Below are 72,089 nucleotides of genomic sequence, written 5' to 3'. Positions count from 1 at the left end.
GGGACCCGACGAGTCAAGTTTGGGCCAAATAAATAACCGTTTATTAAACAGGCCGGGTTTGGGTAATAGGTTCAAGCACATGGGGCGGGTTTGGGTACAAAGAAACCCGGTCTGAACCCGACCCATTGCCATTCTTATTGCTAACAGCCATTGCCACTCACCCATTATCATCAACCATTTGTTAACCATTGATTGCCACCACCAACTATTGATCATTGGTTGCCTTAGGCTACCATTTGCTCAATCATCAACACCTGCTCATCATCAATTGGCTATCAGTTGTCGAACATTCATCACCACACGTGATGTAGTTTGAAATAATGGGGATGTTGAGGGTTGAAAGGACTGTGTAGAATTCGGTGAAAGATTTTGGCATAATTAAGCCGATTGTATTAAGTTAACCAATTGCAATTTACAATGTTCTTTGATTTCCGATTAACGTGACACAACCAAAAAATCACCAAGTAAGGCAATGTGTAGTAAAATAACTGGCTCTAGTAATTTTTTGTCGAAGTAAAAACCAATGGATGAATATAAAGGGGGAAAAAAACTCTTAAAGCTACCACCAAAGCTATAGAAAATTTCACTATTAGAATCAAAGTCTTAGAATTGGAATAAACCTTTTATTTTTATTTATTTTTTAATTTCTTCTTATAGTAGAACTTACACATTTGACCCTGAGTTTTTTGAACTCTTCTAATTTGAACTCCCTCAAGAGTTGTGTTCATGACTTCAAGGATTTGCCAACACTATACCAACATGACTTACTTTGTAATTTCATTGCTTATGTCATGTTCTTTCCTCTATTCCCTTTCTTTTCCCTTCCATCTAAACTGGCCATTAAAATTATCCCTATTCTTTTAATAAACTCGTAAAATTGGTCTTAGCAATCCATTAGATACCCTATTGTCAAACCAACAAAGTGTTTTCCATCCTTTACTTGATTGCCATCTTAGTCCTTTCAAAAGCTAATCTATATTGAGATTTAATGCTTATACAAGCATGAGAGCTTGTTGGATTTCATTAATTTGACTATGGTCTCATTTGGGTATTGTTTCTGCTTTAGAATATTATAGCTCATAAAGGGAATTTAGGCTCCCTCTTTCAATAGTCTCTATACCCATAATGATTTTATAGAAAGAAAAAAAAAGGGTGTGGAACAGCTAGAGATGAGAAAGTATATCATGTTTTTGTATTACCAAGTTAGTAGCTGCTTTGGTGTTTTATCACCAATATATAATTGACACATGTTCGGAAAAAATACATCAGGTTACTCCACTAACACAAGGAAAAAGACAATATTACCCTTGATCGAAGCCCACCACTTTACTCTCTCTCTCTCTCTCTCTCAAAGACACCCAAACTCCCTTCCATCGGCAACTATCGCTTCTATTTCCTCATTGCTGCACCGCTCTCCCCCCCCCCCCCCCCCGCTCCTGATTTTGACTATTGCAAATCACCGCCCCCCTGACCACCTCAAGGTATTCTCTCTTTGTGTTAATTCTCTCTTTAGAGCATTCAAATCAATCTTTATAATTTTTTCTATCTATTTTAGTATTAGAACTTACTTTTTCTATTATATACATTATTTATTTAAATAATAATTTTTTTTAATACTTTCATTTAGCGCTTTCTCTCTCTCCTCTCTCATATCTCAAAACCTTCATATCTAGCCTCTCATGCCTCCGCAGCCTAACGCCTCTCTCTCTTCAACATTGTTGCTGTTTCTACTTATTCTTCTTTTTCACTGCATCTTCTTCTTCATCTTTGCAATTTGGGTTTGATGATTCTTGTATATGTGTTTGATGAGTTTGACAAAGGAAGATGGTAGAGGAAAAAAGAGAGAGAATCTGATGAAGAAAGGGTAGTGGAAGAGAGAGAAGATCTGATGGGAGAAGTGAGAGAAAAAAATAATAAAATATAAAAATATAAAAGTACAGTAACTGTGCAAATGCATGGTTACGGTAGCAAAAATGTATATCAACAATAATATAAATAAACTGATGTACAATGTTTTTAAGCAAAATTATTTAACACTAACCACTTTTTTATTTCACACATACAAGTTCTCTTAAGCACATCAACAACCATAGTACATCATTCTAGAATGGAAGGGAACAAATGTCGCCAAATTAACAACAATAACAACAATTAAGCTTATTATTTGGTCATTTTTTGCCTGTCCTCCTAAAAGGACATAACTTTACACAATGATTTTGAATCAGATTTCTTTCTCCCAGAGAAGTCTCTCAACAGTCTTTCTGATTACACGAGAACTTTGAACAAAAAGCCCACACATGCAACTTGATCTTTTTTTTATGTTAGGACATATGTGTTTCATGTTAAGAACATATGTTATTATGTATTGGCTAATCCTTTGACAAAACGCACTTTACTTGCAATTAGGTAGATCTGAGATGTGTTTAATACTTCAAGGAATAAGATTTCAAGTTCAAGTGTTAAAGCCATACAAATCTGTCCAAGAATCAAGTGATGAAGTGCTGGATTTTAAAACTTGACAGTTAGTATCTATCAAGGTTTAAAAAGTTGTTTTAGCCCAATGCTAGACAGTTGCTCGATAGATAGGGTATCTATCGAGATTTATGAAAAACAGATTTTCAGTTGTGATTTTCATTCAATCCGTGAATAGATGTTTGGGATTTCTTTTCTCACAACCCTAAACATATATATGGATTATTTTAAAGGCCGTTACAGGTGGCACAGTTGCATGAGTGTGAAGCAAAAAGTTGTTCATGCAAATTGTGACCAAAAACCTAATTTGCCATAGTTCTTCTTTCTCTTGAAAAAACTACTGCGTTTGTACGCCATTTGGTTTTGTGACCAAGCAACTTCGTGATCTTCATCGTGTTGATGAACTGAAGAACTTTGCAGCCAACATTTTTCTCAAGTTGGTGATTAAGTCACATACTAAGATCCGTGCATCTATTGGTTAGTCACGTACTGAGAGTCGTACATTAAAAGGAGAGATCGTCACTACAGAACAAGTCCAATTGTGTATTGGGGTAACGGTTCAACTGTAGGTTGGTATAAGGTACTAGGATTCTTTTACTTGTAACCGTTTGTTGTGATAATAGTGAATTCTCAAGAGTGGTGACCTTAAAATTACCTGGTGGGTTTTTTCCTTAAAGGTTTTCCCCATTCGTAAACAAATCACCATGTCAACTTTATTTTCTAATGCATTTTATTTTAGTTGGTGATTTGTTTGTGCTTCCACGCATATTGTACATTAATTTGATTAATTAATCAACTTGGCTAATTCATCATAATAGGTCAATACATTCTTGGCTAGCAAGTGGTATCAGAGCAGGCACACTCTGATTAGGTTGTAATTTTTGTTGTGTGATCCACTGACCTCTATTGTCATTGATAGAGGATAGTCACTCATTATACCTCCTTTATTTGATGGTACTAACTATGCATACTAGAAAGTACACATGAGAACTTTCTTGCAGTCTTTAGATGAGAAAGTGTGACAAGTTGTGGAGATAAGCTGGACCAAGCCGAAGGAAGTGCCGGCCGATAAGGATGATGCTAAGATCAAGGAGGAAAACTTCAATAGCAAGTGCAGTCACAAATGAGGAGTTCAAGAAGATATCCTCCACTAAAACTGCGAAAGAAGCATGGACCATCTTCCAGACAACCTATGAAGAAACCAAGGCTGTCAAGGATTCAAAACTTCAGAGGCTCACTACAAGCTTTAAAGAAATCAAGATAGAGGAGGATGAGTCATTTGATGAGTTCTATGCCAAGCTCAAGGACATAGTGAACTCAGCTTTTAATCTTGGGAAAACCATTCCCAAACCTAGGATTGTGAGAAAGGTATTCAGATCTCTACCTGAGAGATTTCATGCCAAAATTACTGCTATTGAAGAATCAAAAGACATTGACAAAATTCTTTTAACAGTGCTGGTTGGCAATCTACAGACCTATGAGTTGTGTTTGACAAGGATTGGGAAATCAAGTAAGGGTAAGAGCATGACACTAAAGGCCAAGAATAGTGACATAGATGAGTTTTCAGACGATGAAGATTCTAAAATGAAGTCCTACATCACAAGGCAATTTAAGAAATTCATGAAGAATGCCAATGCGAAGGGCTTCGACAAGGAACGTAGGCAATTTAGTTCTTCTCAGTCTAAAAGCCAAGACAAAGGGAAGAAGGATGCTAGGGATGACAGTTAGTAAACTGTTCCCTCGGGACTTATGTGTTTCGGGTGTCAAGGCTTTGGACACATGAAACACAAGTGCCATACTTATCTCAAGTCCATTGAGAAGAGCAAAGCACTTGTTGCTACTTTGAGCGACACTGAACCTGAGAATGATTCCGAAAATAAGGATGATTTTGAAAATGAGGATAATAGAATCCTAAATGCCTTCACCGCCACTATCAATCCTACTGAGGGGGTTGTAGAAAATGTGGATGAAGAAGAGGGCTTGGTGGACTCAAAGTTTGAGAAGATGGATGAATAAGATGACATCCACATAGCTTATGCAAAGTTATACAAGGTCTCCGAAAAGCATGAGAAGTTATATAAGTTGGCCACAAAGAAACTCAGTGAGGTAGAGTTTGAACGAGAAGAAATCTCCATAAAGTTTGATGAAGCCAATTAGACTATTAGAGCACTGTGTTTTGAGAATAATTTCTTGGCTGAGAAGACCAAGAAGCTTGGGGCAGAGCTATTTAAAGTCAGATTTTAGCTAGAGAGGACTTCAAGTGAAAACTTGATGAGATGCTAAGCCTTCAGAAATTTGCTTCTAATCAAACTAACTCAGGATATGATTTATCTTCTCCTAATACTGCTTCCTCTAGTACTATTGTTTTTGTTTCTCCTGCTAATAATGTTGAATTTGAGAACAATAATGTCAAAACTATGTTAGCTAGTGAGAATATAGACAAGGGTAAATCTATCTTAGGAGCACCCCCTAAGCTTGCTAAGAAAGAAACTAAAAACCCTAGGACTAATAAGGGTAACACTCAAAAGCCTAAACAGAAGAAGCAGCATCTCTGCCATCACTGCGGAGCAACTAGACATACTCGACCAAATTGCTATATGTGGCTAGCCACTCAGCAGAGTAATAGCATGGTCTTATCGGGAAACTAGAGTCAGTTTCCATCCTCTCTTGCTCCTCTTGGAGATCTCCTCAAAACCCTCATGTTCCTTTCGAACTTTAATAGTTGCAATTCTTCCCCCTCACCGCCGGTTCAAGGGTTCGCTAAAGGGAAAGGTTCTTCCAAGGTGTGGAAAGAAAAAGGTTATAAGTGATTTAGTCACTTTTCTCTCTCTCCTTGTCATTTTTTTGTGTTTGCATTACTTGTGTGTTTTTCTTTATTGTTTTGAGCCAGTTTAGTTTTTATGCACTACTTTGCTTAACCTGTTTTTGTTTTTTTGTTTACAGTTTTGCTTTATTTTGTTTTTTTTTTTTCATAAAAAAAAAAAGAAAATTGAAAAATCAGAAAAATATAGATCAGTGTGTGTTTGTATACATTGGTATTTGTGTACCTTGAATGGCCAATGAAATAAAGTTTTCTAAACTTTGTATCTCTTGTAGCTTAGATGAGCATCTCTATGCATGACTAAGCAAGTGAGTTTTGTGACTCGTGTTTGTGATGAGTAAGATTAAGCAATCTCTTGCACTTAACTCGTATAACTCTTTTTGATGGGAAAGACTAGGAAATCCTAAGAGAAAAACATAAATAACCATTCCACCACTGTTGCCTGTCAATTATGAAATGACATCTATATGCTTCGCCATAACAGAAGTACAATGACAAAAGCTTAACATAATTGAATATTTTTTTTATCTCTCTTGTATGCCCATGCATGATATGCTTAAAATAAAATATACAAAGAAAAATAAAAGCAAAAAAAAAAATCAAAATGCTTTATATATGATTGTAAGCGTGTCTTCTAGGAGATGTGAGAGTTATAGGATGTACCTTGAAGGTGATAATCCCCATCAAGCAGTTATGATCATGTGTGAGTTCAATTGATTTGCTCATATCTCAAATCGTTATAACATGTAGACGCTTATGCAATCTTGAGATGTTTTTCACACACAACACGCGATATTATTTGCTACTCTTGATACATGTGCAAGTACAATGTGATTTGGTCATTACAAGAAATACATGTATTAATGTATACCCACTAAACTGTCTTGACTTGTTTTTTGAAATATAAAATTGGCTAGACTTGTTTAGTGTGTGTGTGTGTGTGTGTGTGTGTGTGTGTGTGTGTGTGTGTTTTGAATCTAAATGCTTGACATTTTTCTTGATTGAGAGATGATTTTGAGAGCTTAAAATGTTTTTTGGATCCTTGGTTGTATAGCATGCTTGATTGCATTCATGTATTTGTTTTTCTCTTCTTGAAAAACTGTTTTTAAGCAATCTCGATAGTTGCTGGACATCTCTCGACAGCTAGGCTATCTATCGAGCTTTTCAGCTTCTTTTCATTGCAATCTCGATAGTTTCTTGATCCATCGAAAAAGTTTTTGTCTCCTCGATAAATGCTCAATAGTTTCTCGATCCATCAAGCCCCTTTTGCTATGGACACCTTTGGATAGCTTGTCGATAGCTGTATCTGTTAAACTTTAAATTTCGACACCTCTCGATTTGTTGAAAATTATGGACTTCTATATAAAGGGTTAGTGCGATTTCTCCTTCATTTTTCTCGATCTCTCTCGATCCTTTCTGGCCTCTCACCTTTCTAAACAGCTCTCTCTCACTCCAAACTTTATTTCCAATAGATTTTCGGCCTAGAGAAGCTTTTCTTCTCTAGTAATGGTCTTTAATCCTTCATTGTTCATGCATTTCTTGCATTAGACCTAGGTTTTTGGGATTTTGAAATTTTTTTGGGGTTTTTCAAATTTGATGAGGTTTGTGCAAAATTTTGGGATGGGTTTTGTATAATTGATCTTCAATGATCATGCATTTTAGATGTGTGTTTACATTATTGCAAACTTGTGTGTTGGTAGGTTTGGATTGGGCTAAGCCCATGATGCTTTTAAGTTTGTATGTCACATGTTCATGCATTTTTCATGCAGACATACCTTCATTTCTTCATATGCTTATATTAAATTGCTTGGTGCTCTTCTACTTGCCTCATTCTCTCTCATTCTTTCAGTCTACATCATGGCACCTAAGCGTAAATCCACTCTGTCCCAGAATCACCTTCATTTCGGGGCATCTTCCTTTGATCCTTCTCCTTCTCATCTTTGATTCCATGATGAGAAAGTCCATAAGGACTTCTTGGAGAACTTCTCTCGACAAGGCATTCATTCGGAACACCAAGTCATTTTAACAGATTTCTTCGATACTGACCTTCCCACTGTCATCTACAGTAGGGATTGGGAGTCATTGTATGACGTCGTGGTCACTTGTCCTTCCATGATCATACAGGAGTTCTACTCCAATATGCATGGATTTGATTATTTAATACCTCATTTTTCTAGTCGCATTTGAGGTATGCACATTGTGGTCACTCCAGATATTGAATCTAAGGTGCTTCATGTCCCAAGGGTAGCACATCCTAACTATCCCGGCTGTAATCATCTTAAAACTGTGTCTAAAGACAAGCTTATATCTCTGTTCATTGAGACTCCTTCTTCTTGGGGTAATCATCAGAACACCCATTGCTCGACCTTTGCTAAAGGTTCGAGGTTTCTTAACATAGTGATGACTTTTGTTCTCCATCCTTTGTCTCATTATAACTCTATCATAGAGCCTTGTGCTCGATTTTTGTTATCCCTCCTAGAAAACCTCTCTATAGACTTCCCTTCTCATTTCATCCTCTCCCTTATAGAAGTCTATAAGGATACGACGACCAGTTATAAGCTTATCTTTCCTTCAGCTATCATGAGGATCTTTCCCCCTTTTTTTGCCTCCTTTCTCGTTTCCAATAATTTCCCTATCATGTGTGCCATTGATGAGACGACTGTCAGACGGAGTGAGGCCCAGCTTCAACCGAAGCGGCCACGGACTGAGACAGCGATAGCTCCAGCTTCTTCAACTCCATCCACATCCGCTCCTTCTTCTGCGGATGGTGTGACTCTCAAGGCGATTATGGTACAGTTTCAGCACATGGATGTTGCCTTGACACTCTTAGTGATGAGTTGTGTTAGGTGACACTTTTAGTGATAAGTCCTCTCATTTGTGGCTTCGTTGAGTCTTCCACTCCTTCTCCATAGACTTTTGAGGATGAGGATAACAATGGTGGCTTTGATGGCAGTGATGATGAGGATGATGGTACTAGCTCTTCTAATGTTGATGAGATGACTGCTTGAGTTACTTGCCCTTTGTCATTCATGACAAAAAATGGGAGTAGTTTTGGGATATGAGAGTAGTCATGTATTTAGGGGGAGAGTAGTGTAGGAGATTTTTGTTAAGGGGAGTGTCTATATTTTTTTCAGGGATGTAGTGAGGACTTATGTATCTTTTCTTTTCGTTATCTTTTTGATACTTTGTTCATGTACCTTTGTTCTTGTGACCACTTTATGATAGCAAACCTTGTACTTATTGATGATATATATATATGTTTGTGTGTGTGTGTGTGTAGAGGTTGTTATTACATTTTCACCGATCTCTTCATGTGTTGTTTCTTTTCTCTCTTTATGCACATGCTTCTTATATATTCTATGCAATCTTTTGTTTCTATTTCATACTAAGATTCCTTGTTGAGTTATATGTTAAGTGTTTCAGAAATATAGGTTGTCAAAGTCTTCCTTGCCATGAACTCTCTTCTTGCAAAGTTTTTCAAGAGTTTGTGTTAAGATAGATTTTATTGTATTCAACAAGTGAGTATGAGTTGAGTGATTTATGACTTCTCTCATATGTTCATTTGTTTGTTATGGTTTTGTCACGAATTGCCAAATGGGGAAATTGTAAGCACATATGTGTTTTATGTTAGGAACATACGTCATCATGTATTGGCTAATCCTTTGACAAAACGCACTTTACTTGTAATTAGGTAGATCTAGGATGTGTTTAATACTTCAAGGAACAAGGTTTCAAGTTCAATTGTTAAAACCATGCAAGTCTGTCCAAGAATCAAGTGATGAAGTGCTGGATTTTAAAACTCGATAGCTAGTATCTATTAAGGTTTAAAAAGCTATCTTAGCCCATTGCTCGACAGCTGCTCGATAGATAGGGTATCTATCGAGATTTATGAAAAACAGATTTTCAGCTCTGATTTTCATCCAATCCGTGAATAGATGTTTGGGCTTTTTTTCTCACAACCCTAAACATACATTAGGATTACTTTAAGGGTCATTACAGGTGGCACAGTTGTACGAGTGTGAAGCAAAGAGTTGTTCATGCAAAGTATGACCGGAAACCTAATTTGCCCTAGTTCTTCTTTCTCTAGAAAAAGCTACTGCATTTGTACGCCGTTAGGTTTTTTGACCAAGCAGCTTCGTGATCTTTATCGTGTTGATGAACTGAAGAACTTTGTAGCCAACATCTCTCTCAAGTTGGTAATTAAGTTGCGTACTGGGATCCGCGTATCAATTGGTTAGTCAAGTACTAAGAGCTGTGCATTAATATGAGAGATTATCACTACAGAACAAGTCCAATTGTGTATTGGGATAAGGGTTCAACTATAGGTTGGTATAAGGTACTGAGATTCCTTTACTTGTAACCGCTTGTCGTGATAATAGCGAATTCTTGGAAGTGGTGACCTTAAAATCACCGGTGAAGTTTTTGCCTTGGAGGTTTTCCTCATTGGTAAACAAATCACCGTGTCAACTTTATTTTCCGCAATATTGCGAGAAAGGTACTCAGATCTCTACCCGAGAGATTTCATGCCAAGATCACCGCTATTGAAGAATCAAAGGACATCGACAAAATTCCTTTGACAGAGCTGGTTAGTGATTTGCAGACCTATGGGTTGGGTTTGACAAGGATTAGGAAAGGGTAAAAGCATGGTATTGAAGACCAAGAACAGTGACACAGATGAGTCTTCAGATGATGAAAAGGCCATGCAATCATAGGGAAACCGTGAGTCATGCTCTCCAGATTCGAGTTCCAACCACAGTGAGACAAAAAAAGCACCAGTTGATGGGTGTTGAAGCACTAAAATTTGTGGTGGCCAAGTCGGAACCACCAAACCCTGCTCCTTTGTCCTCTCTAAAAACCCATAAGGAAAATAAGCCTTTGGGTCATTAACATTAATATCTTCACCCACATTAAAAAATGTAGCTAAGGTGCTCGCATCAATTGGCTTACGAGCCACTAATATAAACCTTTGTTGAATCAATTCCAAACCCCAAGCCAACTCTGTGAGTTGTGTAGCTAAGAGAGTCCCTCCACTTCCAAGTGCCACAAAAAGAACGAAATTTAATGGTTGTTTGTCCAGCCAAGCTAAACACTCATCATCTAGTTCAGGCTTGTCGTGTTTTATGTTGGTGATATATTTTTATGTAATTGGCATATCCTTTAACAAAATGCACTTTAATTGTATTTAGGTAAATCTAAGTAGGTTCAAGATGATCATTATAAGTGGTTAAATTGAAGACATGAAGATTACTTAAGAACTGCTCAAGAAAAGTGCAAACTGCAGGTCTCAATACCTCCTCGACAGAAGGTCAATCTGTCGAGATTTATTAAAGCTCGACTGATGTCTCGATCGATCAAGCTTACGGGTTTCAGATTATAGCCAGCAACGTCTTTACTCTAAAAGGCTATTTGTTTATGGGTTTGTATAATTCTTATTGGACTAAGCATCCAATTTTTTTTTCTTCTTTTCCCGACATGCGCCCATTCGCGCCGACTCGCGCCGACTCGGTCCATATCGGGGAAAGATACTGCCGAAACACACCGCGTCAGGCCGAACCGACGTGGCTAAGCATGGTGTGGATGGCGGCGGAGGTCTTCCTGGAACCGAACTAAGCGTTGATCTTCAGCTTTTGCTTCCCAGTTTCCTCATCGGTGATGATGTCGAAATCCAAGTTCAGGTGCTTGAAGTTTCTTATGAGCTTGCCAAGTGGGCCTTCCACCTTGATAACCTTAGCATTCTAGGATGTCCATGGTCTCTGTGACAAGATGGTCTTCATTTTTTTTGGCTCTGTTTGTCTCTCACGTTGCGACATTGAGAAAGAAGAATGGTGGAGGAGGCAGCCAAAAGCCCTAAATGATATGTTTATATATATTTACATAGAGAGAAAAAGTAAACCTAAACGGCTAAACCCTTTGGGCTTGTATTCATTATCTATGGGCTAATTTTTTATGAGAGAGTGGAAAAACAATTTTCAAGCCAATCTAAGCTACTTGGATTGGTAGTTCTAAAAATTAGCTCAAAAAGTATGCTTAGCAATATATTAAAAGTATAAATAAAAATATTTTTAGAAAATTTTTAATCGCTGCATCTTGCCGCACCTGCACCCTACTTTTTCAAAAATTGCCAAGTCCCACACCGGCACCCGCACCCTCACCCGAATCCAGAAACGCACCCTGCTACATATAGAGTCCGTTTGGATAGAACTTATTTTGCTGAAACTGAAAACTGAAAACACTGTAGCAAAATAATTTTTAAATGTGTGAATAGTACCGTGGGACCCATTTTTAATGAAAAAGTTGTTAAAAAGTGAAATTTGTGGGACCCATGAACAGTGCATTTGTGCACTGTTCATGGCTGAATAGTCAAACCTTGCGGCTGGGTTTGAAAAAAAAAAAAAAAAAAAAAAAAAGAAGGAAGCAAAACGCAAACGCAGCCATAAAAGCTGTATCCAAACGGGCAAATAGTTTATTGGTTTCAGTTTTAGCAACCAGCCAACCACCATGGTTCTTAGTATATGAGAAATGTGGTTGAAGATCACTGGCTATTTGCTACTGACTGAGGAGGATATGAGTAATGGAGTTATGAGAAGGAGTTTGGAGTTGAACTATGCACAATACTAGTGTTGCTCTCCATGCAGTGTAGTGGCTTAGCTTTTAATAATATTTGTTTTGCACTTTCAAAAACAGAATTTCTATTCACAGAATAAAATTGGACCAATATTCTTAATAAAATGTAATAATATTAATATTATATACTTTTACGTGTGTGTATATATATATATATTCGGTATCTATATTCTGATTCATTTGCCAAATTGTGATATTAACTATATGTCACTACTATCACATCGACTCTTTTTTTTCTTTTTCTTTTTTCATTTAACCGTCTTTCACATAATATAGTTATGACAAATTATGTGTAGAAGTAGTGTAGGATACTAATATTATTGAAAAAAAAAAATGTGAAGGTAAACATGCTTTATTAAATAAATATCCTATTTATAAATTTATTCAATTATCTATTTTAAGAAAAATTTTACAAAAAATTGTTAAAAAATTTAATCACTTTTTAGGTTTTTCATAAAAAAATTTCTAAAGTAATTTACTATCATATCCCTTTATAAAATTTTTAAAAATTTCTAGCTATAGATAAATATAAGTCAACTTGGTACGCGCATTTCTTTCGAATATTGCAAATAGGTATTTGTCCCCACTCAAAAGTTTTAAAAATTATTGGACCTATTAACTTTCTGCTTAAGATAAGCACCTCATTCGACTTATCATTTGCTTCAATTTTGCAAGATTCTTAACTACTCTTCTTTCATAAAAAGAAAACTACTCTTCTAGTCTTCTTGGGTAGTTGAGCAATTTCCTTCGTCCATTAAATTGGAAATTCTCATTATTGGAACTATTCGCGATCACTTTTTAGATTTATCGCAAGGGCAGTCACATTGGCTTATGTTTTCAGTTTATAAAAACATATTTGTACACTTTATCAAAGAGTTTAGTCCATTTGTGGATCAAATATATATAATATGAACACAAAATAAATGTATCATGCATCCTAAAACAGTATTATTTTATTTGATTAAAGGTTAGAAAAAACAGTATCCTCTTCCACTTACAACAAATGTGAAAGTTTAGCACCAAACGTATTTATCATTAACACATTATTATTGATTCTCAAGAGCAAATAAAAAGTAGTGTGGGGATTATAGTGTCACTATGTCGAGATCATTGAAAGTTCTAAATAATACAAATGGGAAAATACTAATACACACACTTTATTACTCACACTTTTACACACACTTGAAATGAACTAATAAAATCTTGATTTTTATCTATTTCAAGCATGTACGTAAGAAGATGAGTAATAAGGTACAAATAATCTACCCAATACAATTTGATGGGACTGACGAAATCAACTACAGCCGAGTTCAACGCAATAGACAAGACCGCTCTTTGAGACTAGCCTAAGCAAGTATCCACGTCACCAACTAGGATATCAAGATCATTCAATGCCGCCAATAATGCCCCGAACAGTTACAAAACCAGCTGGACAGATTGTTGAGGGCATATTAAAACCCCATTACTCAGCAAGGAGCGTTACCAAGAAAGACATTAACACTACAACATTAACCACAACGGCTAGAATCCAAAGCAACATATATAAAGCCCTCGCATTGCCAACACAAGGTACAAAGACAATTACAATATATACAAAATTACTCTTACATACTATTATAAACTCTCTTATACTGACTTTGGCATCGGAGGCGTTATGGCAGGCACCATACCGGTGACCATTTTAGGGAATCGCTACTTCCATTGCAACGCAAGCGAACATCCAGCTCTATCTGGAAGAGCTCGCTGCAACTGATGAACTTGTGCTTCATCAGTTTGGCGCCGTCTGTGGGAACGACATTCTCGTATCCAGATTCAAGTACGTAGTTTCCAATCAACCATTACACTCAGATTGAGTCCAACCAAGATTTTGCATCCCTAGCTCTGCAAATTCAAGCTCTTATGGCTACCGTTGAAGAGCTCACCAAACAGAACCAGGAAATACGGCAAAGATTTCAGTAGGAAGAGGATTGGTCTAGGACCAACCTCGAAGACGTGGGTGATAGCCATAGAAGGAGCGACCGCCGAGGGCCCACCATTCAGGATGAATCGAGCGCAGATCCCCTCCGAGAGATGAGGAAAGAGATGGACGAGTTGAGAAATGCCATCAGAGGAAAAACGGATCAGAGCTTGGACAGAATGGTCAGGACGACAGATTCACCCTTCACTTCAGCAGTCTTGGAGTGCCCTGTACCATCAAAGTTCCGACTACCTCAGCTTGAACAGTTTGATGGTTTGAAAGATCCTCTGAATCACCTCAACACCTTCAAGACAACTCTGGGCCTCCAACAAACCCCCAACAAGATCCTGTGTCGATCCTTCCCCACCATTCTTAAAGGAGCTGCAAGGGAATGGTTCACGAAGTTGCCAACGTCATCCATCGATAACTTCGAACAATTGGGCAGTGCCTTTTTGCGCCACTTCATCGGCGGACAACACCCGAGGAGACCAGTGGACCACTTGCTCACTATCAAGCAAGGGGAGAAAGAGATCTTGAGGTCGTATGTGAAACACTTCACCCGAGAAACACTGGAGGTGGACGAAGTTGACGACAAAGTGTAGCTGACAACCTTTAAAGCTGGGTTGAAATCCAGAGAGTTCGTAGTCTCGCTTGCAAAGAATCCTCCTAAGATGATGGCGAAGATGCTCTTTAAGGCGTAGAAGTACATGAATGCTGAGGACGTGCTAGTTGCCATTAAAGATGTGGAGAAAGCAGAAGAGAAGGGAAAGAGGGAGGACAACCGTAATGGATGAAAGAGGGAGCGTCCAAATCGTCGGTCAATTAACGGGAGCAAAAGGAGAGATGAGAGAACCCTACGAACGGTAAAATTCACTCCTCTAGTTATGCCTGTTGATAAGATTTTAACGCAAATTAAGGATGAGCACTACCTCAAATGGCCAAGGCCATTACATTCATCCCCCAACGTGCGTGACAAGAACAAATATTGCCGATTCCACAAGGATCACGGCCACTACATGAAGGATTGTAAGGACCAAAAAGAGCAAATAGAGAAGTTGATACGGAAAGGAAAATTGTAGAAGTATGTGAAAAAGGGAGAGCCCAGCAAGTTCAGGGACGACAATAAGCAACAACACGAATCCTCGTCCAAGAATGGTGATCACCCGTTCCAGCCACCACAGGATGTGATCGGGGAGATAAAGACGATCGCAGGGGGACCATTCGCTGGAGGATGATTCAAATCACTTAAAAAAGCATACCAGAGGCAAGTAAATAACGTCCACATGATACCCCCGTTCAAGCAGAGACGGACGAACCAGGACATATCTTTCAATGAAGAGGATACTAGAGGGGTGAAGCAGCCTCACAATGACCCCTTGGTCATCATGCTCACGATTGAAGGGTTCAATACCAAGAGAATCCTCCTAGACAATGGTAGCTCCGCAGATATCATCTACTTACCTACGTTCCAGCAGCTGAAGCTAGATCCAAGAAGATTGTGCCCATTTGACTCCCCCCTCGTCAACTTCAGTGGAGATAGGTGGTACCCAAAGGGCATAGTGACGTTGACAGTGACAGTAAGGACCTACCCGAGGCAGTTAATCCGTCAGCTGGACTTCTTAGTGGTAGATTGCCCATCATCTTACAATGTGATTATTGGGAGGCCCACGCTTAACCGGTGGAAGTTAGCCACGTCAACCTATTGCCTAAAGGTAAAGTTTCCAACTGAGAATGGTGTTGGTGAAGTAAAAGGAGATCAGATCCTGGCCAGGGAATGCTACCAAGCCGTTCTTGCTGTAAAGGAGAACCATACATGGATAATCGAGGAGAAAGAAGAAGATAAAGTGGAAGCCCTGGAGACAGTGGAACTGGTCGAAGGAGAAGCAACCGGGATGACAAGAATAAGGACGACGCTAAGTCCCGAGATGAGAACAAGGCTTGTCCAATTTCTCAAAGAAAACCTGGACGTCTTCGCATGGAGTCACGAGGACATACTAGGCATATCCCTAAAAGTTATCCAGCATAGGATGAACGTAGACTTGGAGAAAAAGCCCTTCCAACAAAGATGACGAGTCTTCGCCCCAGAACGAAACCAAGCAATTACAGACGAGGATAACAAGCTACTATCAGCGGGCTCTATCCAGGAGGTTTACTATCCTGATTGGCTTGCCAACATCGTGCTAGTGAAGAAAGGAAATGGGAAATGGAGAATGTGTGTGGACTTCATGGACCTAAACAAAGCTTGCTCGAAAGATAGCTTCCCACTACCAAGAATAGACCAACTAGTGGACTCTATGGCTAGGCATAAGCTTCTGACGTTCATGGATGCTTTCTCAGGGTACAACCAGATAAAAATGGTTGAAGAAGACGGCCAAGAAAAAATTGCTTTCATCACTAGTCAAGTGCTCTATTGCTATAGGGTGATGCCCTACGGGCTGAAGAATGCAGGGGTAACCTACCAGAGGTTAGTGAACAAGGTGTTCAACAAGTAGATTGGCAGGAATATGGAGGTGTATGTAGACGACATGCTCGTCAAGAGTAGAGAAGAGCTTGGCCATCTAGATGACCTGAAGGAAACGTTTGCCACCCTCAGAGAATACCAAATGAAGTTGAATCCTAGCAAGTGTGTTTTCGGTGTATCCTAGGAGAAGTTCTTAGGATTCGTGGTGTCCCAAAGAGGAATAGAGACCAACCCGGAGAAAGTTCATGCCATACTTAACATGACATCACCTAAGACCGTCAAAGAGGTCCAAAAACTCACTGGAAGGATTGCAGCCCTCAATAGGTTCGTTTCTAAAGCAACGGACAAATGCCTACCCTTCTTCAAGACATTGAAGCAAGCTTTCGCCTGGACTGACGAATGCGAGGCAGTATTTCAAGAACTCAAACATTACCTGAGCAATCCACCCCTCTTAAGTCCATCTAAGGAGAGAGAAAATTTGTATTTATACCTAGCAGCATCAGTTGCGGCCGTGAGTGCAGCCTTAATTCGAGAAGAGGACAAGAAACAACTCCCAGTTTATTACGTCAGTCAAGCTCTCTAAGGAGCAGAAGCCAGATATCCCAGGATTGAAAAGATAGCATTTGCCCTAATAGTAGTTTCGCGCAAGCTACGACCGCATTTCGAAGCAAACCCCATCCTGGTGATGACAGACCAACCCATCAAGAAGTCCATGAACAAGCCTAAGGTAGCTGGGAGAATGGTCCAATGGGCAATTGAGCTCAGCCAATTCGACATCGAGTACCACCCCAGAATAGCCATCAAGGCACAAGCTCTGATGGACTTCATTGCTGAGTTCACCTTCCCAGAAGATGACAATCCCAACAATGAGACAGAATGGTGGATGATCTAGGCTGATGGTTCGTCAGCTCAAAAGAGGGGAGGAGTAGGAGTCATCATAAACACCCCTGATGGGGAAATGCTTAGATACGAAGTTCAATTGAGGTTTCCAGCTACCAACAACGAGGCCGAGTACGAAGGAATACTGACGAGGCTGAGACTCGGGAAGGCACTCGGGGCTAAGAACCTACATATCCAAAGTGACTCGAAGTTAGTAATAGGGCAGATCAAAGAAGAGTATGAAGCAAATGAGGAAAAAATGCAGAAATACCTCAAGCTGATGAAACATCTAACCTGGGAATTTGATAAATTAGAGTTCGCACAGATCCCAAGAGGCCAGAACATGACAGCAGACGAGATCACAAAAATGGCCTCGTCAGAGGAAGGGTCAACAAGAATGGAGTTCGACATGGAGATTCAGAAACGTCCCAACATCAAAGAAGTTCTAGCATTTGCAGTCCATAGCATAAACAGCTGGATGACGCCAATCGTGTCATTTCTCCAAGATGGGAACCTCCCTCAGGACGCCAAGGAGACCAAGAAGATCGAGAAGAGAGCAGCTAGATTTACGATCCTAAATGACATCTTATACAAGAGAGGCTTCTCCATGCCTTACTTGAAGTGTGTCGATGAAGAAGAAGCTAAGTACATCCTGGAAGAAATCCACGAAGGAATTTGTGGGGACCATGCTGGCCCCAGGTCCGTAGTAAGTAAGGTCATTCGAACAAGTTATTTCTGGCCAACTATGTAGGTGGACGTAGTAGAACTCGTAAAGAAGTGTGACAAATGTCAGAGGTTCGAGAACGTCCAACAACTTCCAGCAGAAAGACTGACAACGATATAATCTCCGTGGCCATTCGCACAATGGGGAATTGACATCGTCTGCCCACTACCCCTAGGTAAAGGTCAGGTAAGATTTCTACTAGTTGCAATTGATTACTTCATAAAATGGGTCGAAGCAGAAGCGGTAGCAACCATTACCGAAGCACGAATCCGAAGCTTTGTGTGGAAGAATATAATTTGCAAGTTCGAGATCCTAAGGACGATCATATTAGATAATGGGCGGCAGTTCGATAGCCAAAGCTTCAGGGACTTCTGCTCAGGCCTAGGCATCAGGAACCAATTTTCATCCCCAGGGCATCCTCAGGCGAACGGACAGACGGAGGTGACAAATCGAACACTGCTCAAGATTATCAAAGCCAAGCTGGACGACATGAAGGGTGCCTAGCCAGAAGAATTGCCCAATGTCTTGTGGGCCTATAGAACAACGGCGAGAACCCCAACAGGAGAAACCCCTTTCATGCTTACTTATGGCATTGAAGCAGTAATCTCGGTCGAGGTAGGTGTGGCCAGCATTAGGTGAAAGGTATTCCATGAAGAAAACAATGACGACCAGCTACGAATCAACCTGGATTGCTTGGACAAAGTAAGAGACAGAGCTTCTGATAGGGTGACGAAGTACCAGCAGAAGATGGTCGAATACTACAACAAGAGGGTAAAGCTCATACGACTTGACATAGGCAACCTCGCCCTGCTTAAGGTCACTACGGCGACTAGAAACTCTACCTAGGGAAAGCTCGGCCCCACATAGGAAGGACCCTACTGAGTCGTCCACTACTCCAGGCAAGGCAGCTATCACCTGGAGACCTTAGACGGATAGAGGCTCCCACGACCATGGAACATTGAGCACTTGAAGAAGTACCACCAACAGATGTAACAAATAAGTGTATTCATTCTTGAAATTAATAAAAGAACTGTTCGGCTAATGTCTTCATGTAAACAGGTCTGATCAACTGTAAGCCACAAAAACCAAAAATGGCTAAGTAATAAGATTCCGCCTAGACGGATGTAAATTACTGATGAAGCCAAAAGATTATCTCAAAAATGGCTAAGTAATAAGATTTCGCCTAGACGGATGTAAATTACTAACGAAACCAAAAGATTATCTCAAAAAGGCGAAGTAATAAGATTTCGCTTAAGACGGATGTACATTACTGGCGAAGCCGAAAGGTTATCTCAAAAAGGCTAAGTAATAAGATTCCGCTTAGACTGATGTAAATTACTGATGAAGCCAAAAGATTATCTCAAAAAGGCCAAGTAATAAGATTCCACCTAAGACGGATGTACATTACTGACAAAGCCAAAAGGTAACCTTAAAAATAGGTAAGTAATAATATTCCGCCTAGACGGACGTACATTACTGATAAAGCCAAAAGACAATCTCAAAAATGACTACAAAGAGTAACATGATTCCGCCTTGACGGATATAAGTTACCGACGACTACAAAAAGTAACAAGATCCACCCAGACTAACGAAAGCTATTGACGAAGCCAAATTCCAGTAAAGTGCTGTTACAGGAAAAGAAAGAAGCAATAGGTAAAACAAAGGGCACAAAAAGCAGCCACGAGTCGGAATACGTGCAAGTAAGTTTGCAATCGTGAATAAAATTAAAGGCCCAAAAAACAAAGGACCAATACCATTGCTCTAACATTAAAATTAAAAGCCCATAAACGATGGGCTAAAAGCATTGTTGCCAAACTAAAAATATTGTTTTTAAAATATAACTAAAAGCCCAAAACACACCAAGTAGACCAAAAAAAAATGCAAACAATAGGAATTTAACTTGAAACAGGGTCAAACATTAGCAGCAGTGTCTTCACCATTTGGAGGGGGTAAAAGAGTGTCCCTGGGAGCATCTTCAGAAGCTGTAGATTGGGTGGCCTCGTCCGCCGCCATCTTCAGGTCGACTACTTCCATGTCAAGGCTTTCGAAGTCTACTCCTGAAGGGTGCTTGATCATGTACTGACAAAGAAGCTTGAAACCTTTAAAGTACCAACTGACGAGCACGGAGTTGTACTCTTCTGTTTGCTAAAAGCCCTCGACAGCCTTGGCAGCAATAACCTTCAGCTTTTCCCGAGCAACAGATAGTTGTTCATCCTTCTCCAAAATAAGCTGCCTCTCTACCCTGAGATCATCCTCAAGAGTTTTAATCTTCTCCTTGGCAGAGTTAGCCTCGTCCATAGAGGAGATTAAATCCTTCCTCAACGTAGAATTCTCCACCTCCAGGGTCTCTATCCTAGACGTAGAGAAGCAACCTTCGCATCCTAGGCGAGATACTCAGAGGTGATGTGAAGACTCTCCCCAAGCACCTGAAAATAAACCTATGTCAAGAAACAACATAAAAGAATAAAAGAGGCATAGTCATAAGAACACAGTACCTGAACCAGCTTGTGAAGATGACGACCCACAACTTCGCTAGCAAGTACTCTCGACAGTGCCTTCATGTCGTCAGCAGAAAAAACGTCCTGCACCCGAGCTTGTGCCACCTTGGCATCATCCCAGACGCTAGAAGACCGGGAGTCAACTTTCTCCTTCTGCTTATCCCTGGTCTTCTGCCTTTTTGTCCGTTGAGAAGGAATCTCTTCGATTGAAACGTTTGGCGAAGCCGTCCTCGTCGACTCGACAGCAGGAGTAGACGGCGTGGCTGTAATGATGGGGGTCCCCCTTTCCATCACTCGTACACCCCTTGTACCGAGCTTGGACAAGGGCTCATTCTTCTTAGCCCTCATCTAGGCATACATCCCCTGTTTGAATTTTTTAGTCATTCTTGTAAAAGGAAAACAGTCAAAAGGGGGGGGGGGAGGAAGGAAAAGATGACAAAAAGATCAATATGGACGAGCTCAATACTTACTCTTTTTCTCCTCTATTTCCAAATTTTGCAGAACGTAAGCGGATGGCTCGGGACCAAGACAGTAGAAGCCAAGAGTCCGGGGATCTACCAGGTAGTCAAAATCCTCAACTGTCTGGGCGTATTTGATCGCTTTCTCAACCCAATTCTTGTACCTGCTTTTGAGCTTAGGTCGTCTCTTAACTGCACAAAAACAACGGGCATAAGGGTCAAGTGGCGATAAGTAAATAGAAAGCTGAAAGGTTGGGAAGAATAATGACGCACCTAAGTTCGGGGTACTCCACCGACAGAGCAACCTTGGGAGATCACCCCAAACCTCGTTAGAGGGAGTCTCCGAATCGTCCCCAGACATGAAAAAGAACCGGGACTTCCAATATCTGAATGACAAGGGCAAATTCCGAAGGATCCTAGTTCTTCTCTCCCACGGCACCAGTTCATAATACCCATGTTCTTTAGACGCTTTCAAACGATATAGGTAAACAAGCTCGACCACCCTAATCATATCTCCGTCTGTAGCGGCTAGCCATATCCCCATGCAGCTGACCATGATCCTCCACGAATTGGGCATAAGTTGCCCTGGAGCGATACCAAAATGACCTAGCAATTCCATAAGGAAAGGGTGGACAGGGAACCTAAGCCCACAAAGAAAGGCAACCTCATAGAAGCATACCTCCCCAGGGTAAAAATGGCAAGCCCGATCCTCTTCACTCTGCAGACGAACCCTAACCCTATTCGGGAATTGAAATCTATCCTTGAACCTAGAAAGCGTTTCATTGTCTAAACTGCACATGGCCTCGAGAGCATGAAAAGCCCTAATCTCCCGAGGGGCAGAGACGGCAATATCACCATCTATGGGTCTATCGCTAGACGAGAGCCCGGTCTCTAATTCACTCGATCTCACCTCCGACATCACCCCCCTTTCCTTCACCAAGTCCTCAAACCAATTAAGTGATTGACGCAACAATGGCAACAGATCGCCTAATACTACACGCAACCCATTACCCTCTAAAACGAACTTCTCAAGGTGTGGGAAAGCTCCTAAGGACCCCCCTAAACGAGCAAAGAGGAAAGAAATGGAAGGATAGAGGGCCCTAACCTCAGAACTGCTAAACATAGGACTCCAAACGAGCTAAAAAAAAACAGAAAACACGAGAAAGCAAAAGGAGAATCAGAAATTATTGCAAAAATTATCTACTCGAAGGAAGGCAAACAACAAAGAGAAAGGCCATACCTCAAGAAGCAGCAGAGAAAGAAAGCAAAATTGCAGAAGGAAAACGGCAACAATGGCGACAGCGATAGCAACTCGGAATCCACAGAGCAAAAGAGAAAATAAGAAGGTAAAAAAAAAAATTAAAAAGATAAACACTAGAAACTGAAAACCAGCGGGAAAACCAAGGGTCACAATGGGAGCATTAAACTGCTCCATTTGAAACATGCCACGTGGCCACAACACACAGATCGCCGCCACTACGCCTTAAATACGGCGTGAAACCCCAAGAGTCGCCTGCAATCCAATAAACCTTTCATATTCTATGGTCGTCATGACAAGTCAGGACGACCACAGAATTCGGAGGCATCTGATGGGATTGACGAAATCAACTACGGCCGAGTTCAACGCAATGGACGAGACCGCTCTCTGCGATGAGCCTAAGCAAGTATCCACGTCACCAACGAGGATATTAGGATCATTCAATGCCACCAATAATGTCCCGGACAGTTACAAAACCAGTTGGACAGACCGTTGAGGGCATATTAAAACCTCATTACTCAGCAAGGAGCGTTACCAAGAAAGGCATTGACACTACAACATCAACCACAACGGCTAGAATCCAAAGCAACATATATAAAGCCCTCGCATTGCCAACACAAGGTACAAAGACAATTACAAGATATACAAAATTACTCTTACATACTATTATAAACTCTCTTATACTGACTTTGGCATCGAAGGCGTTGTGGCAGGCACCACATCGATGACCATTTTAGGGAATCGCTACTTCCATTGCAACGCAAGCGAACATCCAGCTCCATCTGGACGAACTCACTACAACCGATGAACTTGTTGTAACACCCTGACCCAACTTTATAGTTAAACTACGTGTTTAAGTGATTAATTATTATTTTAAGCCACTTTATTTCTAAAATTAATATAAGAGTATTTAATTAACATATTATTTTATAATGCCATTGAATAAGAATTGTAAAGATTATAAATAATTGAATAGCTAATTGTATTATGTATATATGTACTAAGTATGTACAAAACTATTTTAAGTGGTTTAATTTATTACATACATAGTTGGTGTTTAATTAAGTGTTTAAGGTAAGGGCTAATATGCAAAATTATTTTATACTTTGGGCCTTTCTAGAAATATAAGTTTTTTAAGGGGTAGAAAGTAAATTTAAAGAAAAGTTATTTTCCCTTCTTTGTTCTCAAATCTGATTCTAGAAGCTGAAATTGTGATTATGTTTTAGTAAGTTGAAAGATTGATGGTGTTATGGTCTACTGGATGCTTAATGATGTATCTTAATGTTTATAGTATTGGTATAAAAATACCCAAATGAAATGTAGACCAATTGCATTTAGTTGAGGATTTTGTAAGAAGATGCACTGAAGCTGTCACTGTGACAGATTTGGGGTTTACAACAAGAAAATTATGTATTAAATCATTTGCTGTGAATTAGGATGCTAGGAGTAGTTTTTATGAATCCTAAGACACATATGGTTGTTATGGAAGTGGTCTCACAGCATTTGCATTAATACAAAAATAATGGTTTAATTTCTAAGTTGCATGAATTTCTGTCAGGACAGATTTGAGCACGTTGCCTTGTACGATTTTTAATAAATCATGGTTTTATGATTTGTCTTTTAAATCTATATGGTATTTACTAGACATCCAAAGGAGTTTCTCTGTAAAATTTTATGAAGTTTGGATGTGTTTTGATAGCCCTTTTGTATTTTACAAATAAGGCATATGCTGCTGGAATAAAACAGTGAACAGTAAGAGACATGCCTAACTTTGAGTATTTAATTCTAAATTTAGGGGGAATGACTTGAGCTATAATATATTATGCTCATCATTTGGTATGTTTAGATCATAGATAAATTTTGTGTAACTTGGTTCAAGATTTGGTACTCAAAGAGGGGCTCTAAACCATCCGATTGTTATTTTTATGAAGTTGTATTGTTCAATGGGTTGTATATTACCATGTGAGTGTATATGGTTACATGACTATGCTTAAAGGATTTTATGCTTACGCATGCTTTATTGCCCTAATCTCAAATGACATTTTTAAATGAAGTTGGCTCTTCTAGAGATATGAGATTAATGTGAGAATGTTGGTTTTCTTTAGTTTGGTACATCATTTGTTGATGTGTGCTTTGTATGTTTGTGGGAACCTTGTTGAGGTGGGATTAGGATTTCCTTAATTTTAGGAGTAGGCTTTGAGATGAATGTGTAAGTTTATTATAAGGAGTAGCTGATAGTAATAAGCTTTAATATTTGGTTTAGGTGTTACCAGTACCGAAGTCTAAGTTCCTTCGACTTTAGGCTCTCAGTTCCTCTACTTTCAAGTAAGGGATAAGTTATATGAGCATTTGGTAAGTCATGAGGTTATTTTAAAGTATATTATGCATTAAAATGTTTTTTATTAGAGATATGACATATAATCATGTTTCAGACAAAGATGTGTTCGTGAGTTCTCGGAACTTTATGTATATGATTTAAGCATATTGATGCTATTCCTAATTTCACGAACATGATATTTAAAGAAAACAATGGAAATGCTTTTATTATGAAACGTTATGCAAACTATGAATTTCAGTATGAGGTATAAGCATGAAATGTTTTCGGGTTATGTCCTTTGATGATCTGAACTCTGCCAGTAGGGGTTTAATTACTAGTTTTTCATGGAAAATGTTATATGATTGGCTATTAAAAGTGGGACTAGCTCTGCTGTACCCGCCCTTGTTGGTTACGGCCAACTTGTAGAGGAAGTCAACCTACCCCCATGGTTGAAAGATATGTATTATGATGTGATCCGGGGAATACCTGACATTGTAGAGAATGCTGGATGCCTAGCACAGTGGTGCTAGAAGCCTCCCAAATAAGTACAGATTTATTAGATACGTACTAACCAATATGTTATGAACAGCTATATTATTTTATAAATCATGAGAGAATGATTTGTTTAAATGCATTATGAAAAGTTAAAAGCTCTCATGAAAAGATGTTTATGATGAAAAGAAAAGTTGTTGTTTAAAAATAAAAGTTTCTGAATTTCTATTGTGCTTTAAAGAATCTGATAAAAAATGTTTTGGTGTTTTGTAAAGATAAAACTTCTGACGAAAGTACAAGTTTACGTTAAAAAGTTATTAGATATCTGTTCTTTAGGAAACGTTAAGTTTTATGACTATGAAAGTTATAATATTTTTCCGAGAGAAAGTTTATAAAGAAAAGTCTTCTTATTTGTTAAAATGTTTCTAGTTTAAGACAAAGTTACCAATTATCTAATTTAAGTTAAAATGATTATTTTGTAACAAGAATATATATACACACACACACACACACACACACACACACACACATGTGTATGTATGTATATGATTTTAAACAATCAATATTATATTTGGTGACTTTGTAAGAAATGAAAGAAATTCAATTCGAAAGGTTTTGGCAATATTATGCTGATAAGAAAAAGGAGAACAATTATTTTTCTATGAAAAACGTATAAGTTATTGTTATGAATAGTATAAAATACTATGCATTAAAAGATATTCTCCTATCTGAATAATCGTAAAATGAAATGATTTGTTTTACATGCATTCTTATTAAATTCTTATGTATCTTACCCTTACTGAGCTGTGTTGCTCACCCCTTCCACACTTTCAGTCAACAGGTTTTAATTTGGAGCAGAGGGAGCCTTAGTCAAGTTTTGGAAGGAGCTGGTTTTAGTTTTAAAAGTGTAGATCCCAAACTAGTGATTTGATGTTTAGCTTTGCAGTATTGTGTATTTTAGGGTCTAATAGAAGTTGTATATCTTAAAGTAGTAAGAGATGTATTATGACAAATTCAGAATTTGAATTACTAGTGGATTTGTGTTATTGGTTGAGTACAGTGTAGATGCTCTGAATGTCAAGTAAAAGGTTATATTACTTAAGTAAAGAAAAAAGAATGAAAAGAAAGAGGGAAGCTTTTGTAAAAATTAAGTTGGTTCTTGTTAATATCATATTTAAACTTGATATTAGCATGCCGATCATGGTCACAAATCCGGGTATTGGGTTTGGATTGTGACACTTGTGCTTCATCACAAATAAACTAGTAACCAGTGCCAGGGAAGCCTAAGTCCTGAACCCTGAAATTAATTAACACTCTCTCCGTACTCTTTTCGAATTCAGGAAAATTAAAAGTAGGGTTTTTTTTTTTTTTTGCCTCGGTGAATGGTTTATAATATCTTATAATGTATATTGGCCTTGTATAACCAATTTTTTTTTCCTTTCATTTATCTCTTGTTTATGCTGTATATTTTCAAATCTCTTTCAAAATCATTAATTAACAATTTATCTCTTTAAACTAAAGGTTTGTCAATATAAATTCTCGCGCGCGCGCGCACATATACACACACACACACACATATATATATATATATATATATATGATCAGTGGAGTATATTAGTATATTTATCATGCATAATCGGTATTGCATGCCATGCAAGGAATGCCATTAATTTGATGGTGGTGACTCAATATGAGGCCCCCTTTATCAGACAATAATTGACGTGGCAGCCACTAATTAACATGATACGGTAGATGTGTTTTCGTGACGATTTAGTGATATGCACAGATGACAGAACAACTTGATCAATGATGATCACCATAGAAAGAAAGTTTAACTTCGTACAAGGTAGCCACATGTGATACTTATTTCTTGCCTGGTGAAAGTGTTGGGAGCACTTTAATATTAATTAATTAAAATGAATTTATATTACACCATAAATGTAAAAATATGAGAGTTAATATGGAAAATGAGAAATTAGTGAAATGTTTAATATCACATTAAAAAGAATAAAGATTATTTTATTCTTTTTTTTTTTTATACAAGATAGAATTTTTACTTTAACATGATCTAAGTGTATGTGTGTGTGAAACTCCCTCCTGAAGACTTGAACCCCGACCCTTACCCCCCACACTCCGCAAGCACTTATACATGTGGAGTGACCATCGCACCAAAGGTGTGCGGTCAGTGGCGGAGCCAAGATCTAACTTGAGGGGGGGCAAAAATTACATTTGACAAGAACATCTATACATGTGCAAGCGAATATGTACATATAGTATTTGAGATCAATTTACAAAATAACACAATTCACTCATGTGTATGCTAAGCCGTATTTAAATGCAAGAAAATTTCCAATAAAATAACAAATTCATTATATTATATTTATCTATTTAGGAATTCATTTACATGAATAATCCTTTTAAAATTTTAATTATAAAAAAAGCTATAACTATACTTACGAATTGAAAGATTTTTAGTTGTTAGATAGACATAAAGCTCAACTTAGGTAAATTTCTATTATTTTTGTAAAGCTATATGTTATAGGTCTATTTATTTTAGCTTAACATGTATACTTATTTTTGAAAAACCATCCTATTTATTAACCATTTATTTATTCTGCAAAACAAGAAATGCATTTAAAAAGTTACCAAAGAAAGAGAGTAGAAAAATCAAACAATATGAGGTTATAAGTTAGACATGCATCAAGGTAAATATTTGTTTGTTTTTTTTTTTTTAATTTTAATAATAGAATTGGGTTATGTTAATATAGAATGGGCTTATATTTTAAGATGGTATAAGTGGGCTATGCTCCCAATCATCTTATGCAAGCAGCTGGTTGTATGTCTACAATTTTTTAACTTTTCATTTGTAGTAGTACTATCTTTTTACCTCAAATGCATTTAGGCAAGTTAAGTAAATATTAACACTTTTTTTGGGTGGGGCCAGGGGGGGCAAGTGCCCCCTCTCGACCCCCTGGCTCTGCCCCTGTGTGCGGTGATACTATTTTATTCTTTTTAATTGTAGTGATTAATGGACTATTTTATTCTTATTGTATTATTTTCATTACTATTATGTTTGCACCAACAGAAAGTAAGGAACAGTGAGAATAACGGATTTTGAGATCCCGTGCACCGTGCAATAGGAAAAAATTGATGAAATTAAAAGTTGTAGAAGTTATTTTTAATCATAAATAAAATTGTTTTAATTTTTACCATTTTACTTTTTAAATTCTCTCACCCATCATAGTTAATTGCATGGTACAATAGCACGAGTCTCAATTTGAGAATCATATGCCCATTATCAAACAAATATTACCTTCATACAATGTTTATCATTCTTTTTTCAAAGGATTCCTTTAAGAGAAATATTATGTTTAGGACAATTTTTGAACAACTTTAAATAACAAGTTGTAAGTGCACAATTGCACCTGGACCCAAAGACTATTATGGGCTCAGACCCAATGAGCCTTAAACAATGAAATTTGTAGAGTGTGGGCTTGAAATCTATATTTAAAGTACTGAGAACTTGATAACAGGCTATGGTGTGCAAACACTTGTAAATAATGAATGATAATTGCAGATGGACCTCCTCGGACGTGAGCCGAGGACTACTTCTGTATTATTTCTCTTTCTTTCTTAAAGATTACAATTCTTAATTTCTTTTTTGGTTACAGACTGGCCCCCCTTTTCTTTGACCTTCACCCCCCTTAAATACTTCTTTTCCTGATGCTTTATTCCACGTTTTGCTCAAACCCCCTCCCCTTTAGATATTTCTTCTCTTAGTGCCTTTGAATAGTGACCAGAAGTTTTAGTTCTACTGTTCAGGGGGTCACTTCCCCATTAATGCGGCCAGGGAAGTAGGTGCAGAGTCTTTAATGTGGAGGTGATAGCCTTTGCTCATGATATTTTTCTTACACCGGTGTATCTAGAAGGTTCAGGGTTTCCCCCTTTTAACCAACAGTCTTTCCAGAATTCTGCCTTGACCTTCGTAGTGAATCTCCGAGTTCTCTTAGGTATGTCCGTGGAGGAACTCACCCTCGGATGTGCCCTCGAACCCTCGGCGTATGGGTCGATTCGCAGTACTAACAAATTCTTAGCTCAAAAACAGATCGGCCCTCCTTGCTAGAGCCCAAAGGCCCAAATACCCGCTTGGGTCCTTTTACTCCCCACACAAGTTATAATTGTTTTTTTTTTTTTTACATTTGTTTTTTTTAGAAGTAACTTTTAATATAGTACAAGTGTACAACTAAAATATTAATCAGTTCAAGTAATAATCTAATAATAATTGTATTTTTTTTTTTGTAGTACCTCGTGTTTGTAGTTTTGAGTTTCAACACCACATCTCTCTCTCTCTCTCTCTCTCTCTCTCTCTCTCTCTCTCTCTCTCTCTCTCTCCAACTATCTACTTATCAAGAAAAAAATGTTAATCAATAATAAGTGTATATACGTGATTAATGAAACCACTATAAAACATAAAACATTTTTTTTCAAAAAGATTATTAGCTTTATATTCATTCTCCATTCTCTTTACATATATATATATATAAACATTAGTAGCTAGTGACTACAATTGCTCCAATTTTTTTATAGGGTCCGTTTGGTTAGGCACTTTTGGAAATTAAAAAAAAAAAAAATTTCAAAACTTAAAACTCTGTTTTACAACAACATCTTCTCATAACTTTAAAAAAAATGAATATTTTAAATTCAAAACACAATTTTTCAATGGCACACCACATTGCGAACTATCATTTCTAAACACCTCATTTTGTACCCGTTAATAAATTTTGGTCCCTAACCCCAATGATGAGCTTGCATATGTCAACCAAGGGTATTTAAAGAGTTCAAAATAATTTGAAAGTAATTACAACTTAAAAGTGCTCAAATCGCGTTGAAAACGAATATGAAAAATGACCTTTGCTCACTATTTTGACCATAACCTTTGATCCACAAGTAATTTTTTAGTGAGATTTATTTCATTGGAAAGTAGATATCCTAAGCTTCAAATTAAACACAAATTTTGCCTAATATGAATTTATATTGAATAAGTTATAGCTGTTTAAAGTTGGGCCATCAAAGTTGTCAGGTTAGGGTTTCTAGAGAGCATGTGTACGCATGAATTATGCATGTATACGCATGGTCAAGACTTGCATACGTAGGCCAAATTTCTAGATTCCAAAACATCATTTTTAAGGGTCCAAAACATCATTTTTTGATGTGGGCTAGCCCTTAAACCTTTGGGAATGTCCAAAGACTATTAAAAAGCCCCGAAAACTCTAATTTTAACTTATAAATATTCATCTTATGTTTCCATTCAAAACTCTAGCTAGAGAGTTTAATTTTGGGCCTCAATATTCTCTAAAACCTTTTTTTTTTCCTCTTTTCAAAACCCTAGGGTAGCACCTTAGAACATTTTTTACAAAATTAAACCTCTCTTTAGTTAGTTATAAGGTAGAAAGTTTATTTTCCCAATTCTTTTCTAAATCCTTTACAAAATCTTTTGTTCTTGAGTTGTGATTACTAACATATTTTGTGTTCTTTGATTATGCTTGTCTTCTCCATCTAATCTTTGTGTTGTAGGCACTGAGGGATCAGTTAAATAGTCTCAAATATGTGATTTTAAAGCAAGGTGAGTCTCTTTTCCATGAACTCCTCCATTGCTTAATATGATTCAAATAATTTTCTTGATATATATAGTTTCTCCATTTGTTACATTTGTTTTGTTTGATGCTTTTAATTATTTTTGACACGTTTTAATATGATCTTAGGTTGTGTATAATCTGTTTTATTATTCTTGTTTTTGTTAGGACATATGTGATTCATGTTAGGAACATATGTCAACATTTTATGTAATTGGCTAATCCTTCGACAAGACGCACTTCACTTGTAATTAGGTAGATCTAGGATGTGTTTAATACTTCAAGGAACAAGGTTCAAGTCTAGATATTGAAGCCATGAAAATCTGTCCAAGATTCAAATATTGAAGTGCAGGATTTTAAAACTCGATAGCTAGTATCTATCGAGGATTAAAAAAGTTGTTTCGGCCCAAGGCTTGACAGCTGCTCGATAGATAGGATATATGTTGAGATTTATGAAGTTTAGTTTTTCAGAGCTGATTTTCATCCAATCTGTCAATGTATGTTTGAGTTTTCTTTTCTCACAACCCTAAACATATACAAAGATTATTTTAAAGGCCGTAAAAGGTGGCATAGTTGCTCAAAAGCACAAGTGTGAAGAAAAGTGAGACCGAAAATCTAGTTTGCCATAATTCTTCTTTCTCTTAAAGAAACTATTGTGTTTGTACACCATAGGGTTTTGTGACCAAGCAACTTCATGATCTTCATTGGTGATGAATAGAAGAACTTTACAGCCAACATCCATCTCAAGTTGGTGATCAAGTCGGTGATCAAGTTGCGTACTGGAATCCGTGTATCTTTTGGTTAGTCACGTATTCGGAGCCGTGCAATACAAGGAGAGATTGTCACTACAGAACAAGTCCAATTGGGTATTAGGATAAGGGTTCAACTATAGATTGGTATAAGGTACTGGGAATCCTTTACTTATAACTGCTTGTTTTAATAATAGTAAATTCTCAAGAGTGGTGACCTTAAAATCACCCAATGGGTTTTTACCTCGAAAGTTTTCCCCATTCGTAAACAAATTACCGTGTCAACTTTATTTTCCACTACATTATATTTTATTTTGTGATTTGTTTGTGCTGCCACGTACATTGCATGTTAAATTGATTAATTAATAAACTTGGGTAATTAATCAATTAATTCATCACAAGGGGTCAATACATTTTTTGTCTATCAAGTGGTTAATTTAGTTTTATGTAAAGTTTAACATGTTTATTTGATGTAGTTTACTACTTATTGTTTTATTTCTTTTCCTTTTTTTGTTTATGTTGATGTTTTGTGTTTTTGTTTTATGTTAGTTTAGTTTTTTAGAGTTTCTAACATGTTTTTTAGGGTTTCTAACATGCTTGTTTGATCTCACATGTTATATGTTTGTTTGATTAAATCTCTAAAAATGTAATTTTTCGAATCTGTGTTAAAGAATGCACACGCATAATTGAGTATGAGTATGCATCCCAAACCCAAATTAGGGCAAAAATCTTGTTTTCATTATTTTAACTATTTTTCACATGATGATTTTACATAATGAAAAACAATGCAGAGCAACTCGAGATGTGAAAGTATATCGTGTTTCTGTATTACTAAGTCAGCAATTGTTTTGGTGTTTCCTCACCAATAAATGATTGACACATGTTCAAAAAAAAAAACATCAATACTCCACTAACACAAAAAAAAAAGACAATATTATCCCTTCAAAATTTTCAAAGCCTACCACTTTACTCTCTCTCTCTCTCTCTCTCTCTCTCTCTCTCTCTCTCTCTCTCTCTCTCTCTCTCTCTCTCTCTCTCTCTCTCTCTCTCTCTCAAAATCTAATCCACAAAATGAAGCTCTAGAAAATTTTCAAGCCCCCCTCACTTTCTCTCTTTATCTTGCTCTCTCAAATTTAATTTCCAAAATCAACATTTACTCTTTAATCCTCTCTCTCTCTCTCTCTCTCTCTCTCTCTCTCTCTCACACACACACACACACACACACACACACACCCAAACTCCCATCCACCCGCAACTGCTACTTCTATTTCCTCATTGCCGCACTACTCTCCCCCACCTCCGGTTTTGACCACCACAAATGACCAGCCCCACTACCGGTGCTGACCACCTCCAAGTATTCTCTCTTTATGGGTAATTCTCTTTTAGAGCATTCACATCAATTTTTATTAGTTTTTCTATCTATTTTAGTATTAGAACCTACTTTTCTATTTTACACAATCACTTCTCGAAAACACTCACATTAAATTACATATTATACACATTATTTTATTTCAATAATATATTTTTTCTTTTTTTATTAATACTTTCATTTAGTACTTTCTCTCTCTCCTCTCTCATATCTCAAAATCCTTAGATCTGGCCTCTCATGCCTCCACAGCCTCACACCTCTCTCTTTTCACCATTTTTACGGCTACTGCTTATTCTTCTTCTTTGTTGCTTCTTCTTCTTCATCTTTGCAATTTGGGTTTGATGATTTTTGTATATGGGTTTGATGAGTTTGGGATGATACTGACAAAGGAATAAAGTCAAGGAAGATGGTAGAGGAAGAGAGAGAGAATCCGATGGAGAAGGTACGGGAAGAGAGAGAAGATCTAAAGGGAGAAGTGAGAGGAAAAATAATAAAAATAAAAATATAGAAGTACAGTAACCATGCATTAAATGCATGGTTACGATAGCAAAAATGTATACGAACAATGAAATAAATAACCTAATGTAGATAGTTTTTGAGCAAAATTATATAACACTGACCACTTTTTTATTTCACACACACAAGTGCTCTAAGCACATCAACAACCATAGTACAGCATTATAGAATGAAAGGGAATGAATCTTGCCAAATTAACAACAACATCAACAACAATCAAGCTTATCATTTGGTCATTTTTTGTCTGTCCTCCTAAAAGGGCATAACTTTACACAATGATTCTGAATCAAACTTCTTTCTCCCAAAGTAGTCTCCGAACAGTCTTATTCTGATTCCATGGGAACTCTGATCAAACAAAGCAGAAAGCCCGCACTTGCTACATGATCTTTTATTTAGCAGATAACTCTGCAAGCTCCTAAGCTAATACAGACACCAACCAACAAACAAGAGTGCGGAGATAGTCTAAAACTAGAACAACACACTTTGACACTACCTTTTTTAAAAAATACTTTTACTACAAACTTACTTAATTTTAAGGGTAAAATGCAAAACTGACCTTTTAAGTTTTTTTAGATTTCATTTCAGTCCTCTAACTTTCAAATTCATTCAATTAAGGCTTTCCATCAACTTTTGTTATATGTTGTGGTTTAGTTTTCAATTTTATATATTTTTCTTCAAATTTTTTAAAATAAAAAAATTCAATTAATGATTGAAAAATATTTTTTAATTTTTTTTTTAAAAAAAATTGTAACAAAAGTTTATATATAGGCTTTGATTGAATAAATATGAAACTTAAAGAATTGAAATGAACGAAAGTAAAGTTAGAGAACTGAAATGAAATCTAAAAAAAAATTAGAGAGTTAGTTTTGCATTTTAACCTAATTTTAATTAGACTAAGATTTCATTCTTAAGGTCTGTTTAAATATCACTTATTTTATAAACTAAAAACAAAAAAGATTAAAATAAAATAATTTTTAAATATATAAATAGTACTAATACTCAATTTTAAAATTTTTCTTTTTAAATAAAAAATTACCTACAAATCTCATAAACAATATGCGGTACCCACCAAAACAAGCTTGACCCGCAACACATGGTTTGCTTGCCGCTATCCAAACATACGGTCAATCTTCCATTCTTTGATGAAACTGGAAAGCGACTCATGAGAAGGGCGACCAAAGTCCAACGCTTTCACTGCACTCACTTTTAGCTCTCTTGCCATACGCCTCATCGCGTTCCCTTCTTCACCCTCTAACACCAACCTCACCACCCTCTCAATCTCCTCTCTATCAACCACTCCTTTTCCTGGTATTCCCACTGGCTTAACAGCCACACCAACCTCTTCAACCAACATCGTTGCATTCATTCTCTGCTCTGCATAAAGAGGCCACGCAATCATAGGGACACCGTGAGTCATGCTCTCCAGCGTCGAGTTCCAACCACAGTGAGACAAAAAAGCACCAGTTGATGGGTGTTGAAGCACTGAAACTTGTGGTGCCCAAGTCGGAACCACCAAACCCACCTCCTTTGTCCTCTCTAAAAACCCATCAGGCAAATAAGCCTTCGGATCATTAACATTAATATCTTCACCCACATTAAAAAATGTAGCTGAGGCGCTCGCTTCAGTTGGCTTACGAGCCACTAATATAAACCTTTGTTGACTCAGTTCCAAACCCCAAGCCAACTCTGTGAGTTGTGCAGCTGAGAGAGTCCCTCCACTTCCGAGTGCCACAAAAAGAACAGAATTTGATGGTTGTTTGTCTAGCCAAGCTAAACACTCATCGTCTAATTCAGGCTTGTCGTGTTTTATAAGCGGGCCAGCTAGGAAAACAGGTGGTGTAGGAATTTGCTTATAAAATGGGTGCCCTCTTATAGCTTTAAGCGATGTGGGTTCAAAATCCTCCCACGAGTTTAACAAAATACCATCTGACATAGGCAAACGACTGATATGGAAAAAGAACCACTTGTACTCGTCAATCTTTCGGTTCCGAACCTGGTCTAGCAAGTCCTCGGTTCGAACCGGGGAGCAACCTGGGATCTGAACTGGTTCAGGAAGGTCAATAAACTCGCACTCGACCTCACGGTCCAGTGTTGGAAGATACAAACAGAAAGCAAGGAAAGAAGTGGAAGGAGTGAAGAATGTGAACGTGGGGATAGAAAGCTCTTTGCAGACATCGAAAGCTTGGGTACAGAAAAGATCAATGAATAGAGCTTGTGGCTTGCCTAGCTCGATGAGGATCGACTTTAGCGGCTTGAGGCTTTCCTCTACGTTGATAGATAACCTGGCGACGATGGGAGTGTTGTCGCTGACCAAAGCTGAAATATCAACAGCTGGGATGTCAATAACGTCAAGGCCAAGAGGGAGTGTTGGTGAGTGGAGGAGTTGGATTTGGGCTGTGGAAGCTTCAGTAGTGATGTTGAGGAAGCTCACATGGACGCCATGGTCGATGACGAGGCGCTTGGCGAGCTCGAGGAGAGGGATGATGTGGCCCATGCCTGGACTTGAGACGACTGCAACGTGTGGTTTATTGGTTTCAGCTACCACCATGGTTCTTAGTTTGTGAGAGACGTGGTTGGAAATCACTGGTTGGGTGCTATCGTCTGAGGAGGAGATGAGTAATGGAGTTATACGAAGGAGTTTGAACTATTGACAGTGGGAAAATGTTAGTTTTGTACAATTATATAAAAATTGTGTAAATTATATGGTTCTAATTCCGCATTGTTCATGCGGAGCTCTTTCTAAATATAGTAACACATAAGAGTTACGTAATTTAGTATAACTTAAGTTGCACCAATACGCTATTTTTGGCGACATATCGATGTCTAACACATGTCGAATTTTGGAATTCGCAAGATTTGTTGAACTCCGGTGTCCGAGCAGTGTCTTTTTTTTTTTTTTTGCTTCTCCAACACAACTCTAATGCGGTCCAACACTCCAGCAGTGAAAAAAAAATCACAAATTTTGACAGATGAACTTACCAATACCTTTGATTTTGTGATATACCCTAAAACAACAAAGCGAGCTTAGAGTCTAAGTGAAAGTTGAAACCCACATCTCAAGTTCTCACTTCTCAACCCACCCTCCCTCTGCTCTAAACTCTACCTGCTATCGCTACCCTCTATCCCTCTCTGGAGCTAGATCGGGCTGATCAACGAGCTCCATAGACGTCGACGCCGTGCGACCCTCTCTCTCTCTCTCGGCTTGGACAACAAGTCCGACCTCTTCTCTAAGCTTCTTTTTTTCTTTTTTCTTTTTTCCTTTAAGATACTTGACCATTTGGGTGGAATGGGTTACTAATCTCACTTATAACATCACTTATAACGCGTTTTGTCTTTTTTTTTTTTTTAATCCCACTCACTGTCAGCGTGTGAGAGTGAGTGGGATTAAGAATTATAATGATGTTACTATCATATATAATATTGTTATTTCCATATAAGTTACAAGTTATAACTTTTTTTTTTTGTTTCTTTACTTAGAGCATCCACAACAATGAAGCTAAAAATTTAGTTTTTTAACTCCACAAAAAGTTACTTTATCTATTTTACCTACTCACTTTACAAAATGTGGTGCAATAGTGGATCTATTTTAGTTTTCAACACAATAAAATAATGTATTTACTACAATAAAATAATATATCTACTACAATAAAATAATATATCTACTACAATAAAATAATATATCCCCACAAACTTTCCATATTTTCTTAGAGTTTCTTGGTAGCCAAACATAGCAACCCACACCCAACACAGCACAAACATCCACCACCACCAGTACACAGCAAAAAAAAAAAAAAAAAAACAAACAAACAAATCCTCAATCCAGACCAAACAAAATCACCAACCGGAGACAAACCCAGCACAAATTGGAGACAAACCCACGTGTCGATGCTGCCCATGCTGTCAACATCCTCGCCGATGCTTTGGTTTTAAATTACACTACATCTCTCTCTTGGCTTCGATCTCATCGCTCTACCCGTGGGTCTGAGGCGGATTGCAGTGTGGGTTTGAGCTAATCGGCGGCTTGGGATGGCTGGTGGATCGGTGACTTCGAGCTTTGGTGGCGGCGACATTGACGATGAGTCAGTCCGGCGGCGGTAAACAAAATGAGCTTGAGAGACCAGAGTTGAGAGAGTGAGCTTGAGAGAGATAAGCTTCAGATGATGAAATGAGAGTGAATGAGAGAGAGAGAGGCACGATATTATTTTAATCTCCTACTGGATAAAAAATTATTTTTTTTAGCTCTCAGCTATAGTGCACATGTATCCATACATGTGCACTATAGCTGAAATCTAAAAAAAAAAAAAAAAATATACCTCCATTGCTGCAAGGTGATTTTTTGTGTTTTGACGGAGCTAAAATAGCTATATAGCTATTTAGTTCCACTACTGCAAGTGCTCCTACAACTGACCCAAACTTAAACTTCCTTTGATCTCTAATATATAGTTTGTCATTTTTCAATGTGATAAGGATACAAAAGCTTGAAATTTGGAAGTTCTTATTAGCCCAACACATTAGCATTTCACACCTATTTTGACGAGTGGTCATGAAGCATGTGGTCCTATACCTTATCGTTTCAACAAGCACGTAACGATTTTCACAATTTTTTTTCATAACTATTAACCTAAAAAATTGTAATTGGACTAACATCACTTTCACATGTATTCATTATTGATTTCCATTTTAATTATTAATTAACACCAATTACAATGTTACATCATTGGAGATTGATAAGGCTCAAGACATATTGATAGTTTTAGTCTCCACTTGGCAATGATTTAAAGTAACGCTACAAATACAACATTTTTCACAACAAATTTATAATTTTTGAGTTAATAAGTTATTATTGATTCTCATATGGGCTAACTATACACCGACACCACTTTATTATTCACAATTAATAAATTATAGCATCAACTAATGTAAAATTTATTGTGAAATATGTTATAACTTTATGCTTATTCTAATTTAATTGGAATCCTCTTTGTGTCACAATTGGGCGTGTATATACCAGAATCTAGTCAACCGTTGCTCTATATCAATGAAAAAAGCAGGAAGGGAATGGCTCTAGAGATGATAGTGTAAATAGTCAGAATGGTCACATGTTCACATGGTCACTCACCTTATATTTTTTTGTACCTTCAATAATCTAGCCCTCTATGTCGTCTAGGTTCACTTCTTACAGCTTTATTCCCTATGATTTCTCTAATTTCGAGCCGAAGTATGGAGCTATAATAGAGGTCATTAGGTAGGCAACTAATTCCAAAGATGGGCACTAGAGCTTGCTATAAATAGTAAACTTAGTACTCATAACCATACCCAGCAACCCAAACAAATGGAAGAGCCAGAATATGCATGTGTTCCCTAGAGTTTCCCTGACCACTTCACTAGGAATTCTTTTCGCTTTTTGTTTTGCCTTATAAATTATAATGTTTATTATGAATTTAGTGATTTTTTTTTGTGTCCTTTTATGTTTTTAGTTTGATGTTGAATGTAACCTATTTAAACTTTTGGTTTGTACTTTAAATATTTTATATGTATTATTTTACTACTTTGGGTGTTAGTTTACTTATTTATAGTTCTTACATAATTTAAATTCTAGACATAAATGTATTTTATATCTAAAAATATGCCTAAATATAAAATTTAATTAATTATTTAATTGCCGTGTCCTTGCCATGTCATGTCCTTATTTTTCAAAAATTGCTATATCTCTGTGTCATATCCGTGTCCGTGCATCATAGAGTATAATAACTTACATGAAACTTTAAAGGGTTACATTAATTATTTCTGTGGGCGCTTTTTGTTTTTACTTAAGGAAACTTTTTGCGTATTCCTTGGAAAACTTTTGCAATCCCACATCGAAAGTTACTCCTCTCACTTTCTTACTTATAAGCTTGACCTGAAGAGAGGAGTATACCATCAGTTATTAAGTAATTTTTGATGTGGAATTGTAAAAATTTCCCAAGGAGTACGTAAAAAGTTTCCTTTTATAAAAACAAAAAGCACCCACAATTTCCTTTTTGAGATTTTTATTCTTATTGTTTTTCCTTTTTTGGAATATTGTTGATTTGGAAATTTGTTAAATGTTTTGTATAATATTTTTCAACGAGAATTAATTGAACCAAGAATATATTTTACTTTCTCAGAATCTAGGGGGGTGAGTAAGTATAATTTATTGTTGATTATAGAAAATTTAGGAATTCACAAATACAATTCACAGGATTTTTGAAAAGTCAGGGAGGCCATGGTCCCTCTAGCTCCGCCACTGGTTATGAACTTCTAAATTCTAATCAATTTTTAGTTTTTACCACTAGACCGTGCTCTTAAAAAGTCATAATTGTCAGGCAGCTACTTAGACGAAAAATCTATGGAGGGGAACCCTTTAGTCAAAATTCAGACCATTTTTCTACAAATATATAATGAAAATCCATTGCTGGACTAGCACACTTCACCTTGTTAGTCAAGGACTCGAGGTTTTGCCTTTTTGACCAAAACAAAGGCTGAGCTCATGGCATGCGACATTGCATGACTTTCAAGTTTCAGAGTTATCAAACCAAAGTGGTATCTGTGGTTATCATGAACAGTAGATGTGATATTTATGTAGAAAGTCAATGTATAAACAGTATTCAGCAGTGTACTTGTCCTCATAAACAGTGAAGCGATATTTACGAAGAAAGTCAATGTGTGAACAGTATTCAGCAGCAGTGTACTTGCCCTCATAAACAGTGAATGCGATTACGTAGAAATTCAATGTGTGAACAGTATTCAGCAGTGTACTTGTTCTCGAACGCTGAAACGCGTGGAAAAAAAAAAGCAAAACGCAAATGCAGGTTCTTTCATACGGATCCAAACGCTCACTAAAATTCTTCGGCTGTGAATGCGATATTTACGTAGAAATTCAATGTGTGAACAGTATCAGCAGTGTACTTGTTCTCTAACGCTGAAACGCGTGGAAAAAAAAAAAGCAAAACGCAAATGCAGGTTCTTTCATACGGATCCAAACGCTCACTAAAATTCTTCGGCTGCAGCCTCACTTGCACCCGTGACTCTTTCTATTGGAGGGGAACGCTTTAGTCAAAATTCAGACCATTTTTCTACGATAATATAATGAAAATCCATTGCTGCACTAGTACACTGATACACTCCACTTTGTTAGTCAAGGACTCGAGGTTTTGCTTTTTGTCCAGAACAAAGGCTGAGCTCATGGCATGTGACACTGAATGACTTTCAAGTTTCAAAGTTATCAAATCAAAGCGCAGGTGTGAAATTGCATACGCAACCTGAAATTCGCAAGAAGATTTTTATTTAGTTTGTTAGGTTATTAATATCTTAATTTAGAACAAGAGTTATTTTATAATAAGATAATTAAGGTGCTTAAAAAAAAGGGTAATTAAAGTTTTCTAACCAATTAGAATTAAGATTTAGCAATTCTTTAAAAGTAATTTATTGTACTTATTGAGGAGATAGTTGATATTTTGATAAATGAAAAATTGACCGTTTGATCTTTCTTTCGTCTGGTGCTAACTTAGGTCTACCCTAGGTGCTGACTTCTAGGCCATATCCATTTATTTTATTGTTGTTTCAATTTTGTTTTGGTTGTCCTGCGTCATATTTGATATTAGAGCAAACACCGATCTGTTGAAGCATCACTGCAGGAAAGAACCAGAAAATATTATCAACAAAAAAAAATTCATTGTCGTGTTTTTCATTCCATCAAACCACAATACCCACACAAAAGCCAACCACCATAAAGGAAACTAGATCCATAAAACCCATAACCCACTCCACCAGAACAGTACCGCAAGAATTCGTTAATACCGATCTCGCCCCGTCGTTCCAAAGCTACTGCCCACAACCATCACAAGCTGTCGGAAGGGCCAACCACCACAACCACAACACCATTGGAAGCCTCAACCTCGCACACCGTTGGTTCTATTGCAATGCCAAACCTACATCTATCCAATCTCATGAGGTAACCCACTGGCCTGTACCCAACACAACTCATTTTAAATTTAGCTCAATCCAATAGGCCAGCACCTAATAAAAAAAAATTAAAAAAAGTCATCCTATTGCAAAACCCACTTCCCGATCTTTTTAACAAGCCCTAAGCCCAACTTATACAACATCAGTTTTCCTTTAAAAGTAGAAGACCCGGCCCCCACACAAAAAAAAAAAAAATGACTTCCTTTCATAGTGAACTTGAAAACCATCTTAAAGAGGTTGGGAATAGACTCCTTAACCCTTCTTCCTCCATTGATGATCTCCTTACTCTTTTTGATGAAGTTGAAAATTTGTTAGCATACGTGGAGCAAGTACCATCCAAATCAGTGCGAGATGCACTTTTTCCCTTAGTAAAGGCTCTGATCAATAATAAACTTTTGAGACATACTAAAATGGATGTGAAGGTTTTAGTTGTATCTTGCATTATTGAGATTACAAGAATAACAGCACCAGATGCCCCATATAAGGATGAGCAAATGAAGGAAATATTTCGGTTGATTGTGGCGGCATGTGAAAATATGTCTCGCATGTTTACTCACTCTTATAAGAAGGTGACTTCAATTCTTGATACCATTGCAAAGGTCAAGTTATGCTTGGTGATGTTGGATCTTAAGTGTGATGCATTGGTTGTTGAGATGTTTCAAAGTTTCTTGAAGATAATTAGGTCCAAATATCCACCTGCTATACTTTCAGCCATGGAAACAATTATGAGTCTGGTCATAAATAAAAATGAAGACATTTCCTTGGATCTTCTCAATTCACTTTTTTCTATTGTAAGAAAGAAAAATCAAAATGTTTCACATATTTCGTGGACATTGGGGGAGCAAATAATCACTAGGATTAATGCCTAGCTAGAAAAGATAATGACACCCACTCAAAAACTACCTAGCAAGCTTGAGAGTGCACATGATGTGAAAGTTGAAGTTGTTGAATGTGCTTCTGATCAACCCTCTACAATTCTTGAAGATCTACATCTTGGTGAAGTCGAAGAGTTTAAAACCACAGTGCTTCCTATGGTTCATAAGGTTCAAGAAGAGATTATACAGATTCCACACATTGATTTTGCTATTCCAAATGAATTTAATGTGATGGAATTCAAGGTTTTTCTTTTCCCTGTGCTCCCTAAGGTGATTCCAAACTTGAAATAAGTGTTACTTATCAGCATTCTAATCCTTTAATGCTTTAAAACTCGAGGTCGAATTTTCTCCAACCAAAGGAGAATAATGTGGAAGACGCAAGAAGATTTTTATTTAGTATTATTTATGTTTGCAAGTCAATTGTATTTTTTATGTTTTAGATTCTAGTAGTTTATTAGGCTATTAATATTTTAATTTGGAAGTAAGGTTATTTTCGTAATAAGGCAATTAGGGTTTCCTAGCCAATTAGAACTATGGTTTAGCAATCCTTTATAAGCAACATATTATCCTCCTTGCACTACAACAAAATGTATTTTTAGTGACGAAATTTAGTGAGGAAATATTTTTCGTCGCTAAAAATATAGCTTTAGTGACGAAATATTCATTCCGTCACTAATGGTGAAAAAAATTATAACATTTAGTGACGAAAAATAAATTTCGTCACTATTGTGGTCTGAAAAATGGGCGCCAAGGGAGGGAAACTTTAGCGCGAATTTAATTAATCTATAGTAACGAAATATTTCGTCACTAAAAGTTGAAATTTTTAGTGACGAAACATTTCGTCACTATAGGTTTTGCACTTACATATTTTTAGTGACGAAATCATAATTCGTCACTAAAAGTATGCTTTAGTGACGAAATATGAATTTCGTCACTAAAAACCTTAACAAAGCCTCCCAAAAGTCTCTCACACAAACCTGAAATTTACATGTCATTTCTCCCTTTTATTTCAGCTCCCAAAAGTCTCCCACAAACCTTCAGACCAACACAAACCTTCAGATCAACACACAATCAGCAACGCTTCCTGTCGGCGATGGCGAGGCTTTCATTCGTTGACGGCGACGCTTCCAACCGCGACGATCTCCGGCGACGATTCTCCAGTCGCGACGATCTCCGGCGACGATTCTCTCCAGTCGCGACAATCTCCACGACGCTTCCTCCCAATCACGACTCTTCAGCTCGCCGTCGCCGATTCAACCCCAATCGCGACGATAGAACTCTCCGGCGAAGCTTCTCTCCCAATCGCGACGATTTTCTGGCGACGCTTCTCTCCCAATCGCAGCGATTTAACTCTCCGTCGCCGATTCAACCCCAACTGACTCTTCGCCTCCCTTCGCCGACCGTTCACCTCCTTTTGCTGATTCAACTCCCAACGCCGACTCGTAAGTTTCTTTCTCTTCTCTGTACGCTTTTCTCTTTTGTTGTTTTTTATAGTTTTTTTTTTTTTTTTTTGCTTGATTCTTTAATTTCTATTTGGCAACACTTGATTTTGATGGACTTTTCAGATTCTTTGCTCACCCAAGACTGAAGTTGGTCTCTCACCCGTGTAAGTTTTCCTCAATTTTTTCTTCATTTATAATTGAAAGTTCTTTTTTATTATACAGAATTAAGTTGCTTCATATGGTTTAGTTTAGAATTAATTTTGCATCATGTGGAATTTGAGATGGCTAACTGGGTATGTAGAATTTGAAGTTCTTTTGTGTTTTTGTTAAATTAGTTGGAATTTGAGCTATCTGGGTTGGGAGAATTTTGAGTAAATTTGGGTATGAATCACCTCGGTTATGGTAAACTTAATTGGGTGGAGTAAACGAACTTGGGTTTGGTGTAGTCAGTTGGCATGGAGTACTTAATTTAGATCAAATGGGTGTTGGGTTCACTGCTAGATGATGCACTTACATTACAGCATATTTTGCTATATTTGAGTTGATTATTCCTTCTAGTCTTGTAACTTCTTCCAAATCTTTGCCCTTACGTCTCTCTATCTATCATTTGACATAATTTTTGTTTGCCTTTATGTGGAGAATTGCTTTAATGGATTGTGTTGTTTCCTTTGTTTTTTTTTTTTTTTTTTGAATGAAGATTGTGTTGTTTTCAAATGGTTATTGTCTACATTTTTCTGTCTTTGAAATAAGATGTGTAAGTTTATAATAATCTGTAAGGATCATTTCACAATGTGGCTTGTCCTTAATGTTCACCAAACCAAGAACTTGATTTCAGTAAAAAATAACTTCATTTTATCCAATGCATGTAACATTGCTTGGTTATCCTAGTGTTAAAGTTGAAATTGTATATATTATAATATTACTAGCAAAGATGACTTTATAAAATTAAAAGCAAAGGAAGTATACAAGAACTCATAGGGAGTAACCTTAGTATACAGGCTTCATAATAAAGGATCTCTCCCAAAGTTTAAATTGTAAATATATATATCACTACATCTTATTTCTTTTGGGTCTTCACTTTGATAAAGCTAGATTATAGTTTTATGGTTTAGTTAGTTATTTTAGATTATTTTTTGTGTTCCTCAATTTTCAATTTTGTTTCTCTTTCTGCAGGAAAACATTTCGACAGTAAGTATACCTTTGGCAAAAACTAGTGATTGATCACTCCTGGCCTAGTGCCTTTGCTTCTTTTTATTATGAGGATCATTTTCAAGATTGAAGTATTTATAAATTTAACTTTTCTTTTGCAGGTTAAATACACATTGTTTGCAATAACTTTGGATTTTTTTCTGAAAGTTGTAAGCTTCGCTTGAGCAAAGTAAGTAAATTTTAGTAGAAAACCTTATAAAACTCTATACGTGTGATGTTGGAAATTGGATTTGTGGTGGTATGTTGTGTTGGAGCAAGCAGGTGGCTTGCATGGTGTTATAAGGTTGGTTAAACTAATATTGGGAGTGTTTTTCATTTCTTGCAAATGTTAATGAGTATTGTTGATTAGATGTGATGAATAGTGTTTTATTTGATTTAAATACTTGTAAAACTCTATAGTTGTGATATTTGTGATTGGTTTTGTGGTGGTATGTTGTGTTGGAGCAAGCGGGTGGCTTGCATGGTGTTATAAGGTGGGTTAAACTAATATTGGGAGTGTTTTTCATTTCTTACAAATGTTAATGAGTATTGTTGATTAGATGTGATGAATAGTGTTTTATTTGATTTAAATACTTGTGAAACTCTATAGTTGTGATATTTGTGATTGGTTTTGTGGTGGTATGTTGTGTTGGAGCAAGCGGGTGGCTTGCATGGTGTTATAAGGTGGGAGATTATTGAGTTCCAGCTCCTACAAGTTGCATCAAGCTTATGAAAAGCTCGTACAATCTCATGGTGCTGACTATGCAAGAAGCCACCCGCCAAAGAATGCCAAACTTGAGCTGTGGACTGAACTTATTGATGAGAGATGGACCAATAAGGATTGGCTGGTAAATTATTTATGCATATATTATTATTATCCAATGTTTACTATGTTATGTTGTAAACTAATTAGATTAATACTTAGATAAAGTAAATGTATACTGTTTTATTCATGATCTAATAGATATCTTGAATGTTGTTTATTAGGAAAAATCAATAAAAAACTCTGAAAATAGGAAGAAAACTTCAGGCAAACATAGATGCGGGACGAAGGCACTTGCTGTTAGGGTTGATGAGGAGGTGCTATTTTTTCATTTTTCTTAAACTTTAGTATATTACATGTTGTGATTAATAAGTATAACTATCTAACACTTGAATGTTAATTAATCAGACAAATAGTAATGATGGTCAAGTTCCTGAATTGGCAAAAATCTTCAAAGATGTTCATTTCAATCCAAATACAAATATGTGGATACACTATGAGGATGAAGCTACATATGTATGTATATCATTCCATCCTTATCATTCCATGTCTATCATGTTTGTAAAGTTATAATATATGTATTATTAATGTTGTGATTATTTGTTTCTTTCTCCTTTTCAAATGATAGGAAAATATTCTCAAAGTGCAAGAGGATCATTGTCAAGATCCTAATGCAATTCCCCTTACACAAGAGGAGATCTCAAATTTGGTTTTTAAGAAGAAGTCTGGTGTTGTAAAAGGACTTGGCATGAGACCTTCTTCTTCTCTAGTAACCACCGCCTCATCTAATTCTTCGGTGGAGTATATTCAACGGTTAGAAAATGAGATCATTGAGCTCAAAGAGGCAAGAGCTAAGGACCAAGAGGAGCGAGCTAGGGACCAAGAGGCACGAGCTAAGCAAGAAGAGGTCCAAAAGAATATTCTTAATTTTTTAAGGAGGAATGGTTATGATGACGCTCTTACCTATGGGGGTGGTTCAACTTCAAGTTAAAACATGTTTTGGTTAGTACTTTCTTTTAGCAATTGACCCATATTACATGGTATGACTACTCTTAATGTATTGTTAGAAATGTTTCTTCTAATATAATTAATGTTTTTACTTTATGATTTTAATGTAGTATTGGTTTTATATTTGTGCAGATTTCTTATTGGTGGTTTTAAGAAGATTTACTTTTGGCATTACTTGAAGACATATGAGGACATCTTCCGTTAGTTCTAATTATATTATGCTACACTTTTTGTATTGTTATAAAACATCTTGAGTTATTGTATATGTTGAAAACAATTATTATATGGATCTTTTTTTATAAATGCATTGTTGAAATAAATGTATTATTCAAATGTGAGGTTTTAGTAATATAAAAACAGGTTACAGGTTAATATCAAAACCATGAAAAAAATAAAAACAGAAAATAAGTTTTAGTGACGAAATATTTCGTCACTAAATGTAATAAAATTTTGTAAGAAATGGTTTTAGTGACGAAAATTTTCATCACTATATGTGCATGGATTTTCTTAAAAATAGTTTTAGTGACGAACTTTTTCGTCACTATATGTACCCGATAAATAGTTTTAGTGACGACATTATTCGTCACTAAATATAATTTAATAAACTAAAGTGTTTTTAGTGACGAAATATTTTTGTCACTGAATGGTGTTTTTAGTGAGAAAAACATTTAGTGACGAAACGTTTTCGTCTCTAAAAGTTTAAAAAAAAAAAAATCAAATTGGACTTTTAGTGACGAAATTTTTCGTCACTAGGACTTTTAGTGACGGGGTTTCAGCGACGAAATGAATTTCGTCACTAAAAGTCCAATTTCGTCACTAAAAGTTTTTAGTGACGAAATATTGGAATTTTAGTGACGAATTTTTTCGTCACTGAAAATACATTTTGTTGTAGTGTTGAGAATATAGTTGATATTTTGATAAATGAAAAAAATAACTGTTTAGTCTTTCTTTAATTTGGTGCTGACTCTAAGTCTATTCTAGGTACTGACTCCTAATAGTTTCTCTACTTGGTGTATATTCTAAGTAAAACCTAGGTATTGATCTAGAACATATCTCGTTATTTTATTGATGTTTTAATTTTATTTTGATTGTTCTGCGTTACAACCACTCTACAAGTGTTGTTTTTTGACGACCCTTGTAGATTATAGAAGTCTTCGACTGCAGCCTCACTTGCACCCGACTCTTTCTATGGAGGGGAACACTTTAGGCAAAATTCAGACCATTTTTCTACAATAATATAATGAAAATCCATTGCTGCACTAGTACACTGATACGCCATTTTGTTAGTCAAGAACTCGAGGTTTCGCTTTTTGACCAGAACAAAGGCTGAGCTCATGGCATGTGACACTGCGTGACTTTCAAGTTTCTAAGTTATCAAATCAAAGCGCTGGCGTGAAATTACATAGGCAACCACTCTACAAGTGTTGGTTTTTTGACGACCTTTGTTGATTATAAAAGTCTTCGGCTGCAGCCTCACTTGCACCCCTGACTCGACCCGGGTCACCCACCTTGTTCTCGAACCAGCTGGCTACTCAGGTACACTCAGCCCACTCATTTCTCAACCAACTCACTTTCCTCCACTTCTCTGATAACTCTTTCTTTGGCCCTATACCTTCTTCCAAACTCACTCACCTCACTTTCGATTTTGCGACGACTCGATTTGAGTTACAACAACCTCACTGGGTCACTCCCACCAAACTTGCTTGAACTCGATCTAAAGCACAATTCACTATCTGGGTATCTCTCAAATTCGTCTTTTGACGGGTTGACCATCAGTTGGAAGTGGTGGAACTCAGCGAAAACTCATTCACGGGGACACTACAAGCTTGGTTTTTTCTCTTGCCGTCACTTCAACAAGTTCACTTCGCCAATAACTGCTTGACATGTGTCGAGGTTTGGAAGCCCACCAGTCGCAACAGCAACCTCGTGACCGTTGATTCAACAGCATTGATTGGTACTTGCCTGTGATTAGCGTCTCTGAATAATGAGTTCTGTCAAAGCTAAACCAGTCACGCAGTGCCACGTGGTGGCCATGCCTTATCCTGGTCGCGGCCACATCAACCCCATGATGAACCTCTGTAAAGCACTTGCTTCAAAAAACAGCAATATCCTTGTCACCTTTGTTGTCACCGAAGAATGGCTCGGTTTCATCGGCTGTGATCCAAAGCCCGACAACCTTCGATTCGGCACCATTCCTAACGTTATCCCATCAGAGTTAGTCCGCGCTGCTGACATTTACTCCTTCGCCAAAGCTACGAGGACGAAGTTGGAAGCTCCATTTGTGCGGCTCCTTGATCAGCTTGAGCCTCCGGTTACAGTTATCATGGCTGATACTTTTCTTTTCTGGGCAGTTGGAGTTGGGAACCGAAGGAATATTCCGGTGGCATCGTTTTGGCCTATGTCGCAGTACTCCATGTTCACCATCATCCAACATGGGGATCTTTTAGTAAAAAATGGCCAGTTACTAGCTGACTCAGGTAAGTATGTATTAAATTATTAATACAAATTCTTTTTGCTTATCTCTCCTTCTACTTCTTTGTTTTCTTAGTAAATAATAAATAAAATATTTCAATTTTTTTTTAAATGTGAGTAGAAAAGAAAAAAAAAAGCATTATTGGAAAATAATGATGTTTAAAACGGTAAGTTCTCAAAAGTTTACATAATACAATATTATATATTCAACCGAAAGTCAATCTGCTTTAGTTTTATATGTATTAAAAATTATTGATTAAAATTAGTTAGTAATCTTTGCAATGCATAAAAAAAGTAACAAAATATTATCTTTTCTATGCTTTTTTATAATAAAAAAAATTAAGTATGGATTTTGATAATTATTAAAAGATATTCTAAATATATGATTGTGTTTGTTAATAGAATTGAATCTATTATATTATTTAAAGGAAATATAATATGACAATTCTAATGTAGACGATAAATATAAGAGCTTTTATAGTGAATTCTTATAGAATTAAAACTCAACGAAAAAATACATATTAGAATAATAATGTGAAAAAAAAAATGTGCTTTAAAAGTTTATATGGCAATTGTAGGGACATAATTTTCAGATCAAGCCTAAAATGTAAGGGATCTTGGCTTAGTGAACCTAGAACAATAAATTTTTAGAGAGTGGGTCAAAGAGCTAGGTTTTAATGCATGGATAACAGTTAATATGGTTGTGGATGATGAGCCAATAAGAATTGAACTCAGTTTGTGCGAGAAAGTTTGTCCTCAACACAGTCCGAAGAGCTTTGTTCTAGTATATATTGGATGACAATGGTTACAGGAGTTGTTGAGATTGCTATAGTGCTTTCTCTTTTCCTTTTTTCATCCCCTTTCTCTGGAATTTCTACCCTTATTTATATTACATCTCTCTCTTCATCCTTACCCTACACGTGGACTACATGTGGACAGTTGATGGTTTATGTTGATACTTGTCCCATCAGTCCCCTCTAAAAGTCTTCTGGGGTGGCTGTAAGGCTGCCATAATACTGTTTAGAAGTCACTTCCTCATTAATGCGATGGTAGCAGCTTTCCCTTAGATATTTTTGAGTCCTTATCCCTCTTGTACGTTCATGATGTTCGTTGCTATCATTAGAACTTCCTGAAAGGTCATCCTTGATCATTAAGATCTATACCAAATTTGCGTTTAGTTTTATCCGAGGAGATAGTACTCCTCGAACTCGGACCACCCATGCTTCTCAGCCAAATCCCAAAATCCATGACCCCACAGCAATAATAGAACAAGTTAACATAAAGTCATTTTTATTTTATTTATATTGCATATAGATTTAGATTATAGATATATAAAATAATTTATCGGTTGAATCCAAAACTATAGCGTGGCTTCCTAATAAGTAATAAAATTTAACTTAAGGGACCCATAACATATAATAGACAGATAATCCATACTCGTGGCTCCCTCCCAAAAAACTCAAAAAAAAAAAAAAAGCCTTTTACCTTTAACAAATTCTTAAAAGTTAGCTCATAACATCCGCCCTTAAGTTAGTTCATCCTTTGAAGACAACCTCCAATGTACACTAACAATAACTGATCTTAATGTCCTCAAGTGGTTCTTCCAAGGAGGGCAACCACTGCAAAGATTAATTTTTTTGAGTTTATTTAATTTTATTTTTAAATGTGGCAATACTATTTTAATTGATTTTCTTTTAGAAAAATACTGGACATAACAACGTAATAAATATGACTTTTATTTAATTTTTATATTATGAGAAATCTAACTATAATATTTTACTTTTTCAAAAGAAAAAAAATGCAAATAATTTTTTTTTTATAGGCAAAAATGCAAATAATTAAGAAGCGAATATTGATAATGCAGTATAGTTGGTAAGTACGCATATTGTACCATGCGAAATAATTAAAATTACTCATGTCTTATGTATTGTGTGCAAATATGCATAATTAAACGCGTTATTATGAGGCTAGACGTACATCACACGTTAGTTACAAATAAGTCAGCAAGTTATATGTATTATTAAAAAATATTTATAATATATAATTATGTTTTTTAATAGAATTGAATCTATTATATTATTTAAAGAAAATATAATATGACAAAATTCTAATGTAAACAATAAATATAAGAGCTTTTATAGTGATTCCTTATAGAATCTAAACTCAACAGAAAGATACATATTAGAAGAGTGACGTGAAAAAATATATGTTTTAAAAGTTTATGTGGCAATAATAGAAGAAATTAATAGAAAGTCGTTTTTATTTTATTTTATATTGCATATAGATATAGATTATAAATATATAAAATAATTTAAAGTTTGAATCCAAAATTATAGCATGACTTCCTAATAGGTAATAAAATTTAACTTAAAGGGACCCATAATATATAATAGATAGATGATCCATACTTGTGGCTCCCTCCCCAAAAACATTATAATAAAAAAAAAAAAAAAGTCTTTTACCTTTAACAAATTCTTAAAAGTTAGCTCAGAATCTACGCCCTTAAGTTAGTTCATCCTTTGAGGACATTCACCAGTGTCCACCAACAATCACTGATCTTGATGTCCTCAAGTGGTTCTACCAAGGAGAGCAACCACCGCAATCCGCAAAGATTAATGTGTTTGAGTTTTTTTTTTTTTTTTTTTAATGTGGCAATACTATTTTAATTAATTTTCCATTTAGAAGAATACTGGACATATAATAATGTAGTAAATATGACTTCTATTTAATTTGTATATTATGAGAAATCTATATGATATTTGACTTTTTCAAAAGAAAAAAAACACTGCAAATAATTAAGAAACCAATATTAATAAATTTCTATATTATGAGAAATCCATGTAATATTTTACTTTTTCAAAAGAAAAAAAAAACTGCAAATAATTAAGAAACCAATATTAATAACGTAGTTGACTCTCAAAAAGAAAATATTAATAACGTAGTATAATTAGTAAGTACACATATTGTACTTTTTTTCTTTTTTTCTTTTTTGATAGGATACACATATTGTACTTGTACAATACGTGTACGTGCGTAACAATTAAAATTGCTCGCATCTTATGTATTGTGTGCAACTGCAAACATGCTGAATTAAACGCATTACTATGAGGCTAGGCGTACATCAGTGCATCACGCGTTAGTTATGGACAAGTCGGCGAGTTATACAAGAATGAGCATGTCATGTTTAATATATTTCAAGTATATAACCCAAAAATTAAAAACAAAGCTGACAACAAAACACAAATCCCAAATCTATGCCTCATGCTTCCAATGCCCAAATAATCATGTTTAGTTTCTTTAATAAATAAATAAACTAACACTACTCCAACATAAATTAGTACCGTTGTATCTACAATATTTTCACAACAATTTTATAATAAAGTCTAGGTAGTAAGTTGGTATTGATTATAATCTCTATCTATTACTAATATCACTTTTTTATTCACCATCACCAATAACAATCTGCTACTAAGAATTTGTTATGAATATAACATTACTCCTAATAAAGGTGTACATCAAACCCACCAAAACCAATCTGACCCAATCCAACTCAACCTAACGGGTTGTGTCGATTTTTAAGGATTGGTGGATTGGGTTAGGTTATGAATTTTTTTTTTTACACTAGGTCAAGTTGGATTTGGGTCATGAGATTTACAAATTCACCTAACCCAATCCGACCCACCTATATTTAATATATTTTTAAATTTTTAAATATATTATATAATTTTGTTATTTACTTTTTTGCCCCCTTCCTAAATAAAACCCAAATCCTAAGTTTTTCTCATATAATTTGTATTTGTTTGGTGTTATACTCATGATTATTTGGTTATAAATTTGCTCTTATTTGTGGTGGTGTTTTTCTAATGCTCAATTTAATAATAATAATAATAACAACTAAAAAAAAAATGTCCAACCCATGAGTTTAACCTGACCCAACCCGTTCCATGTGGATTGGATTAGACCCATGTGATGGGTTGGGTTTTTATAACCCACCATAGTACGTTGGGTTCAAAGAACTCTACAAATCTGACTCATGCATACCCCTAACTCCTAATACAAAAACTTAATAATCAATGAGCCAATGAACGTGATTGGTGTGTATAATAATGAGTATTTGAATTACTTTTTATAATTAGTGAAGCATCAATTTATAAGACCTATATGATTGAATTTGCTTTGGCTCAAAGTTGTATTGCTTTTATTTCATTCTTAATGAAAGTTGCAATCTCCTTAGCAAATTTTTTTTTTTTTTTTAAAACTTTAAAATTTGTTGGGATCTTCTAAGGATTGAGTCACACTTAGCAAGAGTAGTTAAAAAGGTTATGATACAAACATTATTTGCTTTTATCTATAAAAAATATAGAATCTTTTCCGTATTTTTATTACAATTTTTAATAAAAAATAAACATAACATACCCGTACAATAAATGTACTGTTTGTTTTTTAATCTGTTTTTGTATTTTTATGTGGAGTTTTTGAAATGTACTTTTTTTTAAGATGCTGAAATATACTCATCTGTATATTTACCATATTATACTTGTACCATATTTTACTGGCTATAAATCGCCAACCTCTAAAATTGATATTTGATCAATTTTTAACAGTCCTGATACAAAATCTACCCAAATTGAAATTAATGAAATTGATTTTAGTTCGTTGAAGTGTGATCTTGAATTGTATCTACAAATATAAGTTTGTCATGTTTATTTACATAAGAAAATTTATTAAGAAACAATCATTATTTATTTCTTTTTATGTTTTTCTAAATGTCGAATAGATCTCAATTTTATTTTTTATGCATGAATTTAATTTTGATTATTATTATATTTCTCAATCTTTAATGTTGATTTTTTTTTATGGCTTCCAAATATGAAATCCTAATTTTGTTATGATTCCTTGGTCACGTTCTTGGTTTCTCACAGAAATCATTTTTTCCCCCGGGCGTGAGGGGTGGTTTTTCTTTCTTTGCTTTGAAAGATTACCAAAGAGATTGATTTGGTAGTGCACAATGAAGCCATAGCTGCCAAAAGCATGGAATAATGAAAATGGAGAGAACACCTTGACAAATTAGAGGATGGATTTTTTTGGGATAAAATTTGGCTACAACCAACAATAAGAAAATTTCATGTGTTTACTTACTAAATCACACTTAAGTGATTGTATGCAATCATTTTGACAAGGACACATATAATCTTCCTATTGTTGGTGTGGGGAATAAAAAGACTATGATGGGTATATGGGCCTTTGGGCCATGCTAAGGAAGGCCGACCTGCTCCTGGGTTTAGAACTTGTTAGTACTATGGGTCGGCCCATACGCCGAGGATCCGAGAGTACAGCCGAGGATGATTTTTCCCCTCGGACGGACATCGGAGATTCCGGGACTTCATTGTAAAGGTTAGGGAATGACACGGTGAAGACCAATGGTAAAAGGGGGTGAACCCTTGAATGTCCTAGAAGCATCGATACTAGAGAAATACCAAGGATAAAGGCTGCCACATCTGCATTAAAGACCCTGCACCTACCACCCTGGCCGCATTAATGGGAAAGTGACACCTGAACAGTGGAAGGGAAACTTCTGGTTACTATTCAAAGGCACTAAGAAAAGAAATATCTAGGCTAAGGGGGAGTTGGGGCAACACGTGTACAAAGTATCAAAAAGAAGAGTATTTAAGGAGCAACCTAGAACTGAAAATGGGGGGGACTACTTTGTAATCTAAAAGGAAAAGAAAAAAGAGGAAGAGATAATATAAGAATAACTCTTGGCTTACGTCCGAGGAGGTTGATTTACAATATTCCCTGTTGTTTTTGAGTGTTTGCAATCTTTGGCTTGTCATTTAATCCTCACACACTTCTAACCTGGGTTTCAAGCCCACACTCTACAAATTCATATTGTTTAAGGCTCATTGGGCCTGAGCCCGTAACTGTTCTTAGGGCCAGGTGCAATTGTGCACTTACGATTGGCGCCGTCTGTGGGAAGCTAGTCTAGAAGAGGTAGGAATATTATGGCAGACTTAGGCTCTCACCATGCAGAGTCACAGGGATCACAACCGGAAGATTATTTCGAACGTCTTGAACGTCGAAGGGATCGTGAAGGGAGTGTCCATACAGAATACCCCGGCGCTAGCCATACTCATGGCGGGGGTAGCACCACCCATGAGGAGGGTTCTAAATCCATGCAGAAGGAAATCAATCGTTTGAAGAGAAAGTTGCGCCGTGCTAAACGTAAGTTTTCACCGTCCTCGTCTAATTCTTCCTCGGAGAAGGATAGGGGAGGTGGCTACAGCTCGAGGTCGCGCTCCCCCACCAGTGCAACGTCCTCCGGTGAGGAGGACGACCAGCCAACCCGCAGACGTAAGAAGCTTCGTTCTAGGGGTTTAGGCAACGATACTATGAGTAGGGCGTTGCACCAACTCTCTAAATCTCCGTTTTCACGGAGGATTGAGATGGGGAGGCTTCCCAGGAGGTTCACCCAGCCCACCTTTACCATCTATAATGGTCGGACTGATCCGGTGGAGCACGTGAGTCACTTCAACCAGAGGATGGCAGTGCACTCTCACAATGAGACTCTGATGTGTAAAGTTTTCCCCTCCAGTTTGGGACCTGTGGCTATGAGATGGTTTAACGGTCTCAAATCGGGGTCTGTAGGCTCATTCGGGGAACTAACTAGGGCATTCGCTTCGCGGTTCATTACGTGTAGCAGAGTCCCTCGGCCATTGAACTCGCTGCTATCCATGGCCATGAAGGAAGGGGAGACGCTGAAAGCATACTCCGACCGATACTGGGAAATGTTTAACGAAATAGATGGTGATTTTGATAAGGTGGCGCTTAATACCTTTAAGGTAGGTCTTCCTACTGACCACGACCTAAGAAAGTCTTTGACGAAAAAGCCCGTCCGCAGCGTACGTCGCCTTATGGATCGTATTGATGAGTACAAAAGGGTAGAGGAAGACCGGCCACGGGGAAGGGAAAGGAGAAGGTTATCCTAGCAGAGAGAAGGGATTTCGAATTCGGACGGATATCACAACAACAAGCCGAGGAGGGATTACTTCGGGCAATCCGGCTCGGCACACCTCGAGTACATGCAAATGCGTATTCCGAGAACCGCAAAGTGCATCGATTCTTGGAGAAAGTTCGTAAAGAGCCCTTCTTCAGATGGCCCGGTAAGATGGCGGGAGCCCCGCGAAAAGAAACCAAAACCTCTTTTGTCGCCATCGGGATGTGGGCCACACTACCGAGCCCCGCTCGGATCCCGTGGAACCATCCGGGAACAACTCGTCGGTGAGGGAAAGTTGAAGCGGCACTTGTGTCGGCCCAGCACGGCGGAGTCGGAGTCAAGTTGGCTCGAAACAACCGGAGGAACAATTCATCTCGGCCGGCGTGGGAACAATTAATGTTATCTTTGCTGCACTTTAGTAGGACCGGCTCGGGTCCCACTAGGGTGATGGCGGTTTCCCATCCTCGGAGCCGAGGATGTGGGCTGCGAGCCGAAGAGGTTGAAGGGCACTTTGCCCGTCTTAGGTTTCTCAGAGGATAAGGTAGGGACTATCCGGCCCCATGACGATGCTCTTGTTGTCACCCTCGGGATAGGGAACTATGATGTGAGGAGGGTGATGATAGATCGGGGCGGCGGTGCGTATATCATGTACCCTGATCTATTTAAGGGGCTAAGGTTGGAGTTGGAAGATCTAACTCCTTACGACTCCCCACTTATAAGCTTCGAAGGGAGAGCCGTTGTGCCGAAGGGACAGATTCGTTTACCCATTCAATCCGGTACAGAAACGGTTGAGGTGGATTTTATTGTGGTTGACGCGTACTCTCCATATACAGCCATCCTCGCCAGGCCATGGCTGCACGCTCTGAGAGCTGTCTCCTCTACCTTGCACGTTAAGGTTAAATTCCCCTCGGGGGAGCATGTTGAGGAAATCCTCGGCAGCCAGGTAGTGGCCAGGCAATGCATATCGGCCGCGGTGCTTCGTCAGTCAGAAATTGAGTCATCAACTTTGCCCATCCAGGAGTCATAGCAATTAACAACTACGGGGGCACCTGGAGCGATGACAGGAGATGAGGCTGTTTGTGAGGAGTTAGAGAAGTTTGTAATAGCAGATGATCCAGAGAGGTTCTTCCAAGTTGGCATACGTTTGCCACACCAAGAGAAGATGGAGTTGTTGGAATTTCTAAAGAATAATATAGATGTCTTTGCGTGGGACCCCTATGAGGCTCCAGGCGTAGATCGGAGCTTCATTTGTCATCGTTTAAATGTCAATCCTGCCATTGTTCCGATGAGGCAGCCACCTCGGCGATCCTCCAGAGAACATTCTGAGGCTGTGAAGGAAGAGGTTCTTAAACTCAAAAGGGCGGGGGCTATCAAAGAAGTTTTCTACCCTGAATGGTTGGCTCATACTGTTGTTATTAAAAAGAAGAATGGCAAATGGAGAGTATGTGTGGACTTTCTCGATCCGATAAGGCTGTCCTAAAGATTCGTTCCCAATGCCACGTATTGATCAACTGGTAGATGCTACTATCGGACATCCTCGGATGAGTTTCTTGGACGCCTTCCAGGGTTACCACCAAATTCCCTTGGCGTTAGAGGATCAGGAGAAGACTACTTTCATTACTCCGACTGGAAACTATCATTATAAGGTCATGCCATTTGGGTTAAAAAATGCTGGGGCTACTTACCAAAGAATGATGACCCGAATGTTTGAACAGCAACTGGGGAAAACCATTGAAGTATACGTGGATGATATGGTGGTGAAGAGTAAAACAGTACCTTCACACATGACAAATCTGGCCGACACCTTCCAGATGCTAAGAAAGTATAGTCTGCGCCTTAACGCCTCAAAGTGTTCTTTTGGCGTGGGGTCTGGAAAGTTTTTGGGGTACATGATTACTCACAGAGGCATAGAGGTGAACCCAGTGCAGGTCAAGGCTATTCAGGATTTGCAACCGCCTCGGAACCCAAAAGAGATCCAAAAACTGACTGGAATGATTGCTGCATTGAATAGGTTTATCTCTCGGTTCATTGACCGATGCCGTCCTTTCTTTCAATTGTTGAATAAGTGGAAAGGGTTTCAATGGACCAAGGGCTGATGCGTGTTAGCTTTCCGCAGCTTAAGCAATATCTTTCTCGGCCACCCATTTTGTCTCGCCACTGAGGTGGACGAGGTTTTGTTCGCTTATCTGGCCGGTGGTTTGTCACGCGGTGAGCCTAGTCCTTATAAGGAATGAAAGCGGGGTGCAAAGCCGATCTACTACGTTAGTAAGTCCTTGAATGAGGCCGAGGTGCGCTATCGCCCTTGGAAAAAGCGCTTCGGCGGCCGTAGTCCACGCCACGTGCAAACTTCCTCATTATTTCCAATCTCATCTGTGGTTGTTCGACCCAATTGCCTCTCAAGGCGGTGTTACGCAGCGTCGATTATTCGGCAGGTGGCAAAATGGGGAACCATTTTGGGAGCCTTTGATGTTAAATACAAGCCTCGCACCCTCGGTGAAGGGTCGGAGTCCTCGACGACTTGGTGGCGGAGTTCTTGAACCATTGTTAGAAGAAACTCTAAAAGAAGCACACATGGATGGAAAGTCAATTGGAATGATCACGGCCGCAGTGCCCTCGGCTTGGAAAGTATATGTGGATGGGGCTGCTAATCAGAGAGGGTCTGGTATTGGACTTGTTCTGATGTCCCCTGAAGGAATTGTCTTCGAAAAATCTTTAAGATTGGCCTTCTCGGCTACTAACAATGAGGCCGAGTATGAAGCAGTCTTAGTAGGCATGCAGATGGTACGTAAGATGGGTGGCAAGGAAATCCATGTGTTCTCGGACTCTTAGTTAGTGGTCGGCCAAGTCATGGGGACCATAGAGGCTAGAGACCCCAGAATGCAGGAATATTTGGCCCAGGTCAAACGTCAGCAGGCTGAATTCGACTCTTTTGCCTTAGCTCACGTCTCTAGGAGTGGAAACACTCATGCAGATTCTTTGGCTACGCTGGCAACGTCCTCGGCTCAAGGTTTACCTAGGGTTATCCTCGTTGAGGATTTGGTAGAGCCTACTCTTGTAATTGCTAACGCGCCTCGCATCCATCTAATAAGGCCTGGTCCTAGCTGGATGGACTCGATCGTGTCTTTTCTTAAGAATGACATTCTTCCCGAGGACAAGGCTGAAGCAGGAAAGATACGTCGAAAGGCGCCACGTTTCTGGTTGTCCGAGGACCGAAAGCTTATACAAACGATCCTTTTCGGGACCGTACTTGTTGTGTGTGCACCCGAGTCAACGAGAAGCATTCTTGGAGGAGCATGAGGAATTTGTGGGAGCCACACTCTGGGGAAGGTCTTTAGCCCATAGAGCCACGACTCGGGGTTATTGGTGGCCCAATATGCGAGAGGAGGCTCAGGGACTATGCCGAGGAAAATGTGATCAATGCCGGAGATTCGCCCCTAATATTCATCAACCTAGAGGGGTTCTTAACCCTCTCTCCAGGTCCCTGGCCCTTTGCCCAATGGGGATTGGACATAGTGGGGCCGTTCAGGAGAGCTGCCGGGAAACAAAAGATGGCTTCTTGTGGGAGCGCATTACTTCACTAAATGGGTTGAAGCTGAGCCCTTAGCCAACATCCGCGATATTGATTCCAAGAAATTTATCTGGAAAAATATTGTCACTAGATTCGGTATACCACATACACTTGTCTCAGACAATGGCGTTCAATTTGACAGCAAGGCCTTTAGGAAATATTGTGGTGACATGGGTATCATAAATAGATACTCTACCCCAGCTTATCCTCAGGGAAATGGGCAAGCCGAGGCCGTTAACAAGGTCATAGTCAACGGGCTCAAGAAGAGGTTAGACGATGCGAAAGGCAGATGGGTAGAAGAGCTCCCTCATGTTCTGTGGACATATAGGACCACACCGCGCAGGTCCACTGGAGAAACGCCATTCTCTATTACTTATGGAGCCGAGGCGGTGATACCTCTGGAATCTGGTTTTTCTACTCTAAAGACGAGTTCTTTTAGCCCAAAGAATAACAAGGGACTCCTGGAGAAAGATCTTAATTTACTTGAGGAACGGCGTGAGGCAGCTATGGTCCAAATGGCTTATTATCAACAGAAGCTAAAACGAGGATATGATGCCCACGTGAAGCTAAGGCCACTTGCACCTGGTGATCTTGTATTAAGAAAGGTTGTGGGCACCTCTAAAAACCCAGCTTGGGGTAAGTTAGGACCCAACTGGGAGGGCCCCTATCGCATTGTTTCAATGGCAGGCATAGGGTCATATCGGCTAGCTGATCTAGATGAAAAAATTGTACCACGCCCATGGAATGTAAATAATCTTAGAAGATATTATTATTAATGAAATTCGCTTTTGGCAGCTAACATTTCAAAGTTATGAGTATCTCTAACGCTTGAAGCTATTATTCTAAAAGAATCAAACAGAAACTTGGTTAAGTGCAGTCCTCGGACCACAAACCTTGTGGAAATTGATGTCTTGTCATTTGTTAAACAGAACCTTAGTTAGGCCGGGTCCTCGGACCTCCTGCTTTGGGAAAATTAACATCTGAGATTATCATTTTTAAGAATCAAACAGAAACTTGGTTAAGTGCAGTCCTCGGACCATAAACCTTGTGGAAATTGATGTCTTGTCATTTGTTAAACAGAACCTTAGTTAGGCCGTCGCATCGGACCTCCTGCTTTGGGAAAATTAACATTTGAGATTATCATTTTTAAGAATCAAACAGAAACTTGGTTAAGTGCAGTCCTCGGACCACAAACCTTGTGGAAATTGATGTCTTGTCATTTGTTAAACAGAACCTTAGTTAGGCCGGGTCCTCGGACCTCCTGCTTTGGGAAAATTAACATTTGAGATTATCATTTTTAAGAATCAAACAGAACTTGGTTAAGTGCCGGTCCTCGGACCACAAACCTTGTGGAAATTGATGTCTTGTCATTTGTTAAACAGAACCTTAGTTAGGCTGGGTCCTCGGACCTCCTGCTTTGGGAAAATTAACATTTGAGGTTATCATTTGTAAGAATCAAACAGAACCTTGGTTAAGTGCGGTCCTCGGACCACAAACCTTGTGGAAATTGATGTCTTGTCATTTGTTAAACAGAACCTTAGTTATGCCGGGTCTTCGGACCTCCTGCTTTGGGAAATTTAACATTTGAAGTTACAATTTTTAAGAATCAAACAGAAAATTGGTTAAGTCTTATCTTCGGACCACGACTTTGATCAAAGTTAACTCCTTATTATGTCTGGGTGTTAATGTGTTACTGTTTATTAACTCGGATCTTAAGTTTTATATCTTTAAGTGATAAGCAAATTTGTGTAAGGAATGGTCCTCGGATCTTACATCCTACTAGAAACGGTGCTATACATTACAAGGGTTTGATCGTTATATGAGGTCTTTTCTTCTTTTTAATCAAGGCATTGTTTAAATATCTCAACCATGTCACCTTCTGTTAAATCTTTAATAACATGCGCGTGATTATGTGGAAGTTATGATTGTGCAATCCTTGGAGTTAGATTTGTTTACTCTGAGAAACTTTTGCTATGTATTAACGGGAAACTTTTGCGATAAGTATAAAAAGAATAAAGTAAAAACAGGTGCAACACGGGTGAAAATCAAATAAAGTTGTTCTTCATTAATCATTTGGACATGCATTACATATAAAGGCTGAACATGGAGAAAGAGAAGCCCTAAGCTAGGTCCTGAGCTTTTGGAGGAGGATCTTGCTGAGAAGTGCTGGTTCCCTCTGTCTCTTTCAACTCCAACTCAAAAGGAGACAAAACCTTTTTTCCTTTGTCTGCTACTTTCGTTGGAGGGACATTGGATTCCATGGCTTGGCTAAGGCCCTTCTCGGCATCTCCGCCTCCTTCCTTGTCTTTATTGGAACCCGAAGGTTCTGTAGGATCTGGAATTGGCTTCGGGACCATGGAAGGAAGAGCAGGAAGAGTTGTCTCGGGGGTAGGAGTATCAGCAGGAGCCTCTTCAATCTCCTGTATCTCCAGGGGAAGCCAAACGTTCTCAGACTTCCTCAGATCCGAGGATAGAGGAACTCCTGCTACGTTTAAAGCTTCCCCGGACTTTCGACGGTACTCTCGGCACAAAGCCGCGAAGTCTCGTCGCTGCTCCTCGGTGGTTTGCTACCCCTTCCTCGAAACTCGCACTTGCGCGGCTTGTAAAGAGAGTTGGAATGAGCTGGCTTCTTCCTTCATCGGCGCAAGTTCTTCCAAATCCGAGCGTTCCCGTTGGACTCGGGCGAGCTCGTCATTTTTCGCGAAAGAGCTTGCGCGCGCCCTTCTATCCGGGTCTTCATAGTCTTCAAGTTTGGCTCGACCCCCATTTTCTCTCTCCTCGCTCGGCCACCTCCGAGGTAAGCTTTTCATTCTCGGCAAAGAGTCATGCCCAAGGACTTCTGTCTCCGGCCTAATCTCCAACTCGGTCCTGGCCTTCTTCCGAGTGTCTTCTATAAATTTCTCGGCTACAAAGACCTCCCGAATGGCATGTAACAAAATGTGATGGAATCGGGGAATAGTAAACAAACTTATGAATATTGTTAAAAGTGGAATCTTCCTAAAAAGGGTAAAAACTTACCAGCTAAATCCCTTTTTAAAGAGAGGAATAGTTGTGGGCGACTCATTTTTTCCAAGGTCTCCATGTCCTTGGGCAACTTGAAAGATGGCGCTCCAACACTTCGGCCAAGTGGTGGGCATGGCCTTGTTGAACCGCCCTTATTCGGATTGGCAGAGATGGGTGCGCCGTCCGGTCTTAAATCGGAGGACGGTGGTCGGTGCTCGGCGCACTTCGGCCTCGTCCCCGATTTCCCCGCTTTCAACCGAGTGGGCCCTACCTTGCCTTTGTCCGGCTTCTGCTTGAAGTGGGAGTTGTTGTCGTGGTTTCTTGGGGTCCTCATCGATCGTCCCCTCAATATCCCCCTTTCTCTTCTTCTTGGGATCCTCGGCCGGAAGTTTTGGCTCGACCGGAGGAGGGGGAGGTGGCAAAGATGGGGGAACTTGGGACGTCCCGTCTTTTCTCCATAACCTTCGCAGCTCTATTGGTTAGGAGACCCTTCATCCTCGCCCATATCTTCCTCGGATTCGTCCTCGGGTAGGGCAACTACAAACCTGCAATTCCGAGAGGCCTCGGTGGCTTCTTCCTCCTCGTCGGAAAGTACGACGAATTGATTCCTCGAGGTCTCTCGGTGTCTTCAAAATGGAATTGATCTATCTCCTCGTCTAGTGTATGTGAAGAAGACACCTACTCTTCGGAATAATAGTTGCACGAGTACGGCGAGGGGAATTGCCGCTATGGTTGGTTGTACAAAACGGTGTGAGGGGCGTCAGGGAGTTCGCGGTCGTCCAAAAAGTGGGGCCGGGCTATGTTTATTCTCCTTCGTCTTCGGTCACCCGCAATTATGGCGTTCTCTATCTCCTGGAAGTCCGAGGATATGGGAGTGTACCCCAGAATAAGATGAGCAGCCCTGAGTTGTAAGTCTTCGCTAACGAACACCTCGGAGCGAAGTACTCGGTTTAGGTCTGCGATGTTACAGTGACTCAAACGAGGGCGCACGTGTTGCTTATCTGCAAAAAAGACGTCAAAACAAACAAGCCTGATCAGATTCACACAGATATGTAATAAGTTTAAGTAATTATGAATACTCATTTTTGTGTGTGTTAGAGGAAGTTGTGTTGTGGGGAGATTAATCCTATGGCATCGCACCTGGGTCCCCCCACTCAACTGGGCAGTGGAGGCCGTCGTGCCAGTTCCCAGAGACGATCAGGTGGTTGTCCTTCATGCCTTTGTTGGATTTGGGCAGACAGGAGATTAACCTAACGACACTAGAACGAGACTTAATGTAGTAACCTACATTGGAGAGTTTATGGGACTCGTACAGAAAAACGACATCATGCCAGGAGAGGTTTAGACCCATTTGCTCGTTTAGAGCATCAACGCTACCCAAAACTCTAAAAACGTTTGGGAGGCATTGATCGGGACACAACCGGTGGTTGCGAAGAATTGGCCACGGCTTCCGCCGGACAATATTCTAGACCTACGTCGCTGGGAATACGGTACTTGGCCCTAAAGCCTTCCATCCCAGCGGCTGTATCAACTAGACACTTGAATCTTCCCATTACAGAGGAACGAAAGATTAAACTCTAAGAGGGAGAATGCTTATAGTGACAGCCGAGGACAAGGACCGAGAAGAAAAGGTTAAGAATAGAAAGAACAAAAACTTACAAAGTTGAAGGTGTGCAAATTTCCACGGTTTTCTGCAGGTAAAGTATGATGGCTGATGTTTTGATGGGATTAACCCCTGGGGAATTAAATGAAGGCGCAGGTTCCCGAAGCGTCACGGCGTGCGGAAAAGCGGCCTCGAAATTATATTTGTCCCGCCCAAATTTTCGTGGAGTAACGAGGGCCGTTGGATGCCCATCTCGCCGTTGAACGTGGGGGACAAAGTGTAACTTTCAGTAATAAATGCGCGCGTTTTTGAAAATAAAACCGCCAAGTGGCATCTTCTGGGACGCGAAACGATTTCCACACGCGCCATCACTCACAAAGTGTGTGGAGTAGGTTCTCGTCAGATCAAAACCCTATTTTTCTCCTCGGACGTCGAAAATTAGAGTTTTTAGGGGCTATTGTGGGGAGTAAAAAGACCCTGATGGGTATATGGGCCTTTGGGCCATGCTAAGGAAGGCCGACCTGCTCCTGGGTTTAGAACTTGTTAGTACTATGGGTCTGCCCATACGCCGAGGATCCGAGAGTACAGCTGAGGATGATTTTTCCCCTCGGATGGACATCGGAGATTCCGGGACTTCATTGTAAAGGTTAGGGAATGACACGGTGAAGACCAATGGTAAAAGGGGGTGAACCCTTGAATGTCCTAGAAGTATCGATACTAGAGAAATACCAAGGATAAAGGCTGCCACATCCGCATTAAAGACCCTGCACCTACCACCCTGGCCGCATTAATGGAGAAGTGACACCTGAACAGTGGAAGGGAAACTTCTGGTTACTATTCAAAGGCACTGAGAAAAGAAATATCTAGGCTAAGGGGGAGTTGGGGCAACACGTGTACAAAGTATCAAAAAGAAGAGTATTTAAGGAGCAACCTAGAACTGAAAATGGGGGGGACTACTTTGTAATCTAAAAGGAAAAGAAAAAAGAGGAAGAGATAATATAAGAACAACTCTTGGCTTACGTCCGAGGAGATTGATTTACAATATTCCCCGTTGTTTTTGAGTGTTTGCAATCTTTGGCTTGTCATTTAATCCTCACACACTTCTAACCTGGGTTTCAAGCCCACACTCTACAAATTCATATTGTTTAAGGCTCATTGGGCCTGAGCCCGTAACTGTTCTTGGGGCCAGGTGCAATTGTGCACTTACAGTTGGTAGTAGCCTTATGTTATAACCAAGTTTGTAACCAAATTTTGTTTTTACTTTTTTTGTTTTAGTTTTATTTTTGCTTATTAATTTTTTGCCTATGAGATTTAACCCTTACAGCTACTTTAGAAAAAATATCCAATTCAACTATAAGTAAACTTTATTTTCATTGTAACCCGAACAAAACTTCAAAACGGCTAGAAAAATAAGTGAACTAATTACCAATTAACGTAGTTTCTTCATTATCATACTTTTACCAGGATTATGTTTATCCAATTGTGGATTTCTATTGATACCATTGGTTTTTTTTTATGTCAGCAAAATCTGAGGTGCATGTAGATTACATCCCTGGAATTTCCTCCATATAACCAAAGAATATTCCTTTTGATGTGAGAAACCAGCAAACGATGCAAATGATTCTTGAAGTTATTTCATGTGTAAACAAAGCACAATATCTATTATTAACTTCCATTTATGAGCTTGAATCGAAAGTATTCAATGTTCTTAAAGCAAAATTCTCATTCTCGGTATATGATTTGGGTCAAATCCTACCTAACTTTGATTTTGGTGAAAACACAAACCACAATGACAATAACTATCTACATTGGTTAGATTGCCAACCTAGAAGTTCCGTTCTATATATTTGAATGGGAAGTTTTCTTTCAGTATCTGTTGCCCAAATGGATGAAATTGCAGTTGGTTTGCGTGATAGTGGTATTAGATTCTTTTGGGTGGCGCGTGACGAGACTAGCAGATTGAAAGAGCTTTGTGGTCATATAGGATTAGTAGTACCTTGGTGCAATCAATTGAGAGTCTTATCTCATTCTTCTGTTGGGGGCTTTTTGTCACATTGTGGGTGGGGTTCCACTCGAGAAGGAATGTTATGTGGTCTTCCTTTTCTTACATTTCCTATAATCTTTGATCAAATCTTGAATAGTAAACTAATTGTGGAAGATTGGAAAACTGGGTGGAGGGTGAAGCAAGATATGGGAATGGACAATTTGGTGATAAGAGTGGAAATATCAAGGCTAGTGCAGAAATTTATGAATTTGGAAAATGATGAAGTGAAAGAAGTTAGGACAAGAGCAAGCGAATTTCAACGGGTGTGTCAACGTGCAATTGCAAAAGGAGGATCATCTAAAACCAGCATCAATGCCTTCATCCAGGACCTTTCACATTGTATGGTTATTGAGTAGAAAGTAACTTTTTTGTTCTGCATGACCATAAAATGTCATGCCTTCTTCACAGTTATCTACGAAGTTTTCAAGACCTTAAGCTTGATAATAGAGAAAAAAATTTATATAATAAAGAGCCAAATAGGTTGGACTTACAACTACTTTGTTATTATATAATGTATTTCAACAAGGTAGTTAAGGTTTGAACATTATTCTCACTTAGTAAAGTACCAGTGGCCTATTGAAGGTCTTTGTAATAATAATCTTTGTTTTTTAATTGCAAACTTACTCTTCTTTCTTTTTTCAAGTGTGTTAATGTGTTGTCCATTTGAAGAATCTCTAGCAAATGACTACATCTAGTATATCATGCTTCATGATGTCATCAGTAGAGTGAATTATTGTGTTATTGGACAGAGTAAGGGTTATTGTTTATTAATTTTTAGTGGCATGCCACATGAGTTGAGTTGAGTTGATCAAAAATTGATCTATACTCTTAATTTTTAGCCAACTTTACTCTACTTTTCATCTCTCTCCCTCAATCCAAACAAGCCCTAAATATTTATGCATTGCTTTTCAACACAAATTAGGCTTCATAAAAAACATCTTCATGAACAATAATTGATGATAACAATATTATTTAATTATGGTAAATTAATAAGAAGATTTTATTATGCTAAATAAGTTTTTACAACGTCTCTTCGGATGAAAAGATTGATAGATTTTAGATCGCCGCCATATGTTCTTAGCTACCAAATTAATTTAAAAAAAAAAAATTACCATTCACCACCGATTTGATGAGACCACCATCTTTGGCTTTGTCATGAGAGTAAGGGAAAGTTATCAGCCACAGTATATCTAATGAGATAGCAAGGGAGAGAGGGTACAAGAGAGGAGAGAGTACCAAAAATTTAATAAAAAAAAGGAATATATACGGAGCTATAATTATATTCCATATTTAGAAGAGGACTGTGACTTTTGCAAATTTTTGTATAGTGAAGATATTAAAAAAATTTACAAGAGCTAAAGACTCTCATGTATATTTAGAAGAGAACTTCAACTTTTGCAAATTTTTGTATAGTGATGCTAAGGGGGTGTTTTTGTGTAATTAGTATACACACCTCAATTCTATTTTAGTTTTTTAGGTGCTTTACAATAGTGGATGTGAATATATTGTTACATTAATGATCTGTTTGGATTAAGGGGGAGTAGAGTAAAGTAGAGTTGACTAAATGGGTCCCTTCAATCCAAATGGGCCCTAAGTCTTTTAAAATGAAGTATCTTGCATTTGTTCAACTCTCTTTTAATGTCATTCTTTGCACATGAAGTGCCTTGCATTTGATGAACTCTATTTTTTTATCGTCCCCATTACTTTGTGATTATCATGTGTGTATATTATCAATTGAAATTCATAACTTTTATATTGATGGTACGGTGGTTACAGGGAATTGAGTATATTTTTAAATAATAATTTAATTGTTTTATGTTAAATTTGATCTAGATGTGAAAAAAATTTATTAAAAAAAAAAACTTAAAATGTGCAACATTGAAAAAAGAATAGGAAAAAAATAAAAGTGCAACTCAAACTAGGATTAGAAATTGTGAAGAGACTTTAGGGGTTTTGGGATTTTTTTGGTTCTTTTTTAACTTTACTAATGCCTCCTACTTGGCAAACAGGCCAAGTTAGTCTTGTTCATCTCATATTGGGTTTAGTTGTTTAGGTCACTGACTAACCCGCTAAAAGGTTATTAAACCTATTACCATGGTTGTTATGGTCATTGATCATGATCCAATATATAATAGTTGAGAGAGTCTTGTAGTTCAAATGGAGAATCGTAAGATTTTACTCTTTATTAAAAAATAAGGCGACAAACACTAATAATGATTATATAAGTTAAGTAATCGATAAAAAAAATTTGACACGTCTATATATATATCTAAAAGCTAAAGTATATAGCATTTATTGTTGCTATACTCCTGTTGAGATACATCATCTACTTATTTTTTATAACTTATTTTCTCTTTTTAAACTTTTATTCTCCCTATTCTAAATAATAATAATAAAACTCTTCTTCTCCCTATTAATCCACATTTACTGTTACATTTTCTCCAACATTTTCCCTCCCTCTTTGCCTCTTTATCTCCCCGCTATTCTTAACTTTATCGTTACACTTCTTTCATCTTTTTTTTTAATATATATATATATATTGACTCTTCTTCTCCCCATTATTTTGTATAAATTCGATATTATTTCTCTCATTCAATCCATATTTTTTCCAAAAAAATTGTGATTACTCTCTCTCTCTCTCTCTCTCTCGGTGAATTTTTTTTCTTTCTTATAACTTTGAGTAAGATTGATAGGTTTTTAAAAAAAAAATTTAAATATGTGTTTTGGTATTGTGTTTTCTAAAATTTCTCATAACAAAGTCTTCTCTCTCCCTTTTATTACTTTGGTTGAATTTTAGTTAGGGTTAATACTTGGTTTTTTTTGGAAATAGGAACTTGAGTTTATATCAAAACACAATTTACATGGCTATGAATTTGAATTACTTGTAGGAGGCAAAATTTTAAGCCAATTATAAAATTCCACATTAAAATTTAGTGACAAATTCTAAATTAATATGACATTAAATTAGATAAATCAAGTGTTGACATGTGTCATTTAAGATGATAATTATCCTAATTAAATAAAGACAAACATATTTTAATTAAATTGGAATAATAATAGTTAATCATTATCTCTATTAAAATAAATAAAAATAGAGATAATTATCTACAAGGAAGTCAATCCCAAATGGGGCTTATCCTTTGAAACCACTATAAATAGAGAGCATACCTCCTCCCATTTGACACAATTTTTCTAAGACGTTAAAACTCTGAATAAATTTTGCCTCAAAAACATACGAAGTTTTTCTATGACGTTAAAGTTTTGAAGAAATTCTGCCTCAAGAACATACGAAAAACATTCAAAGAAGTTATTTGAAGTTCTATTGGAATTAAGCTGAAAAGTCTCCATAAACTTCAAGAAACCCCAAATCCTTGAAGCTCAACGGATAAAGACTCTAAAGCCCTCGAAGAACTTCAACCTAAAAGCCTTCACATTCAAAGACTTGAAGAACAATAAATCTTTAGCAAGCTCAAAGCTAGAGATTTGTTGTGAACACCTTTCAATCCATCTTCTAACCAAAATCAAAAAGATTTCTTGTTCAAGTCAAGTTCAAAGAATATAGAATCAGAGGGTGTTCTTTTGTAAAAGAATTGAAATAGAAATTATACTCATTATTCATTAATACAAATTTATATTTGGCAAAATATTTTTTTTTTCTTCAATTGTTTGATTTTTTGCAATTGAGAAATTTTGTGTTTAAAATACTACCAATTGTTGAGTAATAAATTATTATAAAGTTTATCTTTTATTTCTTTGGTTTCATTTTAATTTTAGTTAAGATAACCTTGTAATTTTTTTATGATTTTTTATTATTATAATAATCTCCTTATTCCTTAAGAGATAAGGAATTTGAATAATAAATTTGAAACTTATAAAGTTTAGTTGCATATTAGGTAAATATAACACATTATAGTAGAAGTAAGAAGAATATAGTTCACCTTGAAAAAAAAGTATTAATCATACATAAAAATAATAATAATAAATATGATATATTTGTAAAGATAAAAAAATAAAAAAAATATTTATAAAATTCTTTAAAAAACAAAAGATAATACTTGAAGTAATTGTTACTTTTTATATATTATACCTCATTACATAATATTTATATATTCTCACACATAACATGAGTTTATAGCTAGTTAATTATAAAAGGAAATAACTACAAAAGTACCAAAATACCAACACATGAACAAATGACAAACTTTAAATTTTAAAGTGCTTATTACCGACCATAACATCCATGGGAAAGAGAAACGACCATTTTTAAAATTGTTCGTGAGAAAGGGAAAAGTAACAAGAAGTAAAAAGGATAGGCAGTAATTTGATAAACCAAAATAGGATTGACAAGTTTTGTATGCTTTGCTCTCTATGCTTGAGGCAAAGTCAAACCCATAACAAAATAGTTGGGAAAACAACTAAAGCTCGTTTATTTGAACGAGTTTTTCTTTCTTTTTTTGAAATGTAATTTATATGCATACCTGTTAACAATATATGTTTAAAATCTTGCTCGTCTTGGACAATTAAAATGAAAAGGGAAAAAGTCATCATCAAAGCTAATTTTAATATATATCTTCATCATTAATAAAAAAATTAGAAGATAAACATATTTACATGATAGCACGGTAACAACAGTGTGAGTGTGACATCAACAAATCTCAGTACAGTGTTGCTCAAATGAGCAATGTAAGGACACAATTCAAATTCTCAATCTACGACTGGAAGGAAATGGGCTTGAAAAACCTTTTTTACAATAAATTTGTAGAGGATGGGTTTGTAATCTAGTTTTCAAGGATGGTTTAGATAACAAGGAAAAGAACGGGCTTTGGGCCCAATGGTACGAAATAAAGAGTTATTTGCAAGAGTAAGACTGAAAGTTCCTCCTCGGACACAATTCGAGGATAGTTTATAATAGTATTTCCCAAGGTTGGATATAATTATTGATTATCATATACTATTGGCCCTTTTTCTTACTGAAAAAGCCTCTCCCTTCTTCGTAGGTCTTCCCCTTTATTTATACTTCCTCTTCTTCTCTTCATCATCTTCCACCTCATGGTTGTAATGCTGGTTTAGGATACTTGTCCCATCAATTTTTTCCTAAAGTCCGCTGGGGTCAGGAACCAAGTTCCAAACCTCATGCTCAGGTCCCATCCTTCCATCTATGCAGTCAGTATATCAATTACAGAGCTTTTAATGTATGGGCGGTGGTAGCAACTTTACCTTAGATATTCCACCGCTCTTTCTATTGTCCTCCACGTGTACTGTGTCTTCCCGTAGTCATGGGATTTCTTATAACATAGCCCGGGGACACTAAACCTCTCTTCCTATGTCCTCGGCTTAACAATCCGAGGACAAATCTATTCCTCGGACGTAATTGGTCATTGGTTTATCATATCTTTACTTGGCATTTCTTTATAAGATACATTCAGATACTCCAAGATCATTTGATGTCCTCGGATTTGGGTTTCTAGCCCAAAAGACTTTGTTGAGCCATCCTTGGTAAATTACTGGGCTCAATGCCCCTACAAGCAATTTTAGAGCTTTAAGACCATTCGCATTCGAGTTATTAAAAAAAGTTGTCATTTTATACTTTAAAAAGTTATTTTATCTATTTTACAATACAATTTCACAACTCATTCAACACCTAAGTTTTTATTTTAAAATGCAACTTATTAAAATAATATAAATCTACAAATAATCTCTCTCTTCGCTCTATCTGCCATAGTGGCAGCGCCATGAATTTATCTTTAGAGGCCATATATATATATATATATATATATATATATATATAAATATATATATATATATATATATATATATATATATATATATATATATTTGTTTTTGTGTGTATGAAATCTAAAATAATAATGTACAATACGATTTAACGATCAATATAAAAGTTAAGTACTTCATAACTC

At 37.5% G+C, this 72,089-nt stretch overlaps 3 protein-coding genes and 1 pseudogene across 3 annotated transcripts; 3 read left to right on the top strand and 1 right to left on the bottom strand.

Moving 5' to 3' along the window:
• The first annotated feature begins 17,293 nt into the window (after positions 1-17,293).
• Positions 17,294-17,965, top strand: LOC142643268 (uncharacterized). The gene has a single exon (XM_075817851.1). The coding sequence runs from the start codon at positions 17,294-17,296 to the stop codon at positions 17,963-17,965; it is 672 nt and encodes a 223-aa protein (XP_075673966.1).
• Positions 17,966-33,304: 15,339 nt separating this feature from the next.
• On the bottom strand, positions 33,305-35,922 carry LOC142644321 (anthocyanidin 3-O-glucosyltransferase 5-like). The gene is made up of 2 exons (XM_075818962.1): positions 34,298-35,922; positions 33,305-33,573 (listed from the first exon to the last, which is right to left on the bottom strand). Exon 1 carries the CDS (start codon positions 35,774-35,776, stop codon positions 34,337-34,339), a length of 1,440 nt encoding a protein of 479 aa, XP_075675077.1. The 5' UTR covers positions 35,777-35,922; the 3' UTR covers positions 33,305-33,573; positions 34,298-34,336.
• Positions 35,923-41,405: 5,483 nt separating this feature from the next.
• Positions 41,406-42,080, top strand: LOC142643176 (sister chromatid cohesion protein PDS5 homolog D-like). The gene has a single exon (XM_075817746.1). The coding sequence runs from the start codon at positions 41,406-41,408 to the stop codon at positions 42,078-42,080; it is 675 nt and encodes a 224-aa protein (XP_075673861.1).
• Positions 42,081-47,744: 5,664 nt separating this feature from the next.
• LOC142622357 (UDP-glycosyltransferase 87A1-like) lies at positions 47,745-66,527 on the top strand (annotated as a pseudogene).
• Positions 66,528-72,089: the final 5,562 nt, after the last annotated feature.

This window comes from Castanea sativa, chromosome 1 (assembly GCF_040712315.1).
Source record: "Castanea sativa cultivar Marrone di Chiusa Pesio chromosome 1, ASM4071231v1".
Taxonomy (NCBI): Eukaryota; Viridiplantae; Streptophyta; class Magnoliopsida; order Fagales; family Fagaceae; genus Castanea; species Castanea sativa.
Note: the sequence above shows the minus strand (reverse complement) of the source record. Positions and strands in the feature narration are given on the sequence as shown.

What these genes read in the sequence shown, in the direction of transcription:
- LOC142644321 (XM_075818962.1), bottom strand. Translation starts at nt 35,776, where the DNA reads ATGGTGGTAGCTGAAACCAATAAACCACACGTTGCAGTCGTCTCAAGT.
- LOC142643176 (XM_075817746.1), top strand. Translation starts at nt 41,406, where the DNA reads ATGACTTCCTTTCATAGTGAACTTGAAAACCATCTTAAAGAGGTTGGG.
- LOC142643268 (XM_075817851.1), top strand. Translation starts at nt 17,294, where the DNA reads ATGCTTAGATACGAAGTTCAATTGAGGTTTCCAGCTACCAACAACGAG.